This window comes from Pangasianodon hypophthalmus, chromosome 11 (genome assembly GCF_027358585.1).
Source record: "Pangasianodon hypophthalmus isolate fPanHyp1 chromosome 11, fPanHyp1.pri, whole genome shotgun sequence".
Taxonomy (NCBI): domain Eukaryota; kingdom Metazoa; phylum Chordata; class Actinopteri; order Siluriformes; family Pangasiidae; genus Pangasianodon; species Pangasianodon hypophthalmus.
The window spans coordinates 23669762-23741850 of NC_069720.1; the positions used below are offsets into that span (position 1 = coordinate 23669762).

The window sequence follows — 72089 nt, forward strand, 5'->3', positions numbered from 1 at the left end:
AATGTATTTATAGCCTTTATAGCAAAGCTTTAGGGTTTAAACTACCTACCCCGGTTCCTCGTAATCTTTCAAAGTGAGAAAGAATCTGTTTCACTCAGCAAACTAGAAAAAGGTGCTTTCACGAGAAATATTTGCCCAGTGTCAAAAGGGCTCAGAGATGTATACTGCATGGAAAGGTACTATAGTGTAACCACTCTTCTCTTTTCCCTCGGAATTTCTCTGAGACATTTTCACTTATTTTCTTATTTTTTTGCATTTTCTCATTTCCTGGCTGTAAGAAGGCAATGCCTTGCTCTGTTGGCTAAATGGCATTTTTTAAATCACTTTTATGGGTCGAGCAGAGCTCAACAGTGGGTCATACACAGAAGTAATTAGCAACACAGAAGGGTTTAGGTGAAGAAAGGACTAGGAATTAACACCGGCTGTGTCACTACACTGCTGACTAAAACAAAATAGTGTTTGGAAACAAAATATAGATTATACTGTATCCAAGTGCATTTTTAGAGACATTGAGTTTCCAGTCCTATAGTTACTAAATTTGTATACTTAATAATATAGTTGTACCTAATAAACTGGCGATTCAATTCTCTATATAGAATTAACAAACATGTTTATCTACATATTATAACAATTATTTTGGACATGTACAGTTTTATAAAAAAAAAATGTTTCCGTTTTATTTTTACTTACACTTATATTTCTATACTTACATGTCTATTTTATTATAAATACACTTCCTTTACTCTGTTAAGTTGATAATTTGTTTTGTACAGGTACAGTTTTACAGAATATTTCTATTCTAATTTTATTACTCGTATGTTTCTGTCTAAATATTTTTTTATTTATTATCTTTAATTGTTTTGTATTGTTTTGAGCAACTGGCACAAAAATTTCTTCATGGATTAACAACATTGATCTTATTTTATACATTCTAGAGAATGTGACATGGGTTTCTGCTGTAAGAAATGAATAAATGCATTTTTCTTTTTCTTTTTTTTTTTTGAAAAAATATCTTTGACTATAATTAACTACAGTGAAAAAAAATAAAATGTATTGTAATTGTAATACTTTAGCTAAATTCCATCAGAATGTGCTTAATCTAAGATTGCAGTTTCCTTCCTTTTTTTTTTTTTTTTTTTTTTACTGCCAGCTGAGTGTTTTGAACTCCCATCTCTTGGACCCAGACTGGGCTCATCCCTGCATTGATTAAAGGTTTGCTTTGCTGCCCGAGGGGGCTCAGAGAATAAGCAACTTCCTGTAGTTTAAGGCCAGTGATTAAGCAGCCAAGTCCTTTATCTTCACCAAGCCCAGAGCCTTTGTAAGTGCTACATGCCTCACTTCACCTCGCTGAGAGTACAGAGAAAGAGAGAGGGAAAGGGAGAGAGAGCTGGCCTACTCAAACATACAAGCTTAATAATAGGCCCTGCATTGTCGGTTGCTCCATTGTTGCTCATCGGGGGTAACAGTGGTACGACCCAGTTGCCATAAAAATCCCTCCAAGCCTGCACTTTGCACCAGAGAGCTGTTCTCTAATTATGCTGCCATTAAGATGCTTCGGGCGTAATTAGACACCATTTTCATGTGCCTTCTTTGCATGAGAATCGGAAGCTGTGTCGTCAGAGTCGGCCATTTCCGTAGGACGGGCCGGTGTAAAAACAGCGCAGGACGGCCTGGAGGCCTGGATCATGTTTAGTAAGGTCAGAGCTGTGTTTAACAACAAATATTTGCTCAAGTTATAGATGCAGATTTTGCGGGTAAATAAAAGCCCACTGTAAACATATTAGATGTTCTATTTGGGAAAAATGAGAAGTTGCTGTTTCCTTTTAAATTATATGTCGAATTTTCTGAATATTTTTATGTCAGATACAAGAACAACAAAAAAGTAAAGGCAATCATTCAAGAGCCTGGAATTGTTCTTTATACAGTCAATAATTTGTGACAAAATTTAATTCACAATAAAATTATTCACAAAATACAATTATGTGGTTCTTATGTGTATACATAAAACTATACATTCATAAAAAGCCAAATAAATATTTAAAAGGTAAAAAAAATATTTAAAAACTGTGCAAGGCTTTGTTTTATTATTAACAGGACATGAACTTTCACATTTTTAGATTCATACATTAGTTTTGGTTTGTATAATTTATAAAACTGTTGTATGTGTGTATGCAAAGTGAATTATATTCATTAAGCTTTATGTTTTGTATCTTTATTATTATTATTATTATTATTATTATTATTACGCATTTTTAGGTTATTGCTCTAGATATAGTCACACTTGTTTCTCTGTGTGTGTGTGTGTGTGTGTGTGTATGCTGTATTAGCTATTCCTTCATTATTATTATTATTATTATTATTATTATGATTATTATTATTATACGTGATAATAAGAAATGGAAAAGCCACAGGAGTAATGGTCGTGGGACCGCAGGAGGCCTCTTCAGGCTCTGAGGACATGCAGCACTGATCCTCCCCCACATTTTCATTGTGATGAATGGAGATGACACACAGAGCTTGACGGCCTCCACCTGGCGAGCACTTCCCTTTGTCTGGGCCTGACGATATGATCTGACCCTGGGAATGAGAGGCCCCTCTTGTGTGACCTCTCCTCCTCGTCTCAGCTCATATCTGCACACAGAGATCACCAGTGAACAGGATTATTGTGCTCAGTGATGAGCTTTCATACAAGACAATCTCCATCTCAAAGGCTTGTTCCTGAATAAATTAAAAAAATCAAAATCATTTTTAAAAAGTGCTGAATATTGCTGGATATCTATGGAAGGGGTGTTTTTTTTAATGGATTTCATGAAAACAATTTCTAGAGATTATTACACTGGACTAGAAATTTCTGTGTGAATTTACATGTGGTGTGTAAGAAATGTCTTGCATGCCACACTTTTTTTTCTTGAAAAAAAAGAAAAACAGAAAAAAATATATATATTTCAAATTTCTTTGTACAACTATAATTTCTAATGGGTGCAAAGGAACTTATGGTAAGTGTTTTGATGACAATAGCAGTTTCAGAAAAATAATGCTTTCTGTGTTAATAATTTAGAATAACAGTCATTTCTACATCCTGTTTGTGTCTCTGACGTGTGTGGGTGCATATGTGTGTGTGTGTGTGTGTGTGTGTGTGTGTGTGTGGGAGAGAGAGAGAGGACGTCTGCAGGGCAGCTGTGCTGAAGCTGTCCCCATTCTTACAGGATGCGACATGGCTGTCAAAGTGTGTGTTCATCACTCACATACTCCACAGCTCAGGATTTAGGCGTGTGTGTTTCCCCCAAAAAACACTGTATTGTTTTCAATGAATTAGTTTACATGTATAATGGAAGAAAATAGAAAAAAGCAAATTCTAAAGGCTGCTACACTAATTTAGTTTTTAATCCAACTGCATTCAGATATAAAAACAACACAATAATAATCATTAGAGTCAACAGTAATAAGCAAAGTAATTATTATTTTCTTTTTATTTATTGTAGATTCAGTTGTTTTTCATATATATCAACAACAAAAAAAATCATTTCCATGAAATGATTTCATGAAAAATATCTCCTCTTGAAAAATATCATCATGAAACATATCTACTTTTTCCTGCTTCAATCTAAAACCATTATAGATCATCGAACATAAAATATAAAAACTTTTAACACTCGAATTGTTGAATTTTCAGAGAAAAGAGTGTCTGAGCTTGGAGAGGTCCTGCAATGCTGTGTGTGCAGCCATGTTAAATATAACCAAGCAGAATCACTAAAGTAAATCCGATGTGAAAGGCGGGCAAAGTCAGGAGCGCACAGCTGTCGTCAGGAGCATGTATTTTTTAAAGGCTGCCCTTAATGATCAGAGACAGTTGGCCATTATGTAAGGTTCACATTTAAGGCCACACGAACTCCTGGCATGTAGTCAGACCTTAACCATTACTGGAATGGGAACACATATCTGTGGGGGTCAGAAAGAGAGAAAGAATGAGAAGAAACTGGGAGAAGATGGAAGAAAGAAACAGCAAACAGAGGAAAAGGGCAGATCAGAGCTCTGGAGGTTTGGGGCACGTTTGCTCAGTCTGTGTGAGATCTGCTCATACACACATACACACGTGCACACACACACACACACACACACACGCACGCATACACACGCACACACTCAGACTGAGCACATTAAAATACTACTTGTGAACTTTTATGTGTGATAGTATTTTACACTTACATTTAAATTCCTTTGTTTGTCTGATGCTTTTGTTTAAAGCCTGAACTAAAGCATCTAGCCTTTAAAGGTGCTGACAGTTCTACAGTTCTACACGTGCTACAAGTTTTCAGCAACTGAACACATAGAAACGTGAGATGAGACCCAGTTAAACGCAACGACTACGCGTAAGTGCTAGTACGACACTGAACTGTTGCAGGAATGCTAACTTTCCACAGTGTTGCTGCACAAACCCACAGACGGTAACAGATCAGAAATAGAAATCACTCACGCTGACATGGTGTGTGTTCAAGATGCCTCAATCTTCAGGCTTGATTTCATTGTGAAATCTATTTTACTCATAATGGAATATAAACATAATCATGCCATTAAGGAGTAACTCAAATATTTTTGATATATTTACTATACATGATATATCAGTGTGTTGACTCGATTTAGAAATATTTAAAGTATGTAATTAACATTTAGGGCCACATTTTGTTATATTGCCAGAAAGGTACAAGGTTAGATGACACTATTTGGTCATCTGATCTGTTGCACTTTATTTAAGTATTCATAAATGCCACAGATAAGCACTGTGTAGCCTAAACAACTCCTGGTGAAACCAGTAAGGAAAAAAAAAAGATCAAAGCTGCCTACATTTATGAATTATGATGCTGTATAAGAATAATAAGGATGAAAATAGTTATGCAAAAATTTGTTGTCACATTTATTTTCCTCATGAAAACAAAAGCTTCACTGATGCTACAATTAGAAGAGGTTTTAGTTAGAAATGTGCATGTGGTGTACGTTTAAAGCTTTACTCTTAAAGGCAAATTATGATCCAGTTACTGTATGTTTTCAGGTGACAGATATATATTAAAGATATAAAAGGTATGAATACCACCCCAGCGACAAGGATACTGTATAGTGTATACTGTATGTAGTGTGTATATATACACTATATGGCCAAAAGTTTGTGGACACCTGGCCATCACACCCATATGTGGTTCTTCCCTTAACTGTTGGCAGCACACAATTGTATAGGATGTCTTTGTATGCTGTAACATCCTGTTCCAAAAAAAAAAAATCTATTGGAAAGCCTTCCCAGAAGAGTGGAGGTTATTATAACAGCAAAGAGACTAAATCTGGAATGGGATGTTCAACAAGCACATATGGGTGTGACAATCAGGTATCATATACACTCCTGGGTATATATATGTATATGCATATATATATATATATATATATATATATATATATATATATATATATATATATATATACCCAGGAGTGTATATGATACCTAGAGTGACCAAAGGTACATTCCTGGGGGAAAAAAATGGGCCAAGCCCAAAATGGCAAAATATTAAGCTTTTAATGGTCTTAACTACAAATCATTGGTCAGAAAATTAGCAAGTGTTAAACCAATAGTGGTATCTCAGTGGTTAGATGTTGGACTTCTGATTGGAAGGTTGAGAGTTCACATCCCAGCACTGCTAAGCTGCCACTGCTGGGCCCTTGAGCAAGGCCCTTAACCCTCAACTGCTCAGTTGTATAAATGAGATAATTGTAAGGCGCTCTGGATAAGGGTGTCTGCCAAATGCCATAAATGTAAACACACTCCTGAGAGTCTCTGTGCCACCATTTGCTAGTTGACTCTTTCTGTTTGGGGAAAAGCTAGAAACAGGGAAATTCACTTACATAGTCTTCTTGTACACAAAGGTAAAATCATGATAATGATTAAAATGTTTGATGTAAAATTCAAACTAACACCTATCTGGGTGTACAAAAATATCTTCTGGGATGTTTTTTTCTTAAAAGATTTGGTGATCTGCCACACCTGATGCAGCCCATCAAGGGCCACAACATTTAAAGAAATCAAAGGGAAAAGCTTCCCAGACTAACTTCCTTTATCTATTTCTTTAATTCTTGCTAATTTCTTATCCAATGATTTGTAGTTAAGACCATTAAAAGCTTAATATTTTGCCATTTTGGGCTTGGCCCATTTTTTCACCCAGGAATGTACTTTTGATCATATCGTGTATATACTATATATTCGTATGCACACTATATTATAGTTCATAATTTATTTCCATAATGTATCAGTGATATTTACCCATCCATTAATATCAATATTCACTCCAGAAGCCTTAATCAGTTCCTCTTCAACAAATGGCAATTGTCCTCTCATCAGCTCAAAAGCTGGCCTCATTTAAAATTCCGTTCAAAAAATAATGCGGTAATATGGAAATATTCTCTCGAAAACATCTGACGCTGTGCGTCAGTAGCCCTGCTTTGAATCATTCGTAAATTCCGAATGGATTACCTCCTTCTCTATAGCATGAAAAGCCCTCTGATATCACAAGTAGTGAAAAGCTTGTCAAACCAGTCTCTAATCTATGAGGAAGATTTAAATAAGTCTTGAATAAGTCCCCGTACACCCCCACCCATCTCTCTGCTTCTTCATGAACCTGCTGCCTTTGCCAAGTGTGATTAATCCTCTGAATCATAAATAACACTGAACGGATCTCCAGAGCAGCCTGCAGCACATTGACTGGATTTTCAAGACATATTCAAACCTAACCTTTTTTTTAATGAATGTTAATTACTCATTATCACCTACACATGCTGACTACAGCGGAGGACGTGGTGACAGCATCCCAAAACCACACACGTTATCCTGATCCTGATCCTGTGACCTACTTTGAATGAAACCTCGCCAGGCTGCTAGTTTAGTTTCATTTGACAGCCTTAAAACTACAAAGTCCATTCTTGATCTTCACCTTCAAGAATATTAAGGTCACTCAGTGGATATTTACCTGTAGTGTATAGAGACAGATGGAGTTTTTAGTGTAGAAATAGGGTGTATATATATAATATATGATATGACATATATTAATACATTAATGCATAAAAAGATCATACATATTATGTTTATAACACAATAAACTGCACTTATATTTGCACTTGTTATATAAAAGTCAAAGCTTTTTGCATTAAATAAAGCATCTTTTTTAATGCCTTTTTATTTTATAAAAACAATAAATCCCATCTGTGTGAATTAGGGGTTTAATGCAGTGCCACTACCTGTATCTGTGTCTCTTTAGTGCTCAAAATATTTGTATCAATATCTGTAATCTGTGATCTGTATTTGGATATAAACCCTAAACCTCTTTAAATTAAATATGAAACCTACCACGTCACTCGAGAGATGTGCACGGGACTTTTTTTTTTTTTTTTGCAATATTTTACAGTGAATTTAGTTAGTCTGTTTCCCCGGAATCTAAACAAACTAGCAAACTAGTAGCCTAATTTTAAACCTCTGCGACCTCAAACAAGCAAGTACTAAGAACTAGGATTACACAAACAACAACAACAAAAAGCCTAACACTAACCTTACACTAGAATTGATGCGATTTCAACACTACAAGCATTTTTATACAGATTTGTAGGTTTGTCAATTCAGTCTGCGTTAAGCTAAAATTAAGATTTTGGCTCCATTTTGTCTGGACATTTGGTATTTGGTATAATTCTTAGTTTCAGTGTCAGCTGGTAAATGGTGTATGTGGGAGAAAATGGCAAATGAATATGTAAAAAACTGACTCAAAAAGGAGTTTCAGCTTTATGCATGAGAGGTGTAAGAAATGGGGCATAGCTTAACTTACGTGACCTCAACACCCTCTTGGCGTTCAAATTTGGATTTGTAGGTTTTTCAAGCTTTTTTTTTCTCCAACAGGGCCTGCTGTGTCTTGCGTTTCCTCTCAGGAGAAGCAAAAATACATTTTCTACACAGCATCCCTTTATAAACCTGTGTGTGCTTGTTAATACTTGTCTCACAGGCGTTCCAAACTGCAGCAGGTGGGCTTGCATTCCCAAGACGGAGGTCTGTGACGTGACGTTGCTTAAGAAAATATGGTTATTTATTCACTATGTTGACTACAGCTCAAGGAAGCTCAAGATAGATTTATATTTGATTAAACTCTCAGGACCTGTCAAATGGTCCAGATGTACATCCCTCGCACTCGTAAAAAATGCCTTACCTCTTAGTTTCACTACAATTTATGGTAGTAACTGAATAATATAAATAGTGAGTATAAGGAGTTAAAAAACGTGAGGAAAATATCACCAAACTATATGGGCGCTGACTAAACTGTGAAAATGTTTCTACATTTATTAATGTACATGTGATCTTGATCCATATGCACATTAATAAACATATAAGCATTTTCACAATTTAGTCAGCGCCCATATAGTTTGGTGACATTTTCCTCATATTTTTAAATATAACTATACAGAACGGCAAGCTTTTCACTCATTTAACTAAAGGGAAGAGAAATCTTTTGTTCCTTGTATGCACTGGCAATACTACACACTTATATCTGTATGCATTAAGGAGAATAATTTATATTATCATGCACACAATCATCTGTGGTTATCCCAAGCTATAATTACCTGTCTTCACATAAGGGTACCAATTGTTGCTTGTTTATTTTAATCAGAAGAATTGGACAGAGATGCTGCAATGCATAGAGTGCTTCAGACCAACACTTCTACTGCAGTTTATTAAACGTGACTACATAAATTTCTTTTGTTGTATCTTTTGATTCCCATCTTCTCACTTGGCCCAACCATTTTGATCTGCTTCCCTGTAACACTGAGACCAGAGGAATAAGTGGCTTCATGGCTTAGGAAAAGGAAAGATTTACTGGCAGGGCAATACATCAAACAGCTGTGTTTGCTCAACCCAGTGCTGAGTAATGTATTAGATTGCATAGTGAAGATAGCTGTTATCAACCAATGGCTAATTCTGTTCCTTCTGCCATTTCCACTAAAAACAGCACACATTTGATGTCACTCGAGGCCATTATTCAGATTTACCCACGCTTTGTAACGGCCTATATATAATCCCCTCACACTACTCATACTATACCGTATTTGCAAAACACACACAGATCAAGAAATAATAAAGAGTAAATGGATTTACAGATGCATGACACGAGGGATGTTTTTCATTCTGATGCATCTTACAAAGGTACGCCTAAACAATTCACGATTCATCGGCTCTCTGATACTGTGATAAGACTAAAGGAAATGCTTACTTGAATCACATATCCCTGCTGGATGAATCTTTTCTTCAGCTATTAAATGTTCTACTAATTTAATATGACTGCCTCTTTCATTATATTCCGGTAGCGCTTCATTTGGCTGAATTGCTGGAACAGAACATTTGAGTTATTTCACAATTTTCTTTGATATTTCCCAATGCTCACATTACTGGCTTTCCATTCAAAATAGGTACACACAAGCATGTAAACGAAGCTAAACCCTCGACAGATTCCAACAAACAAGTGCTTAAATCTTCACTGCTTCTTTGCTTCTTTGTTCTTACGAGAGAACTATTTATTGAACAATCATACAGAAATCTATGGAACGTGCAATCTTACTTTTCTCTAGCATATAGGTCATTGGGCACACAATGAATTTTAAGCATGCAGGGCAATATGAACATACTGAACGTTCATTTTTCAGTGAGAATGGTTGAAATGACTTATGGCAAGAATGCCATCTGTCATGCTGTGGTTCAGATGCTTTCTTTATAGGTCACTGCACATTAAATAGTTGACATGCACTAGATTGTGTCATTGCATTTTCGAAACTAAATTCAATCACTTCCAATACACAGTAAAAATACAGTGGGTATAAAATGGCAGTTTTTTTGTGATGGAAAAAATGAAACCATGATAAATCATATCAGATCTTTTTCCACCTTTAATGTGATATAGCAACCAACACAATTCAAGTGAAAAAAGACTTAAAATAACCTGGTTGCACAAGTGTACATATTGTAACAGGGCATGGGATTGTGCTAAGTATTAACCAATCACATTCAAACACATGTTCAAAACTTATTATCATACACCTGTCATCAATGAAGTGATTCTGATTAACCCCAAATAAAGACCAGCTGTTTCTGTAGGATTTTCTTGACACGTTCTTGGTTTCATCCAACCGCTGAACCCGTGGTCCTCAAAGAGCTTACAAAGCCTGTACTGGATCTCACTGGCGAAAAGAATCAGGAGAGGGGCACGAAAGAATATCCAAAACATAAGATGAACCATGGAACACCGTGAAGGCCGTGATCAACAAATGGAGAAAATGGGGCACTGCAGTGACATCACCAAGAACAGGATGTCCCTCCAAAACTGACGAAAGAACAAGACAAAAACTTACCAGGGAGGCTACCAAGAGAACAACGGTAACATTAAAGGAGCTGCAGGAACATCTGACAAGTACTGATTACTCTCTGTAAGTGACAACAGTCTCGTATTCTTTACATATTTGGGCTATGGTATAGGGTGGCTAGATGGAAGTCCTTTCTCACGGGAAAAACAAAATCCAAATCTGCCTAAATTAAGCCAAACAATGTGGCAAAATATGTTGTGGTCTGATGAGACCTAGGGAGAACTTTTGGGCATCATTCTAAAAGATATGTTTGGTGTAAAAACAAGACAGCTTATCACTCAAAGATCACCATAACACGGTGAAGCATGGTGGTGGTAGCATCATGCTCTGGGCCTGCTTCTCTTCAGCTAGGACCGGGGCTATAGTCATGACAGAGCGAATCACAGATCGCTCCAAATACCAAACAAAATCTGCAGGCCCTTTGCTAGACAGCCGAAGAAATGATAACAACCCAAAGCACAAATCCAAGTAAACAACGGAATGGCTTCAAAAGAATAAAAGATCAATGGTCCAGTCAGAGCCCAGATCTAAATCCTACGGCTGTGCACAGGAGATCCCCTCACAAATTGATAGATCTTGAGCATTTTATTTTTTTTAAACTTGAATTTTAACAGGGGTGTTTAGACTTTTTAAATCCACTGTAGTACTGACCTGGGAAATATGACCAGGCGTGACTTTTACTACAAGGTCCAACTTTCATTTGCATGCAAATCTTCATACATGTACTTTATTTCACATCTTATTTTTGAAAAGATCCCCAACATACAGTGCTGTCCTACAAATATACTTATAAACAGAATGAATAAACAAATAAAGCATGTAGATTAAAAATATTCCTCCTGGTGTTCCCTATTTTAGATGCTGGTTTACTGGAACAATTTTGGAGCACTTGCAAAAGGCAAAGCAGTGCTGGGGTGGTGTTGCCTTCACAACACTCACTTTCTACCATTTTATCTCTTCATCAGACTTCTTCATGGCTGTGAACAAGTGGGAGTGATTTTCTATTGCAGTCTAAAACTGATCTCTCGTCACGCAGATACTTGCTGTTATTGCACACATTAGCATGTGAGCTCATTAAAACCTAACCACTATGTCGAGTCTTCAAAAGTGCTGTCACTAGATGTGAAATGGAGTGAAAAATTCATGGCACGTTAACAGTCCAACATAATATTACATGTGCAATATTAGCTTACAATGTGACATTCTCAAAGCAAGTGACGTTAGGTGAGGTATAACACTTCAGCAGTGCAAGAATTACATATTTTACACAGCCTTATAACAACAATGTAGAAATACAATTTTACATTTTTTCACTGGTTTGTTTGTTCTGTAAAAAAGGAGGCTACCCTTTTATAAAAATCTAGCACCATGTTTAAAAGACTAAAATAATGTTTTGTGTAACACCACCTTGTGTAACTCTCCTAGTATAGCTGAAGTTAATAATATTTCAGATTTCTTTATACCGTTATAGAGTATATGTAGTCACACCTCTGTTTATCCCTTATCATAACGCCTTGTAAATGTAAAGGAACAAACACTGAAGGATGAAAAGGAAAGGATTACTGGAAGGCAGCTTGTCAGGTGCAGTAGGTTTGGGATGTGTCCTCTGTAGAGAGCAGAGGGATTGCAGAAGGCCCATGGAGTTGCTGCATCGCCATCTCGCCTTGTGTGACCCCCTCTAAGTACAGGCCTTGAGGTTTTCTGGGGTTTAAAAATATCCACCACCACGTTCTTCAATTGCAGTGGCTTCAGACACCGGGCGAATTTCCACAACTAGGTTTCCACATAAACATTGACAGTTTTTTTTTTCTCTCCTCCTTTTTCCTTCACAAGCTGGATTCCAAAAATATCAGGTGTGAACAAAGTGTCCCTCTGTGCTCACCTCCCCTCCAATGGAGGGTTTGCCAGCAGTGTGTTTTTTTCCTGACACATTAGCATTAATTACTCTAGATAAATTTGCACGGCATGATGCGCTGTGGATAGAAAATACAGTTCGTGGGTAAAAGGAACCCTACAGGATAGCTAAGCCAAGTCAAGTCAGGTGGGTTTTATTGTAATTCCTCCATATAAGTTGTATTAGAATGAAAAGTAAGGAGTAAATGTAAAATGGTAACATTTAAGCAATATATTAATACTTAAATAATGCTTTTATAATGATGTCAGGAAATAATGAAGCATACACAGACATTAACAGCCAACTGTGTACATATACACTCACAGAGTCATGTAGGAATAGCCATTAATCATGGTAAAAAAAAATAAGTATTAACGTCGTGTTAACTCATTCTGTTAATTTCCTGACTTATGCAGCATTAGTAAAAGATCATTTACATTGTTTTTTCATACACAATGTAACCTAAACTTTAGGCTGTTTAAGTAACTTGGGACAAATTCGCAATTCAGAGTGTGACGCCAACACTACTAACAAGTTGCTTTGAGATTACAAGATCCAAATCAAACCACTTTATCAGTGTGACATCATAAAATGGGTATGATTGTGATCTCTCAGGAGGTAGATCCATTCAAACACACAGTAAGGACAGTGGCATATGCAAATAAAAATAGATGTTAAAGCCTAACGCAAAGTTGTGTATAGACACGTTTTTAGGAAACTGTATTATAAAATGTATGTTTCATACCACAGGTGAAGATTTCATCAATATCTACATTTTATTTTATTTTATTTATAATATATCCTGTGGTAGGGTTTAGTTTAGTTTTAGTTAGGGTTTAATTATCGGTGCTGGAAAATAAACATCCAAAAGTATCTCAGACTTATATTATAGCCTATATTTTGAGTTAACCTAGGTTATTTCCAAACAGACTTTTCTTAATGTAACTGATCTTTATTAATAGTGCATAAGTCATGATATTAATTAACAGAATGAGTTAACAATATGTTAAAACTATTACTATTATTAATGGCTATTATACTGTAGGTGACTCAGGTGGCTGTTAATGTATAAGTTTCAATATTTCCTGATGCACTAACAATGCGCATGCATTAGTTCAACATTAAGAAAGTATTAACTAAAGACGGCACTAATTCGAAATCCAGGATCAGTATTGGCCCAATAGCAGCAAAGGTTCACATATAAAGAAATACCTAATTGTGTTTTTCTTAGAATTAATATTTATGTTTATATTTTATACTTTATTATATTTGCAACGTAGGTGATTTTTTTGGTTTGAAAGCTGTGGTTTGGTGTAAGTCATGTTTTTAGCTAAGTTTTTTTTCCTGTATTTTTTAAGTGTTTCAGTTTATATATACATATATATATATATATATATATATATATATATATATGTACATACAGTCAGGTTCAGAAGTATTTGGACAGTGACAGAGTTTTTGTGATTTTGCCTTTATACACCACCACAATGGATTTGAAATAAAACAATCAAGATGGGATCGAAGTGTAGACTTTCAGCTTTATTTTAAGAGGTTCCACAAAAATATGGCATTTACCATTTAGGAATTACAGCCATTTTAAGCAAAGTACCTCCATTTCAGGGGCTCAAAGGTATTTGGACAATTGACCTACAAGAAGTTAATTGAACAGGTGTGGTCCATTCCCTCATTACTTCAAGACAAATGAAGCAGATAAAAGGTCTGGAATTGATATCAGGTATTGAGTTGGCATTTGGCAGCTGTTCGAATTGAGCTACAATATGAAGTCCAAAGAGATCTCAATGCAAGTGAAGGAGGCCATCATTAGGCTGAAAAAACAACATAAATCTATAAGAGAGATAGAAAAAACCTTAGGTGTGGCCAAATCAACAGTTAGGTACATTCTTAAAAAGAAAGAAAGCACTGGTGAGCTCAACAACATTGAAAGGCCTGGAAGACCACGGAAGACAACTAAAGTGGATGATCGCAGAATCCTTTCCTTCGAGAAGAAAAACCCCTTCACAACATCAACAGAAGTCAAGAATACTCTGGAGAAAGTAGAAGTATCACTGTCAAAATCTGCAATCAAGAGACGCCTTCATGAATGTAAATACAGAGGGTTTACAACAAGGTACAAACCACTGGTAACATTCAAGAGCAGGAAAGCCAGATTAGACTTTGCCAGAAAACATCTAAAAAAGGCTCCCATGTTCTGGAATAAGATTGTTTGGACTGATGAAACCAAGATTAACTTGTACCAGAATGATGGGAAGAGAAAAGTATGGGGAAAGGAAGGAACAGCTCATGATCCAATGTATACCACATCGTGCCTCATACATGGTGGAGGCAGTGTTATGGCATGGGCATGTATGGCTGCCAATGGAATGGGCTCACTGGTGTTTATTGATGATGTGACTGCTGACAGAAGTAGCAATGGAATATTCTTCAATGGCCAAGTCAGTCGTCTGATCTCAACCCAACAGAGCATGCTTTTCACTTACTGAAGACAAGACTGAAGGCAGAAAGACCCACAAACAAGCAGCAACTGAAGGTGGCTGCAGTGAAGGCCTGGCAAAGCATCTCCAGGGAGGAAACTCAGAATTTGAGTTTTGAGAACATGGGCTCCAGACTTCAGGCAGTCATTGACTGCAAAGGATTTTCATCCAAATATTAAAATTATGGTTATATTTACAATTGTGTCACTTTGTCCAAATACCTTTGGGCCCCTGAAAATGGAAGTACTTTATTGAAAATGGCCCTAATTCCTAAATGGTAAATGCCATATTTTTTGTGGAACCTCTTAAAATAAAGCTGAAAGTCTACACTTCGATCACATCTTGATTGTTTTATTTCAACTCCATTGTGGTGGTGTATAAAGGCAAAATCACAAAAACTCTGTCACTGTCCAAATACTTCTGGACCTGACTGTATGTGTATATATATATATATATATATATATAAAGGCTTAGTAGTTTTTTAAAGAAAAAATCAGCTGGGTATTGATATTGGCTGATACTCAAGGTTTTAGCATCATTATCCATATCAGAAATGAAAAAGTGAAATAATAAACAGTTACCAAGGGTAAGAGTATAAGGATGGATAGAGTATTAACAATTGGTTTTCACTAGCTTTAATTACTTGCCTCTTGAAAACACTTGTGCCATACTTCTGAGTTTATACAGTGTATTGTATAATGCAAAAACACCTGATATTTTCATGAGAAATAGCTATACAAATATGGTCATACATGTTTTGACACAATTAATTAATGTAAGAATGACCACTCACTGTACTGCTTATCCTACACAGGTTCACAGGAAGCCTATCCCAGGGAGGTAGGGGACACCTGGGACAGGGTGCTAACCTATCACAGGGCACAATCGTGCACACACACGCACACCACAGACAATTCAGAGATACCAATCAGCCTACAACACATGACTTCGTACTGAGTGAGGAAACCAGAGTACCCAGAGGAAACCCCTGAGGCACAGGGAGACCACACAGGGCAGGAGTGGGAATCAAACCCCCAACCCTGGAGGTGCGAGGCAAACATGCTCACCACTAAGCCACTAAGCCACTGTGCCCCCTTTGAGCATAAAGTATGATGCTTAAATGTTTTACAGTAACTTTCAAAACAGTGTATCTGTGTTAGTTTATTCTTTGTAGACTGTATTACAAAATCTCAATCTGTGCATTTGGCTCAGTTTAGAATTAACTCCATTAAAAGCACCAAAATGAGGCTTGTCTCATGCCAGTGAGGGGGACTGCGTTATGGCAGAATTAATAAAACACTAAAATCAGCATGCAGCACTGAAGTGCAGCTGTAGCATCTAATGAGATTTAAAAGTGCTCCCATAAAGCCTCATAAATGGAGCCTACATGGGGAATTATATTCTCTCTAGGTGGAATCTGATTGGTGTTTTAGCAAGCAGAGGCAGCAGTTGTCCCTGCGCTGGATGATCACACACATAATGAGGGGTGTGTGATCAGATCTTCACACTTATTTAGGACAGTCGTCCTGCCAGGCACATCCATTCACCATACACACAAACATGAAGTAGTCTAGTACCATGTACCATTCACTGCAGCTGAATCAGAAAGCCATTGTACACAAGAATGGTGCTTTAGTATAAGCAAATCATTATTCAGATTTATTTATTTATTTATTTTTAATTCTGGCAAATTACAATGCCATGCTGAAGCAACCATTTGGAGCAATGTGAGTCTGGCCTGATTTCCAAGCGATACATGCGATATTTTAATTCGAGACAATGCGCCTGTGTGAGGACAAAGCTAAGTTGCTTAGATGTTAATTATTATTACTAGTGGTAGTGGCTAACATATTTAGTATAGACTGCCAAAAAATTATAAACCCTATTTAAATTGTAAAAGCTTAAAATAACACTATAAAACAAAATAGAAAATTGTAATACAAGCAGAATGATTTGTTTGACTATAGGATTTACCAAGCCAGGCTTGAAAAAAAATTGTGCTTTATGCCTGGGTCATGCATTAGATATGTGTGTGTGTGTGTGTGTGTGTGAATGGTTATGAAAGAGGGAAGTGAAAAAGAGAGGAAGGGAGGGACAGAGAGAAAGAGAGAAACGCATCTGTGAGAACCAGGACAGACAATACTTGACTGTATAGAGGCATGAAGTCTGGCCCTGCACTGTGTGGGTTTTGTCCAAGCTGAAGACATCTTTTGTATTAGATATGTAGCCTCTTTGTGTTTGGGAGGAAAAACTCTTTTTGCATGATAATACTATGACTGGGGCATCTCAGGCATCACATGAACACTTTCTCCCATAGAGAGCAGACTCGCACATACTGTCTCTGTGTATGAAAGAGGGAGTATCAGTCACTTTGTGTGGAATTTAGCAAGCTCAGTTAAAGCCTATGTTGTAGAAAGAAACAGCTGGGCATAATCAGGCTTTTACTTCACCGGACCCACAGAATATACTGTATAGCTTTCATATACGAGTGGGATGGGAAAGTGTGTCCAATCCAAGGTGGCCGAAGCATTACTCACTGTAATTGAGCCGATGCATTTACTAGGATGTAAATTATACTTTATCCCAGATATTCAGAGAATTTCTTGCCCTCATTAATCCCAAGCTAGGCACCAGATATACAGTCCCGTCTGAAAGTATTGGAACGGCACGGCCAATTATTTTGTTTTTGCTATACACTGAAGACATTTGAGTTTGAGATCAAAAGTTTGGGTTTGTGATGATAGATCAGAATTTCAGCTTTCATTTCTTGATATTTACATCTAGATGTTTTAAGCAACTTAGAACAAGGCACCTGTTGTTTGAACCCATCCATTTTTCAAGTGATCAAAAATATTGGAACATGCAACTGACAGGTGTTTCTTGTTGGCCAGGTGTGCCTTGTTAGATTGACTGTTTAATCAATTAATAGTTCTGAATGTCTATTCTTGGTTTGAGCCCTGGCTTTCACCTGTGAAGACTGCATTTGTTGTTAAAAAGGATAAACCAACATGAAGAATAGAGAGCTGTCTATGGGAGAAAAGCAAGCCAATTTGAAGCTGGGAAAAGAGTCAAAATCGATTGGGCATAGCCAATACAACAATTGAAAAAGAATTCAGAAATACAGAGGCCATACCACAAGATGCAAACTACTCATCAGCAGTAAGAATCAGATTGGAATTCGCAAAGAAATACAGAGATGAGCCCCAAAAGTTCTGGAACAAACATTAACCTCTACCAAATCTGTACTGATGATGTAACTCGTGATGGGAGCAGAAATCTACAGAAACATTCTGTCTGTCAATTTAAACTTGCCAAAACACACTGCCAACACAACAAAAGACTTCATCTGGGGAAAAAAGTGGTTTTAGACTGGCCAAGTCGATCCCCAGCCCTTAACCCAATTGAGCAGCATTTCACCTGCTGAAGAGGAGAATGAAGAGAGAAGGCCTCCAGACAAACAACTGTAAGAATCCATGGTACAAGCCTGAAAAAGCATCAGAAAAGAAGAATGCAACAGTTTGGTGATGTCAGTGGGTCGCTGGCTTGATGCAGTTATTGCAAGCAAGGGATAAGCAACCAAATATTAAGTGTTATTTACTTTAATTCACTTTAAGACTATCTGTTCCAACACATTTGTTCACCAAAAAAAAAAAAAAATGATTAGTCCGTTCTATATGTAAATATCAGGAAATGAAAGATGAGATTCTGATCTATCATCTCATATTCATCTTTTGATCTCAAACCCAAATGTCTTCTGTGTATAGCAAAAACAAAAGAATTGGCCTGCTGTTCCAGTAATTTCAGAGAGGACTGTATATTTAAAAGCAGGTGTTCTCCAAACTTGTTACACTTTACAGGAATAGACCCAGTGCTGATACCCAGTCTCTCTGGTTCTGGGTGCCAATAATTTTAAGACAATGTTTTGCAGAAAGGTTAGTACACCCAATCATTCAGTAGCTTGTACAAATAAAGTTGTAGAAATAAAGCAGCAACAACTTGAAGTTAATTTTCTGTATGAGTTTACAGCGTGTACAGTCTGACCATTGTAAAAAATAAGTTTTCGTATATAGAAAATAGCAACAATATCAACAAAAGCTGCACTTCATCTTTCAAAGTAATAAATTGTTTATCTGCTTTCTCGTTTATGAGCTTTCTCTGTCTTTTCGTCGTGGAACACTCAATAACTGAACATACACGTCGCCTCGGGACTTCCGATGTAACATGGCCAAATATTTGGGACATCACAAACCAAATACTTTTACCATAAAAAAATTGTGTTCCATCAAGGCAACAATAAAATACAGCTCATGGGGAAAAAACAACAAAACGGTATGCTTAGGATTACTGTCCCGTTGCATGACCCAGTTATGGCCAAGCTTTATCTGCTAGACAGATGGCCTCACATTTGCTTCTATAATGCTTCGGTATAACAAATAGTTCATGTCAACTCAATGACCTTAAGGTGTCCTGTATCTGTGGCTGCAAGACATGCCCCAATCATCACCCTTCTATGGCCATGTTGGATAGTGCGCATGAAAGGTTTGTGGTGATATGCCATGTTTCTTTATCACCTAACATGCTGCTGTGCATTATTGTAACAAAGATGACTCAAAGGTGGCTCTGGACAAACTGACATTAATGTTGAGACATGAACAGAATGCAGGCCAAACTCGTGAGGTGAACTTAACTCCTCTATCTGACACAATGTCCTCAAAGAGGCCATAGAACCTAAACACCTCCTTAAATATGATTTCAGTGGTTTCCATGGCAGTTGGGAGTTTTTGCAGAGGCACCAGTGAAACAATCAATTATTGAGAGGGGTCTGAATGGTGAAGTATTAGAGCTTTAGAAAAAATGTTCCTGGTTGTGGAAAGCTCAAATAGCTCCCTCCAATCACTTGAGAGTCCTGGGTTTTTCTAGAGAGTCCATTAAGAATGATGTTAGAGGGGACACCACTGAGCTGAAACCTCAAATGAACTGACAATTCAACTGATGAAAATTTGCAAAAGTTTAATGAACAGATTGTTCTCTAAGAGCTTCTTGAGCACTGCTCATACCTGACAGTCATGTTTCTCCTCTGATTTGGAGAAATTCAGAATGTTGTTGATGTAGATGATGACACAGCAGTTCGATAATTCTCTTAGGATCTCACCAAGTATTCATAGTGACCGGCAGTTGTAACAAAGACTGTTTTCCACTCATTCCCCTCACTGATATGGTTGTAGGCCCTTTTGAGGTCCAGCTTGGTGAAACATCTTGACTTCTCTTACCTGTTCAAGAGCTTAGGTGACTAGAGGAAGAGGACACCAGTACTTGACTGAGCCAGAGTTCAAACCCCAATAATCTATCCAAGGATGAAGACCACTATCTTTCCACAAAGATGAATGTGGCCACTGCAGGTGTGGTGGCTGGTTGAATGTAACCTTGTACCAGCACCTCTTTGAAGTAATCCTCCATAGCTTTTGTTTCAGGGAGGGAGAGTATAGGTGCAACCTCTAAGGGGCACTGAACCAGCCAGGAGGTTGATGGCACAGTCACAGGGGTGGAGTGGACGCTGAACAGGTATTTGCACTTCCTTTTTTTTGGACTTGGACATTCTATCTGTGTTGCATGACAGGGCAGAGAGAGGCCACATTTAAAACATAGAGAGCTCCAAGACATTAATTCACCTTCCTTCCAGAAAACCACATGGTTTTGGGTGATCAGCCAGAGTGATAGCCTAGAATGATCAGACTTTGAGGTGATTTGGTTATCATAAATGAGAGAATTTCTGTATGTAAGATGCCAGTATTCATTTGAAGGAGAATGGTGCATTCTGTGATTTTTGACCTTCCCTAGTGCCTTGACAGTTAAGGAGCCTAAGAGAGAAAATAAGCCATTGTTTCATCCATGAAGTTACCAGCCCCTCTAAAGTCAATGAGCAGTGGAAAATATTTCTAATGTGAACACCAGGGCAATATTACAGGCAGGTTCATTCTTTTGCTCTCAATCATAGGTGTGCTCACCTGGTTTCGTGATTGATTATCAGGTCTGAATATACATATGGCTTGGAGGTGTCCCTTATTTCCACAATACAAACATAAGCAAAACCCTTGACAGCATTCTTTTTCCTTGGCAGGATGAGTAACACATGGAATGATTTCCATGTGTTCGTGTCATTTGCTTTGGCAGTAGGCTTGGCTAAGGTGTAATCCAGTGTATAAGGTCTTTGTGCTCCCATGAAATTATTAGTGCGAATGGGTGGCTGGTTGAACTGGTTGAGTGTGAGGTACTCATCACAGCATGCTAGTTTGGTTTTACATGTTTTTTTAGACATTTGCAAATGATGGGCTTCAGCGCTGGCTCATTCCATCCTCTCTCCGTTGCAAGAGTGCAAAACATTAGTGCATAGTTGGCTGCTGATTGTTTACCTTGTTTGAGGCAAAGAAGTCTCTTTCCCGCATCCTTCCCTTATTTTTCATGGTCGAACACCTCTTGAAATTCTCTCTCAAAAACTGTATATTTGAGTCAGAGCGGTGTGGTTGAAAACTACAAGAGCAATGCAAGATTAAACACAGTCATGATATAAATAGCTCAGAGCTTACTTAATTGAACTAACAAATGGCAAGGCTATGTGATTATGTGTATCATTCATGTGCTTTTTATATATTCAAAACGGGAAATGGAAAGGATAACTAGGAAGGGCTCAAAATTCAGGAAAGGGTGCCTTCTGGTGGCATGGTGCTGAATGGTCCATAGCGGGTGTGACAGTTATAAACAAGCATCTTCACTTTTGTGCAGCTCCACTGTGCAAAGGACATTGTTCCAGAAATGTTGAGGTTCCTTAAGATGTAACATTGCAAACCTAAGCTGTGCTTTCATGTCCTTTTTGGAGAGAAGAGGCTTTCTCCTTGGCTTTCTCCTTGCTGACCTTGGGATGAATTTTCTGGGCTGTCCACTCCAGGAAAATGGCAACTGTCTGGAATGTTCTCCATTTCTTAATAATCCTTCTCATTGTAGAATGAAGGATTTGAAATTGTTTGGATGTGGCCTTATAAACCTCTGTAGACTGACATTTAGCAACAATTACTTCTCTGAGATCATTGCTGATGTCTCCATGGCATGGTGTTGACACAACTTTGAATGCCAGCAGAAATCCAGACCACCAGTCTGCCACAAGTTCTGCTTTTATAGAACTGGCCACACATCATGATGATCAACTAATCAACTAATCAAGAGTTTAGCTGTGAAGTGCTTCAGTTGTACTTTTGCTCACCTAAAAACTGGGTTGACTTCCAGCAAAGGTGCCATGTTTGAAGTTGTTTAACACATCTAGAAAATGAAAGGTGAAATTCTGCTCTATCACCTCGCATTCATTGTTTGATCTCAAACCCAAATGTCTTCAGTGCATAGCAAAACCAAAAGAATTGTCCTTGCCATTTGAATGCTTTTGGATGAAAGTGTGTATGCAGTAGGTTTATGATGTCCCATTTAGTGCAGGATCATCATGGAAAATCAGTGTTATGAAGAAGAAAGTAGGAACATATCTTGCAGTTCCTGGAGAATCCTTGTGGTATCAAAAGATGTCCCAGTAATTATCATACATAAAGTGGAATTTGGCTTCACTGGAGCATAGTTTGCATAGTTGTATCTTACTACACGTCTCACATTAAGATGATGGCATTTGCTTGCTGAATGTGTATAGTTTGATGCTGATACAGTATATACTACATACTACATCATCAGAAAAATCGAAGCATTTGTACAAGCCCAGATTATCTGTTACTAAAGTTAGAGTTGAGCTGGAACTGCTCAGTAATAACTAAACCCCTCCCAAAGCAGGAACCATAATTATATAAAGCTGCTGTGGGTAATTCATGCCACACATATATACAGGATATATATAGGGTAGGACGTTTATAGTCTTTAGTAACTAGCTGTATATTATTGCTGATATATGTGTATCCGTATCTGAGTGACTGGGCCACACTTACTGCAAATACCACTCACACAAAGGCTGGAGAGAAAGATGATATGATAATTGTATTCTTGGGTGGAGTTGAATGTGGTCTCTGAAGGCACAGAGTTTCCACAGAATTCTACTTTATTTATTAAAGGGAATTTCCTATGGTTTTTTTGGCATTTTATGTACAGTGCATACTTTGTTCGTTGATGCTGAAACCATAGAAGCTTAGAAGGAAGAGTCTTACAAAACTCTATATGTATAAAAATTTGTATGTGTATAATAAAGTTATGTTGTTGGGTTTTGTATTTTTAGTAATGTGTAATATAGTGAAGTAGTTATAGTAGTCACCACTAGAGTCCCAAAAATTCACCAGGCCAACCATAAAATCTTTTGTATAAGTGAAGCTTATCACATGCCAGAGAGTGTTTACTAACTGACTGAAAAAAAGACTAAATTTGCATTATAGTACTAAGTTTTAGCATACTAGATTTTTATTTTATTCGATGTTCTTCTTCAATAGTGTATCCATAGACAAAAGCAAATTTTAGGAGCATATGAACTAATAAACCAGGTTAAACACATCATTGAGACTGCCTAGGACCTGCTGAGACAGAAAGAAGGGAGATACAAAGTCGGTAGAAAACTGCACAACAGTGTACCTAAGAGAATGTATTATTATATATAATCAATATATGCAATATATAGCCTTAGATGGACTGAAGCCTGGCAATGGAAGTGTGGAATATCATTTCACTGGCAGGAAAGAACCTGAGTTAGTGTGTGTGATGGAAAGGTATTGACTAGATGTTGGCCTCACATCCACTCACAGTAAGAGCTCTGGTACCAAACTTCTTGATCAAGGGTGGTCTCTCTCCTATTTCACAGTTCCCACAGTTGGGGGTAAGGGAAACTCACCAGGAAGGAAAACACTGACAGTTTCTTGTGCATATGCAGCAAAAAGCAGATCAGGGTATTCAACCTTCTTAGAGAATGTGGTGCACATGTTTGAGTGGGTGCCTCCTTCTGACGCCATACTGCAAGTAAATGATGGAGATACTGGGAGGGGCATGATTAGGAAGAATAAGCTTCTGGGTCTGAACTGAAACAGTGACATGTCGTTAGACTTCTGTGCATGCTATTATCAATAACAAACATTTTGTTGAAACATGAGATTGTTCATAAATGTATTTGATACTACAGCACCTTGGACCAAAGGACAATGATTGATTTTGTGATTTTGTCATCAGAGTGAAGGCCATATGTTTTTGGTTATGAAAGAGGCAGAGCTGTCAACTGAGTTGGAGTTGGATTCCTCTCACATGGGCACTGGCCTGATTAACCTGGTAAACCCAGGAGAGTTTTGGAGCCTGAAAAGAAGCTTTGGTGAAAGTATTTATCTCCCCACTTCCAAAAATGGACTTGTTCCTTATATCAAGTGACCAAGCGAGGTTGTGACATTGAGTCTAAATGGACCATGTTCAAATCACCAAGCTCTGCTGAGCAAGTTCATTTTGGGGACCTCCTTAACCCAGTAGAAATGCCATCACTTCAGGAGGCAGTGCCAGAAATCTCTAGTGCTTTGAAGTCCATCTCTGTGGCTGATGTTATTATGGTGGTTGGAAGCCTTAGTAGCTACAAGGCTGCAGGGGTGGATGCAATTTGGCCAGAGATGTTGAAGGCCCTGGACAAGCTTGAGGTTGTGTGGTTAACTTATTTGGAGATCTGGGGCAGTGCCTTTGGACTCACACAATTCCCTATTTTTAAATAAAGAAGACCAGAGGGTATGTTCCAATTACGGAATCACACCCCTCAACCTCCTGGGAAAAGGTTATGACAGAGTACTGATGACGAGGCTCAGATTCAGGAGGAACAATATGGGTTCCACCCAGACCTTGAAACAGTGGGTGGATGTCGGACTCCAGTAAGGTTCGTGGTTTTCATGGACAAACACAGCCAAAGTTGGAGAGGTGTCTCTTATGGGGGCTACAGGTAACATCACCGTTATTTGCAAATGATGTTGTTCTCTTGGCACCATCTGAAGTGGCTCTCCAACACATGTTGAGTGTATAGTGGCTGGGATGAAAATCAGCGCCACCAAATCTGAGGCCATGATTCTTCCCTGGAATAGAGTAGGATGCTTCCTTCAGGTGAGGGAAGAGACCTTGCCCCTCAAAGAAGCAGGAATGATTTCTATATATATATGTACAACAAAACTGATATTCTGAAATATATTACGACAATACATGGATGAGTTTCTAAAAGACAATTGTGGTCAATTAAAATTATTTTAATTATTATAATCAGGAAATCTGCTTACAGAACCAAATGCTCAGAAGTATTAGTGACAAAGGGAATTCAAGCATAACATATCCAGTGGTTTTACTCACAGGTGATATGATCGGTTCTCTCTTTCTTGTCCTCATGTGCCACCCAGTGTATGTTACCTGTATTACACTTATCTGTGTTGTGAAATAAATTAAACCTATTTCTCATTCTGGTCTTGTAATAGCCTTATAATACAAACTGTAGTGTACATCCTGCTCTAACACACCTGACTCACACTCAACAATTTCTTGCATTTAAATTGTGGGTGTGTGGGTTGACCAATAAGCATTTATAGTAACACTTTATGTGAATGCTACCAGCTGTACATTAGGTCTTCATAAAACATTTAAAACTCATGAGGTGACATTAGAGTTTTACAGACATTAGTGTAAGGTAGTCTGGTATTGTTTTTACATGAAAGAGAAAAGAACAGAAGTCCCAATTTATTTAAAAGGCTGACAGTTGAAGACTGCACTGTACATTATTACTCTCTTGCATGTTATTAGTTATTAAGGTTATCCAATGCAAAATTGCCACTTTAATGATTTAATGACACTTAAACCCCATAAGATGTATTGGAGATGCATCCAAAATTTCTCCATTTCCCAAAAGGTAAGATGTAAATTGTTTTCGGTGGCCAGCGCAGCCTGCATGAAAATCTCCACTGAAGTCCAGTAGACATACCATTGATAGACTTCCATTGACACACAGCTTCAGTGGGATCCTATGGCAGACTGAAGTACACTGTGCTTTAATGGGAGCAAAGATTAATGCTCACTGGACAACAGGCTTTTAATACGCACAGACACACTGCATCACTGGGATTCAGTGGGTGTTTCACAATATCTCAGTGTCTATTGGACAGTGTGAAAGATTCACCATATGATGAGTGGGAGATCTCTCCATGGGACTAGATTTCATAACCAACTGCCAATCACTGAAACAGTAATGAACATGACTGACAGCTCAAACTTAAACATATCAGCACCAGTCAAACTCGCAGAGTTCAATACACTACTGCAGTAGTGGACAGTAGTCTACTCCATAACAGTTTTACACAACCAATATAGCTTGTTATTTTATCTTTGTAATTGGTAAATATTGTAAATAAATTCTAAGCATAAATTTATATTTAGATTTATAGAATATTTGATTATTTGTGGTTATTTCAGATTTTTTTTTAATTTATATGCCTAGTGAGCTAGCTGTCACTAGCTTGTTCTGTAAAATTTAGCTAGCTAGTTTTAGTTTTAAACACTAATAATGTTGTTGACCTGATTTTGGAAAAGTCTTACTTATGAGGAGAGACTGAGAATTAAACAGGAGGCGAACAGATAAAACAGAACACACAGAGATATGTACTTCAGTAACAGACACCTGTGCTACTGGATGACAGGGTAGATACTTTATTTATGAATGTACTATTAATAAAGACAAACTAATAATGTGTTTGTTAGTGAAATAAGATGAAACATTGACAGCCTTTTTGATTTCTACAGTAAAAGCTCCACTATACACGTTGTATGTTTAATCCGATCTGTACAGGATGTTGTCACAGCCCAAACTGAATGTTTCTTTTTTTTTTCTTTTCTTTTTTCTTTGGAGGGAAACAAGATTGTGAGGCTCTGCATCTGGAGTGTCCTACAAACCCACATAAGAGGCACCTACATGCTAACGGTCCTGATCTGGTTTAAAATCCAACTTTTTTTTTTTTGCAGTGCAAATCCATTACATAGCAACATATTTAAATCCTTTATTCATTTTTTTCCAATTAAAAAACAACATGGCAAAGGTATAATTTTCTAGGAAATTAATCTATGAGTAAGAATCATACCAATGAGATAGTTTGAAGACACAAGTGTAGTGCAAAGTAATCTTTGCATAACATAACTCTGCCCATGAATACATTCGCAATTTCATAACTTAGATTTGTTAACAAAATATCTCTAGATATATATAGATATACAGTGAATACTAGCAAAGTTTCCATTTATATTACATTCACATATGCAGTCTAAAGACAACAAAAGACAGGATTCAAATTCTGAAGTTACATTTCAAAACAGATTCATAACAAGAGAGTTTGTTGGATTTAAATACAGAATGTGGACAGTTCTGGGACTAAATGCATATAACCACTCTCAGAAGTCTTAGAATTTTGCATTAAAATACACCACTGCAGAAGTAAACTCTGAAACAACTAAGGGTTGTTATTTCACACAGATTCAGAATTGTTCATCAGTAGCATGAAGAAATGTTTTTTTTTTTATGTTTTCTGTTAATTAAATTAAGACTGTAGTTAAATACAACAAAACTCTAAAATTCAGCATCAAGAAAAGGAGAACATTTCTATTTGAATTTTTTTACAGTTAAATAAAAACATTTGTTTGTTTTAAAGAAAAAACATGAAATACAAAGCAAGCTGCAATTATGATTTAAGTTTAAACCTCTACAGTAGCTGTGGGACCATTAGTGGCGCTTTCACTAAGGCCTTTCTCTGGCTCGCTGCTGGCCTCTGTGGCTCCCTCTTCAGGCGATGCTGAGACAGTGTCTTCACTGGCGCTCTTTGTGGTGGCAGCGTCTGTGCTGGGATCGATCAGTGCTGTTGATTCGTTAATCACCTGCACTGAGTCATTAGGGGCTTCACTGGGCTTCTTCACCTCGCCGTTCTGCACGGGGTACGCCACCTCCAGGGCAGCATACAGGAACTCGTACTGCTCCTGTTTTAATGGAGGACGAAGTATTACAAAAAAATTAAAAGGCTGTTAAAGTTATTTTAAATTTGGGTGTGCTAATAGAGAATAACGCAAATCTTTTTGGTTTGTAGGACTAAGATGTGTAAATAACTATAGACATATTCAGACAGAATTTCTTTTGGAAAACTAGTCCATAGCTATTACGACTATGTAGGAATTTCTGATTTAAAAATGCCTTCTGTATGTAATCTTAATTTGCAATTTAACACAGATTTAATATTGTAATCTGCAAACAACCGTAAAAAATACTAAGTTTGTGAAAATTTCTAAAACCAGTCCGCAGGCTAGTATTTCTGCTGAATGTCACCTCTCATTATGGATGAAGTAACTAAAGGAAAAGTTAATTTGTTGCTGGACTTACAGTCCTGATTTAAGAATATTTATGTCCAAGATAAGTGATAAGTGAATTTCCCCACTGTGGGATCAATAAAGTATATCTTATCTTATCTTATCTTATCTTATCTTATCTTATCTTAAGATTAATTGGAATCCTTTTAATCTAATAGATCGTTGTAAAGAAACTAAGAGTGCATTGTTTTATTCTTTCACGCTATGATGTTATGATAGACTTGTATTTTGTGCAAAAATTTGTCTGAATATATATTTTTCTTTTCCGTAAAATTTCAAGGTTTTTGTCTGTATATGATATAAGTTTAAAAACTCACAGAGGTGTTGATCATGCCCAGACGAGCCTTGCGCAGGTCCTTGGCCACCTGGAAGATGTCCACCAGTTTCTCTGCGTCTGCACTGTCCAGAAGCTTCCACAAGGCGCAGAAGATTCCAGAACGTGAGGAGCCATCACTGGTAGAGGAAACAGTCATGTGCTTGTAAATACAGTATATTAAATGCTCATTTCTGTATATGCTCTGCAAACTCTCAAAGACCCTGTTATTGCACCCAATAAGGATTCCAATGCATCAGTGTACCGAATGAGTGTGTTAAACATTTTATCAGTTAAAGACTCACTTGCAGTGTACTACAATGGGCAAATTCTTGTTTTGGCTGCAGTTATCATTGTTCTGTCTGACACTCCTCATCATGTCAACCAAGTCGAGAGGGTTGGCTGGGAGCTCATGACCCGCCCATTTCAGGAAGTGGTACTGCTGCAATATGTGGCTGTCTTTCCTCTGCAGGAGTGATGAGTAAACAAGTCTGAGTGCATGACTATACCTTACATACATGGATAGATAGTTGCACTGTATTGAAATATGAGCATCTGAGTTAAAAGTCTAACAGTCAGTACGATCCACAACAACAGAAAAGCTGCGCCACCTTTGTGTGCTGTATTTCTAGGCACCGTCTGATGTATGTAGGGAAGTTTTCAGTCTCTTTGACCTCCACCACCATCTCTCCAAATGTTTTCTTCTCATCATCCCAATACGGGGAGCAGAACTCCTGAACAGATTGACACATAACAATGAGAGTCATGAGAGTGGTATCTTTTTGAGACCTACTTAATGAACCTGCTTAGATTTGGAGAGACTCACCTTGTCATTCTCAGTGCAATCAGAGAGCATGAACACAGTTTTAACCTGCTTCTGGTAAAGCATGTGCAGAAAGTCGGCAACTGTGTCAGGCAGAGGTCCCTGTGCAGCAATGAAGCTACTCGGGCACCAGTATCCCTAGAAGAAGGCAGACGTAATACATCTGAGCATGCATCAAAATGTTCATTTAACTGAGAATGCTGAACAGCTTTTAAGCTTTTTAAGCTTTGTATATATGAAAACACTTACATCCACAAAGGAGGCGTTGATATATTTGGTGGGGACTTCATCTTCTTCATCTGAGGAATATTCCTCCTCATCCTCAGCCTCGCTGTCATGGCTGGCTTCATCATTTACTTTAATTGGGACTCTGTTGAAGTCATCTGATAGAGAAACAAAAAATAAACGGCAATGACAAAAGACATTCTGACATTAGTTTTATAGTCTACAGTATGGGGCTAAAAACTTTTTGCTTTGTACAACACAGCTCAGGCTCATTTTTCAAAAATATAAATATCAGTACAGTTGCAACACATTGTGCATAGATCAGTGATAAAGTATAAATTACATGACTAAATCTGATTTAAAAAAAAAACTCTCAAATGTCAACAAAAGTGAGAAAAACAAAGCTTGGCTCACATGGCACGATAGAGGAGCGGTTTTTCTTCTTATTCTCCTCAGTGCGTGCCGTGTTCGACGACCTGTAGTTTCTGAATTTTGGAAGTTTCTGCATAAAAACCCATAACAGAAATGAAAAAATGTTATAATGTGCTAGGGGTTGGGTAGTGTTAACTCACCATTAATGCAAAGGTCAGTGTAAACATGGTTAATATGTGGCTTGTAACAGAATTTTGTCATTTATTCATGTCAGGAAGAAAAGCACCATGACACAAAGAAAAAGTACATAAATAAGGAAAGGCGTAGATGAAAATGTATACAGACCTTTTTCTTTGATAGGTGAATGGAAAATAAGTGTACTTTCTACGAATTTAAGTCATTTTACATGTAAATTTTGTAATATATATATATATATGTAGTGTATAAATGAAGCATGACTTTGTACAAACAGCTATTTTTATTTACTCTATTTTTATTTACTCCTTTTTATCCATTGCTATCCAGACATTTAAATCAAGAGGTTTTGCATTCACATTTATTTGCCAAATAGTTGCCCAAAGCCACTTCTGTTAATATGGAATACAGTACAATGATAGAGCTGAGTAGATTATAATGTGTTTAATGAAGGGAGTTATCCAGCAGTGGCTTTGTGACAGTGCAGAGATTAGGACTCATAACTTTCCAGTAAGTAACAATTTGGACATTATCAGTAGCATAAAAAAAGAGGAAGCACCCACCTGAAACTCCATCTCCATCAAAGAGAGCTCATTTCCCTCTTTCTGTCTGAGTGTGTTGACCTCCGAGTGGAAATTTGAGAGTGGAATTTCTGTCTCACCAAACTGACTGTATTCGATCAGCGCCGTGTGGATGAGCACATACTGGGCCTGGGATACAGTACACTTCCATTTAGATCAGGGTACGTTTGTGATCCGTATCATCATATTATACAAGTAAAGGAACAGGTCTGTTCTTATATATATATATATATATATATATATATATATATATATATATATGTATATATATATATATATATATATATTTATTTATATAGTATGTATATCGTATATTTAGAAATATGTACATTTCCTATTTAACTTTTTAAAACTTAAAAATCATCTTCAAACAGCAGCCAAATCTATCCACACTTCTCTTACACTCACACACACACACACCTCTCCCACTATACCTTAAAATTTGTTCCAGTATTTTATTAGTTCAACTGAAGTTACTTAGATGACCCCTTGAAAGCCTGAGGCATCACAACAACATGGCTGTAGACTTCAAATTGGGTTTTATTTAGCCAGATACTGACTTACTACTACTTTACTCTGCTAACTAGCTAGTACACCAATATGATCCTCTACACAGTTCAATGGAAACAGACTGCACAAATTCAAATAACTCTAACTACACTGTTTCCAAGGACAAGCGTGTTCTAAGTGATAAAACCCACTCTGCTGTTATACACTACTCTTATTTATGTCTTAAACACAAGTCTATTAACCATAGACTAATAGTAATTAAACTAATGGTTTATTAATTAAGTTATTAAAATGTTCATGTAAAGAGAATTCATTCATGGTTCATCCTGTGTATGTTTCAAAATAACGATTCAGAAGTATAGAAACTATAACAAGAAAAGAAGACTACAGAACGTGCCAGTGTTCAGCACAAAGAATTCATAAGTTGGATGATGGACTTAACTGTTTACTAATATTGTTAATACAGAATTTACCATCTAAACCATTAAAAGGTCTAGTTAATAGTTAATTATTGACTAGTTAATGGTTACTTAATTCTTTTAATGTCTTCAAATTCCTGTTTTCCTGTTTATTAGCATTATAAGTATATAAGTATATAAGTACATCATAAGTAGCATTATTACATTATATAAGGCACGAGGTATCATACAATTTGCAAATGCGTATCACAGACATCAACAAGCTGTTAATCAGCACTTAGTCCCTATAATCCAGTACTTAAATGTGATCGTCACATTTTTAATGCTTAAAAATTGTTTAAGTAATATAGAGAAATAATAATACTAGTTATCATTACTATCAATACTCAATAGTAAATAAATCAATTTATTTTGAACTGTTTACTGAAGCTAAATACTATGTTAATAAATGTCTATGAATGCACTCTTATCAGTACTGAAAAAAAAAACAGATAATAGTAATATAGAAAATGTCAGTTATCATTACTATAATTAGTCAATGCTTAATAGACTTATTAGTTAACTGTTTTGCAATACTGACTACTGTATTCATGCCTATTAATGTACCTGTATTGTAAAGTGTTACAGACAGAATGTGGCAGCATGCTATGTATCTCACCTCCACTTGGACCATGAGGCATCTTTGGCGGCGAAGTTTGACCACATATCCATAAATGTCCACACGTCCTTCTGCCTCCAGACTCTCAATCATGGCATCGATACCGATGTAGGTCCCTGTGCGTCCAACTCCAGCGCTGCACGGAATAAAGATCCATTTGAGTTCAGCTTTTGAATGAAAATAGGCAGACTACGATTTTTTTTTCATAACTAATAAAAGTTTGTCAAAATGTGATCATTTGCGAAAAAATGTGACTGGGTTCCAAAATCAGCTCCTATAGTACCTGCAGTGAATGACAATAGGTCCACTGAAGAAGTTTTTAAAGGAATTGACTCTGCGGCGGAGTTTAAGGAGCAGGCCAGGATCAGAGGGGACACCGTGGTCAGGCCAGCTCGTGAACTGGATGTGAGTGACTTCTCGTTCCACTGCCTTCTCTTTCCGCTAAAAAGGAGGAAAAATTACTACTCACTAACCAGCGTTTGGATGCCGGAATCATAAAGAAGATTTCTAAAAAAGCCACTACCTTTATTTGAAACTAAAGGGAAGCCTCATGATTAATATAAGAAATGACTGTACGTTAAAACAAGTCAGAATTTGCTTACATTCATCAGTGTCAGATGGCGAATGATGTAATCCGGGCAGTTTTCCTCCCCCTTGATTTTCACAACCAAATCATCAAAAATCTCTGTTTCTCTCTCCATTGATGGCCAGTACTGAGCACATTTGTTCTGAGAAGCAAAAGAGGATTGATGAAAGTGTTTAGAAATAAATAAAGCACAATCTATGTGGCATGGTGGCGCAGTGACTAGTGTTTCCACCTCACTGCTCCACTGCGCCAGGTTCAATCCTGAGCTCAAGAGACTTTGTCCCTTGTGGAGGAGTTTTATCTTGGGATTTTACAGTATTCACAGGGAAGGAAAAAAATAGAGCACAAGATTGACAAACAGATCATGTCAGTGATGGTAGTGTTCCAGTCACTGCATTGGTCTGTGGTGCTGAAGCAGGAGCTCAGATTGTAGACAAAGCTTTTTTGTCACTCATCGTGGTCTCTGTTCTCACTTGTGGTCATAAGCTGTTACTGAAAGAAGAAGGTCGTAAGTACGGGTGGCAGAAATGAAGTTCCTCCACAGGGTTGCTAAGCTTATTCCCTGTGATAGGTTTAGGAGCTTGACAACTCAGGAGAGCCTTGGAGTAGAGAGAATTGAGAGGAGTTATTTAAGGTGGTTTTGGCACCTTACAAGTATGCGCCCTGGTCGGTTCCCACTAGACATGTATCAGGCACATCCTGTTGGATGGAGGACAGACCCAGAACCCACTGGAAATTATATCTCACAGTTAGCTTGGGAACATCTGGGGCTCCCCCAAGAACAGCTGGAGTCTGTAGCTGGAGATAGACAAGTCTGAACTGACCTTCTAAACCCACCACAGCCCCCACCAGGAAAAGCAGTGGATGAATGAGTTTACACCGAGGTGAATATCTGCCTAATTGTTGCACAGTTTGTCAGTTGCCCTCGACCTCATCCTTCAGTGGAAAGGAATCATTGCTGACAAGAAGTTCATGTATTTAAGTCGTGTATTTAAGCACAGCAGTTAGTGGCTACTGAAATGGAAGTGGTAGACTACTACCACTCAGATTACTGTGATTGGTAACACATACAAATCATAAAGATGGATGTGGAGGTTCTTCCTTGGCTAGCTTTAGGACTGCAATTGCTAAGAACAGTTTTGCACTCCAGTCTCCACCATTGAACATTTAATAACTTCAGTTTGATACAAGACTTTAAGTTAAAATCATAATGAATTCAGAAATAACTCTGATACTCTCATATTCATAAGTTGTTCGTAAGCTCATAGGTTCCTGTTTACACAATTGTGCTTTTTGACTATATAGTATATAATTATAGAAGGGAAATTATTTATAGTGACACTATCTGGGGATGAGTTCCCTTTTAAGTCTGGTTCCTCTCAAGGTTTCTTCCTCATATCGTCTCAGGGAGTTTTTCCTTGCCACCATTGCTTCTGGCTTGCTCAATAGTGACAATGCCCACTGTTAAAAGGGCTATACCAATAAAATTGAATTGAATTGATTGTTAAGGCCACTGTCATTGATGACAAACTACAACATGAACTGACAAGGTAGGGGCCAGTAAGTGTTTAAATGTTTAAAACTGCCAGCATCGTGCATCACTTTTACTGGCATGGTGGCAGAACAGTTTTCCATTTAAGTCTTGATTTAACAAATTTATGGGTTCTGATCAGAAAGCTGTCCACTTACAGAAATGACTACCCAGTATGGAAGGTTTACTAATATATTAATACACCATGGTTAGCTATACCTTGTTTCCTTCTTCACAACGGGTTACCATGACAATAATCGAAGTCTTTTGCTCCCAGATCATTGTCCAGAAATCTCCAACTGTCTCTTCCTTGGGTCCTTGTAAAAAAAAAAAAATAAAAAAAAAACATAAGACATTAAACATTACAGTCTGCATTAGCAACAACAGAAAAGATCATTTCTGATGGTGTTTTGGGTCACCTTGGGCTGCAATGTATTTGTTGGATTCCTTGTAACCCTGAATGAAGAAATGTTAAGGTTACGGACCTTTTCATATAGATAAATGAATAATGATCAGCTGACTTAGAAACTTTCAGATTCACTACTCCTACCTCAATAAAACTGGCATTGATGTAGTCGTCTGATCCTCCGTAAGAGAGACGAACACGATTATGGTCATCTAAAAGTAGAGATGCAGTCAGGGGTTAAATTACAGGGAAAAAAATAATCAAAGAATAAATGATTTGTTTAAATGAAAGTTTACATTTTGGTTTGTATTTGCTTCATGGTAAACTTACAGGGAAGAATGTCAACATAGCGATTCTTTGATTGGTTTTCTGTTTTTTTGGCCTCTCTGATTGGGAAATTGGAGAAAATACGTGGAATACTCTGTGGAGAGCAAACAAGCAAAGTAAATTCGGTGAAGTTTTCAAATTAGTACAAAATCATCTCTGCTCAAGCATCTAGGACAGGGGTTCTCACCACATGTTAAGGGTCTGAAATTCGTGCAATCTGAGGTTTCCTTTTTTTTTTTTTTTTTTCCTTTAACCATACTACTTTGAAATTTCAGGTGCATTATGGGGAAAGAGTGCACAATGTTATTAGAGTTTCTTATTTAAAGATTATTATTGATCTTAAAAAATCAATTCCATTACCAGTGTTTTTACATAAATTGTATTCAGGGCAACGCATCACATTTTATTGATCACACTTTTTTCTTTTCTATACACACACATTTATGAATTCCTGTGATCAGAGACCGCAGGGCTGAGTTTCTCAAAAGCATCTCAAACTTAAGATCATTTTAACTGGAAGAGAGAATGTGTACATGCTTAAATGATGTGATGCTTGCTCTACCATTTAACAATGATATTTGTGCTGTGATGCTTTTGGGAAACTCAGCCCACAACAGTAAGGACTTTGCAAAAAAAAAAATCCAGAAACGCCTAAATATACATGCAGCAAAACACTTTTACACTTGGATGAGGTGAAAAAGTTAGTCTATTGATGAAGAGAGGAAAAAGGACATAAGTCACATGTTTAGAGCACTATATATGGATATTAGAGATTTTCTTTTTGATCCAGCAACAAGCAATACCAAGACTAGTATCCCATTACTGAAACTTTAAAAAATTTTCTTGCACATAAAAAAAAAAAAAGAAAAATGTAGTTTCTACAGTGAGAATTTGTGAATGAGGAGGTCAATATTTATATGCAAGATAAATAAATCAGGACTGTTTGAATTTGTATGTGTATATATATATATATATATATCCTTACAGTTATAGTTGCCAACTCAGTGTGACCAAATTTCAGGAAAGTTTTTTTTTAACTGCTTTGTTAAATTGTATAATGTTACTTTAAACAGCTTATTCCAGTGCATTTGGTAAGGATAGTTACTGATTTTGTATAAATGTTGCATCAGTGCAGCAGTCATGACATTGTGGCATACATTACTGACTTGATTATTATCCAGAAGTATAAAAATAGTTACATATGTGACAGTGGTGAACAACAGATAACCGCCAGTGTTCCTTGTCATTTGGACTCAGCACCAATGCAGTGAGAGCTCGGCAAGTAAGTTCTGGTGAAAGATGGCCGTGTGATTGGTATTTATGCAAAAAACTGTCCTGTTCTAGCTATAAATTTTATCTTTGCCATTCTGCACATAGCAAGAGCAAAGAAAATACTTTTTGTTTTTAACCATGCTGGTGTAAAAGGCCATCGGTGTATAGTTTTAAGAGTTCCAATGTCATGGTCATTCCATTATTGGTTGGCTTTAATTACTGTCTTAAAATATTCTGTTAGTCAAGTTTATCTCCACAGAACTGTAATAATGGTTTGTAAACATCCCCTGTGACTCCATGTGAGGTGAGCCCACATGATGTAGGTTTGCTGTTTACTATTACAGAGGCAGCTGATGCACATGGAATCAAATGGAAATAGCTGAGAATAACCTGAAATTCGTCCATGAACAGACGTCCCTCATCAGCCCTCTTCTTCTTGTATGCCTCCAGCAAAGCTTCAGCACTCATGGGTTCCACCTGGAGCAGTGCATCTTTCCAGGAGCAGAACAACATCAAGAAAAGGCCCACAACAATATAGACTAGGTCTGACCAGAAACAAAGGGTGAGGTGAGTTATTACTTACTTGTAGGAAGAAGGTCATCCAGTTCTTGCTCATTCCTGCTGTGCCAAATAAAAAAAGCATTTGTGAAATCACCACATTTTATTAAAAAAAATTAAGCCACACATGAGAGGGTTCAGGAAACATCATATGCAACACAGACCTTGACTTTTCCCTCTTTAAAAGGTAGAGTTTGTACAGGACAAACAGGAGTGCAACAGACGTGAGAATAATGAGAAAGCTCAGGAATCCAAGAACAGCTTTGTCATTGTCTAAAACACACCAAATATTAGTTTTAGGCCAGTTATTAATATATTAATATAATATGGATATTACAGGAACATAAAATATGAGGACATCTGGATTAGGGCAAAGGAGGTAAAAGTGGGTCTTACATTTAGTGGAATGATACTTGTCATAGATCTTTGTTTTGTTCCCATTACCATTTTCGGCATACACCTGAGTAAACACACAGTGTGAAGTCCACAATTAAAATAATGCAGTGGTTCCCAAAGTTAGCACTGACTAATTACTTTATAAACTGCAAAATGAAAGGCAGTTAAGTGTGATCAAATGTCAACACAAAAACCTTAACGTTATATTTCGTTGAGTAGTAGAGGTTTCCAAATTCCAAATCACATTCTTTTTTTCCTTTTTTGCTTGTCTTTCTATCTTCCTGATGATCATTTATGTAGAGCTCTGCAATGACATTTCCATGCTCCCCATTCCATTCCTTGATCGTACATTCCACTTTGAAAGCATTATGGTTAATCTGTGTTATTTTTGGCTCATTTGTGTAAGAGGGTTCTATGAAAGAAAGAAGAAAAATATAAGAATTTATACGATTAAACTTGAACTTGCTTAGTTCTGAAGGAGCTATAACATTGTTTATGCTTCAGTCTTATACCAGAAATTTGCTTTTGTAATATGTGAATGAAAAATACATTTACGTCACATGGTTATGTCGTAGATGTTATATATGAACATGTCCTTGTTTGTTTTACTGCTTATTATACAGTGCTCATAGATTGATAGTGCTTAAAACTGAATCAGACTCTAAACAACACATTGCAGAGAGTTGAGGATAATTAACATCAGGTGGTTGCGTCACTACAGAGATAAGTCATGGCCCAGTGTTCATCTGCTCATATCAAATTCAATCTGAACTGATCGCCACATCAGGAGGAATCTTGCTTTCTAAAGCCAGCAATCCTGCTGCCCTCTCCTCACCAATAACAACTTATTTATAATTATATTATTATATAAATGTAATAATTAATTCGTTATAATTATAATTTAGTAACAACCAGTGTGTGGTCATTGCGGTGGCTTTGCCATCATGTCGTGATCGGTTTGGCTTGAATTTCTTGTGCCTTCAATTTGCTATTATTTATGTAGATGCAACTTCCCACTGCTAAAAGATCCAACTGTCTGGTGATAAATATCTAAAGAAATAGGTAGCTGGATCATGACAAAGATGTAACAAATGAAACAACAACAGTTTAAGGATGAAGTGGGAATCAGTAAAGGCTTAATTGAGAAGAGATCAAAAGAGAAAGAGTGAGAGAAAGAAAGGAGGAGGATCCTATATCTTTTATTTTAGCAAATAAAAAAATATATTGCTATGGTGTAGCTTTGATTATGTTTTTACTATCAGATGAGAACAGAACATGGTTGGTTACATCTTGTAATCCATGTAATCCTTTTATTTATAAAATATTGCTGTATCATCTGAATATATGTAATCAAATGAAATGTTATAATAAATGGCTGTATCACAGCTCGATAAGTGAAATTAGTGTATTAAATTAGTGTATTAAATTAGTGTATTAAATTAGTGTATTAAATTAGTGTATTAAATTAGTGTTGCTTAAATTAATGAGAGAGTCATGGAAGAACAGTTAGCATCAGTGCTTCAGATCTAATGAATTTTGATGTCTGAAGGATATTATTATTTTAAAACTGTTAAACATGGGTAATACTCACCTGAACTCAATGTTTGTACAGGAATTGTATGATTGTGAAAGGGCTGTTTTTCATACTTTGCTGTAAAGTTGCACATGTAGTTTGTATAAGGTTTCAATTTAGAAATTACAATGGGGTTTTGACCTTTTTTCTCTGCAATGATAAGATTCATAATGAAGTATAACTAAGGACTCATGAATGTCAAAAACTCAGAACATTTATTAACAAAATGAAAAGGAGGCATATGTAAAGTACAGTGACAAACCTGTATGCTGCTTATTGGAACCTGGAATGAAATAGCAAATACAACAACATTTTTAAATAAAAAAGAGAGAGACTGTATGTTTCTTCTAAGAAAATTATGTAAGAAAATGAGTCCCTACTTTCTGTTCCATTGCAGTGTACTTCCCAGGTGAAGTTGGCAGTAATCGGTGAGCAGTTTTTGCTTGTGAAATTCCAGGATGCATTTATGCTGGTATTACTTGTATTGACGATAGTGGCATTATTCAGATCTATAACAGAGACAGAGGTTGGTTGGCACATAAACAAACCTGTGCATTTTCTAACTTCTTTTCAAGATTAGATAATGGTGATTGGCATTGAGGAATTACAATTCCTTAGACCCTTTATTAATACTTTTGAGCATTAATAAACCTACAAAATATGACATGACTGAATTTGCAAGAAAGTAGACACAATGATCTGAAAAAGTATTTGACTCCATCAGATTTATATGCATCTATGTATAGTTTTGTTCATAATAACACCAAAATGTTAAATGTAGAGCAGGGGTGTCAAATGCAGTTTCAGCCCAGGCCAATTCTTGTGAGTCCTTAAAGAGCCATAAACTCTAACTATTCTACAGGGTGTCCCAAAAGTCTCCATACATAGGGGAAATTAACACTTTTTATAGCAAAACGTCTTCCAAAATTTTTCATAGTTAGTTCATATTATATTTTATGTTTCAGCTAGCCTTTAGAATCCCTTTGACAAAAGAAGAACATACTGAAATCATTCTCATGGCTGGATCGGGAAGCTGTTGCGATGGACATGCAATTACATGCATAACACCAGATGTGTTAATGAGTTCATCATGAGTAGGAGAGACGACTCTAGATGGCAAGAGTTTAGCAGCTGGCTTTAAGATCCTCACAATCTTATAATATTAATATGCTAATATTATTTGAATATTTTAATATTTTTCTAACGTTAAATAGTTGAATGGTTTGTGTCTTCTTAATTCTGTGTGTATTAATGTAATATACAGTATTATTCAAACATTGTAGTGTAGAGTCTTACTCACTGCAGATTTTAAAATGTGCCTAATTGTTTGCTAAATCCTTTAACACATAGATTAACATGCCATAAAGATTAGTACAGGCACTTCTTTTCCCTCTTCATGCACTGGACAATGTCATTTCTCAAACAGCTCTCCTAATGCTCTGACACAAGTGTTATCAGTGATATAGTGACATCACGTTAGTGTCATCACACTGGCTGATGAGATTCTCACTGCATAAGAAAAATGATGAAATCGAGGGCCAAAAATATGTGTCTTGTGTTTGTTTTGCATTTTTATACTGTATATTAATACCTATTTATAAGCATTTGTATTCACATATATAATTTTTTTTTTTTTGCAATTTTTTTATGAATCAGCTAAGAATAAACTAAAACTTTTGAATCCATTGAGTCTTTGAATAATGCTGCAAAACTTCTACAGTGATTTTAATGTGCAAGAGAACTCAGCTCGGTAAAGGAGATCATTAACTTGTTCACATCCAGTTTGTGTCCACTGACTAACTTAAGCTAGTGTCATTAGAGTGAAGGTGTCAGTATGATGTGCCTTGGTCAAAACACTGTCACATAGTAGTATGTGGTGGTCTAAAGGGCCCAGGGGGCAGGAAAGGTTATAAATTCTATGAGGATATTTTATAGGGTGTGAAATTCAGATAAATTACCAACTTACCACATTGAATCTTAACTTTGAAGGGTTTGCTTGTAATGGTTCCATTCCCATAATCATATGCCCCAGTGCAATTATATTCATGAATAGGTTTCAAATCTCTGAAATCTGTAACTATCTGCTTATCTGTACCTGACAATATAAAGAAAAAAGATTTTGATTATAAACTTCATAATTATGTGTTAAATCATGAAAGATTTGTTTGTGACATTAAAACAAACAGCTGCTCTTATTAAGCAGTGTACACATTTACAAGAACTTCAATACTTACGATTGCATTTGTATGTGAGGTTTTTTTTGCACTGTGAAGGCCGATTGTCCCAATGTAATTCCGTGGGGAACTTGTTTGCATAACTAATAACAGGCATTACTGCAACAGACACATTTAGGATTTTATTTTCAAAAATGATTCTTCCATATATTGTATGCACAACTATATTTAAGCCTAAGTGCTATGTGTTATTAATACAATACATCCAAAATTCATTAACTAATGAGATTTATTAATTAGGAACTGTATATACTTTTAACTGTACTGTATATGATATATAATATATATGCATTGCAGTGTAATATATATGCATTTTTGTGTTAACCATGTACCTCATTAATAAGTGCAATATATACCTGGGGGAAGTGTGAAAGGTATAGGTGTTTGGCAGAGGTCTTCAGTAAAAGTCACTTGATAGACAGTGCAGGAATTACTCTTACTGATACCAATACACGATTCCAAAGCCCATATGGTCTCAAAACATACTTGTCCATATGTTTCAGTTATGTTGAGCTTTGGGGTTACATCTGAGGCAGCTGCAAAAAATTAAAATTAAATAAATCTGTTAAAATCTTTTCTTATGACATATAATAGCCACTCTGTTATTATTATTATCCTGAGTAAAGTAGTATAGATAATCTGTGCACAAAATCTAATATTTAATCTTTTGAACATATAGTGACTTAGGTCTTAACTTACCTAATTCTCTTGTTTCAAAAAATCCATCTCCCAGTTTACAGGGAGGATCAAAAGTGACAGTATAATTTTGGCAAGGCTTTAATGATTTAAATGGTATTAAAAGCTTGTCTGGCCATGGTCCTATAGGGATTACTTTTGATGTTTCTGTGAAGTTAATGTAATTGACTGCAGATGCATTGTTCTTAATATCCACTTCAACCCCGTCTTTTCCATGTTTAAAAGAGTAAGTGCCTGTTAAAAAAAAAAATGTTTTCATGAACCTGGAGAACCAAACAATATTATGATCACAACTGGAAGAACTTTTGCTTTGGAATTGATGGGTACTTACACTCTGGTTTTGTCACTGTGGAGTAAAAACAATGACAAAATTATGGTATTTATATTTAGATGAAATATAAAGGTAAATAATAAGCAGGTCAGGTGTGTGTATGAACTAAGCAGCTGTGTGATCCAGCATTGTCTTGTTACCTGTTGTTGTGTTGGGCATGAGTGAGGGTGAGGCTGTGATGGAGGAGGCAGTGCGTGAGGAGTCAGAGATGCTTGCGTTTAAGGTTGCTGCAAATTGTCAACATTGTCAGTAGGTTGTGAATTACAGCAAAGCTGCTAATAGTACAATCTCCATAATACAAATAATAGGATTAGTTACTATAATACTCTTAAAGCAAAGTTATATATGATTCAGGGTGTAGAATTAAAAAAAAAAAACACTTTTTCTCAAAGTCTCAAGTAAGCCTTTTATCCAAAATGGCATATTTTAGTAAACATAATATACATTTCTGACTGGTTGGTCCTGTTGGGATATGGGCTGTGATGTCTGCGTTGAGAAACGGCTGTGTGGAGAATCTAGTAAAAGCTGTTATCAGTAACTTCACTAGATTTATTCTTCACAAAAGTGGTTATTACCTGCCGCTGTCGTGGTTATGCTTGAATGTGTGTGTTGATGCGTGGGGATGCTTGTGGGCAAGCCTGCTGTGTTAATTTCTTTTACTAGAACATGTATAATACATGAATATAACAACAGACATGTAATATAGCATGTACCAAATGTGTGTATGTATCTATAGTCAAGCATTGTCTTGTTACCTGTTGTTGTGGTGGACATGAGTGAGGGTGAGGTTGTGTTGGAGGAGGCAATGCGTGAGGAGTCAGAGATGCTTGGGTTTAAGGGTTCTGCAAATTATCAACATTGTCAGTAGGTTGTGAATTGCAGCAAAGCTGCTAATAGTACAATCTCCATGATACAAATAATAGGATTAGTTACTATAATACTCTTAAAGCAAAGTTATATATGATTCAGGGTGTAGAATAAAAAAAAAAAAACACTTTTTCTCAAAGTCTCAGGTAAGCCTTTTATCCAAAATGGCATATTTTACTAAACATAATATACATTTCTGACTGGTTGGTCCTGTTGGGATATGGGCTGTGATGTCTGCGTTGAGAAACGGCTGTGTGGAGAATCTAGTAAAAGCTGTTATCAGTAACTTCACTAGATTTATTCTTCACAAAAGTGGTTATTACCTGCCGTTGTTGTGGTTATGCTTGAATGTGTGTGTTGATGCGTGGGGATGCTTGTGGGCAAGCCTGCTGTGTTAATTTCTTTTACTAGAACATGTATAATACATGAATATAACAACAGACATGTAATATAGCATGTACCAAATGTGTGTATGTATCTATAGTCAAGCATTGTCTTGTTACCTGTTGTTGTGGTGGACATGAGTGAGGGTGAGGTTGTGTTGGAGGAGGCAATGCGTGAGGAGTCAGAGATGCTTGGGTTTAAGGGTTCTGCAAATTATCAACATTGTCAGTAGGTTGTGAATTGCAGCAAAGCTGCTAATAGTACAATCTCCATGATACAAATAATAGGATTAGTTACTATAATACTCTTAAAGCAAAGTTATATATGATTCAGGGTGTAGAATAAAAAAAAAAAAACACTTTTTCTCAAAGTCTCAAGTAAGCCTTTTATCCAAAATGGCATATTTTAGTAAACATAATATACATTTCTGACTGGTTGGTCCTGTTGGGATATGGGCTGTGATGTCTGCGTTGAGAAACGGCTGTGTGGAGAATCTAGTAAAAGCTGTTATCAGTAACTTCACTAGATTTATTCTTCACAAAAGTGGTTATTACCTGCCGTTGTTGTGGTTATGCTTGAATGTGTGTGTTGATGCGTGGGGATGCTTGTGGGCAAGCCTGCTGTGTTAATTTCTTTTACTAGAACATGTATAATACATGAATATAACAACAGACATGTAATATAGCATGTACCAAATGTGTGTATGTATCTATAGTCAAGCATTGTCTTGTTACCTGTTGTTGTGGTGGACATGAGTGAGGGTGAGGTTGTGTTGGAGGAGGCAATGCGTGAGGAGTCAGAGATGCTTGGGTTTAAGGGTTCTGCAAATTATCAACATTGTCAGTAGGTTGTGAATTGCAGCAAAGCTGCTAATAGTACAATCTCCATGATACAAATAATAGGATTAGTTACTATAATACTCTTAAAGCAAAGTTATATATGATTCAGGGTGTAGAATAAAAAAAAAAAAAAACACTTTTTCTCAAAGTCTCAGGTAAGCCTTTTATCCAAAATGGCATATTTTAGTAAACATAATATACATTTCTGACTGGTTGGTCCTGTTGGGACATGGGCTGTGATGTCTGCGTTGAGAAACGGCTGTGTTGAGAATCTAGTAAAAGCTGTTATCAATAATATGTGATAACCGTTGTTGTGGTTATGCTTGAATGTGTGTGTTGATGCTTGGGGGTGCTTGTGGGCAAGCCTGCTGTGTTAATTTCTTTTACTAGAACATGTATAATACATGAGTATAACAACAGACATGTAATATAGCATGTACCAAATGTGTGTATGTATCTATAGTCAAGCCATAACCAGTTATCACATAACTTCATTCACATCATTACCCAAAGTAAGAAGATATTACCTGTACTAGACAAAGTTGTGGTTGATTGGTGTTGAAGGTTGGTTGTGCATGGGGGAGAGCCTGATGTGTTAATAATGTCTGCTGCTAGAATAAGCATAATATATGAGCATATCAACATGAACAGTGGATATAAAATGTCGAAACAATCCTGTTAAAATGGAAAGTTTTTGTGAAGTAAAACAAAACTGAGATAATTCATGTCAGATCCTTTTCCACCTTCAGTGTGAAATTGCGACCTATAAAAATAAAGTGAAATACAATCATAAACATTTTAGGGGAAAAAAACAAAAACTAAAAAATGTACAATAACCTGGTTGCATAAGTTTGCACACCCTTAAACTGATAATTTGTTGAAGCAGCTTTTGATTTTATTACACCACTCTGTCTTTTTGGGTAAGGGTCTAACAGCTTGGCACATCTTGACTTTTTGTGACTCTTTCGTGGAAAAATATTCTGTGCACAGTCCTCTTCAGGTCACCCACAGATTTTTCAATTGGATTTAGATTGATCTTGTTCCTTTGTTTATTTGGATGTGACATTCCTTCTCATCTTTGGCTTTCTGGCAGATGCCTGAAGGTTCTGTACCAAAATCAACTGGTGTTTGGAGCTATCCCTGATTCCCTCCACCTTGATTTTAGCCTTCGTCCCAGCTGAAGCAAAGTAGCCCCAAAGCATGATGCTGCCACCACCACGCTTCACCGTGGGTATGGTGTTCCTGTACTGATGTGCTGTAGTCTTTTTGCACCAAACATACCTTTCGGAATTACAGCCAAAAAGTTCTACCGTGGTCTCATCAGACCGTAACACATCTTGCCACATGGTTTGGGTGATTGTATGTCTGTTTTAGCAACATGTCTATGCTTTGGCTTCTGTCTTGCTACCCTAATCCATAGCCCAGACATGTACAGAATATGAGAGGTTGCTGTAACGTGATAAACAGTACTTGCCAGATATTTCTGCTGCTCTTTTCTGGTGCTGTTTTCTCCTTGTCTTCTCATTAATTTTTGAGGGCCATCCTGATCTTGGTAATGTTACTCATGCCATATTTTCTCCACTTGTTGATGATGGCCTTCACAGTATTCCATTGTACATCGAATGCCTTGGAAATTCTACTGTATGCCTCTCCTGGTCGATACCTTTCAACAATGAGATCCCATTCTTGCTTTGTAAGCTTTTTGTGGACCCAGACCTTTGCACTAGCATGCAACCCAGAGGATGTCAAGAAAATCCCACAGGAACAACTTTATTTGTGGTTAATTAGAGTCACACTGATTGATGGCAGGTGTATATTAACTAATACTTAACATGACTTTGAATGTGATTGGTTTATTTTGAAAACAGCCACATTCCCAATTATAAAAGGGTGTGCACACTTGTGCAGCCAGGTTATTGTAAAAAAAAAAAATTCTTCTTCTTTTCCTCTAAAATATTTCTGATTGTTTTTCACTTTATTTTCATAGGATGCAATTTCACATTATAGGCTGAAAAGGTTCCGTGACATGATTTATTTTGGTTTCATATATTTACATCACAAAAACCTACTATTTTAACAAGGCTGTGTAGACTTTTTATGTCCATTGTATATAATAATGCATGTACGAGACATGTGTATGTATCTATAATCTCATTACTTATCACATAACTTATCATATAATAAAAACTTATCACATAACTTCATTCCTATCATTCCCTACAATAGGAGGATATTACATTTCTGATTGAAAGTTGTGTGTGATTGGTGTTGATGCGTGGCGGTGCTTGTGGGAAAGCCTGTTGTGTTAATTTCTTTTACTAGAACATGTATAATGCATGAGTATATGAACATGTATGTATGTAATATAGCATGTACCAAATGTGTGTATGTATCTATAGTCAAGCAATAACCACTTATCACATAACTTCATTCTCATCATTCCCCAAAATAGGAAGATATTATCTGTACTAGACAAAGTTGTGTTTGATTGGTGTTGAAGCTCGGTTGTGCTTGGGGAAAGGCCTGATGTGTGAGTAATGTCTGTTGCTAGAATAAGCATAATGTATGATTATACGAACATTTATGTAACACAGCAAGTACCAAACATGTATACGTACACTATATGGCCAAAAGTATGTGGACACCTGACAATCACACATAATATGGATTTGGCCCCCCGTTTGTGGCCCTAACAGCCTTCATTCTTCTGCGAAGGCTTTCTACAAGATTCTGAAGTGTGTTTATGGGAGTTTGTGTCCATAGAAATTCCAGTTCATCCCAAAGGTGTTGAGGTCAGGGCTCTGTGCAGCCCACTGGAGTTCCTCCACACCAAACTCTCCAAACCATGTCTTTATGGAGCTTACTTTGCGCACAGGCATACAGTCATGCTGAAACAGGAAAGGACCTTTCCCAAACTGTTCCTGCAAATTTGGAAGCATACAGTTGTCTAAAATGTCTTTGTATGCTGTAGCATTAAGATTACCCTTCACTGGAACTACTGGGCCCAAATCCTTTAAAAAGCTCCAGACCATTATCCCTCTGCCACCAAACTTCACTGTTGGCACTGTGTGTTTCTGGGAGGTGGTGTTCTTCTGGCATCCACCAAACCCAGATTCATCCATCAGACTGCCAGATAGCGAAGCGCGATTCATCGCTCCAGAGAAAAACATTTCCACTGCTCCAGAATCCAGCAGTGCTGCTTTACACCACTTCAGCTGACACTTGGCATTGTGCATAGTGACCTCAGGCTTGGGTGCAGCTGTTCGGCCATGGAAACCCATTTCATGAAGCTATTGATGCACAGTTCCTGTGTTGATGTTGCTTCCAGAGGCAGTTTGGAACTCTGTAGTGAGTGATGCAACAGAGGATCGGTGATTTTTATGTGCTTCAGCACTCTGTGGCCCCGCTCTGTGAGTGTACAAAGCACTTACAGTTGACTGGGGCAGATGTAGCGTGACAGAAATTTCACGACCTGACCTGTGGCAAAGGTGGCATCCTGTGACAGTGCCACATTTAAAGTCACTGAGCTCTTCAGTATGACCCATTCTACTGGCAATATTCATTTATGAGATTGAGATTGCATGGCTATGTGCTTCATTTTAGGAACCTGTTAGCAATGATTGCTGCTGAAACACCTGAACTCAATTATTAGGAGTGGTGTCCACATACTTTTGACCATATAGTGCATCTATAATCACGCCATAACCACTTATCACATAACTTCTTGATCATCATTCCCTACAATAGGAGGATATTATCTTTCTCATTGAAAGTTGTGGTTGATTGGTGTTGATGCGTGAGATTGCTTGGGGGAAAGCCTGTTGTGTTAATGCCTGTTTCTAAAACAAGCAGAATACATGAGTATATGAACATGAATGTAATATAGCATGTACCAAATGTGTGTATGTATCTATAGTCAAGCCATAACCAGTTATCACATAACTTCATTCACATCATTACCCAAAATAAGAAGATATTACCTGTACTAGACAAAGTTGTGGTTGATTCGTGTTGAAGGTTGGTTGTGCATGGGGGAGAGCCTGATGTGTTAATAATGTCTGCTGCTAGAATAAGCATAATATATGAGCATATCAACATGAACAGTGGATATAAAATGTCGAAACAATCCTGTTAAAATGGAAAGTTTTTGTGAAGTAAAACAAAACTGAGATAATTCATGTCAGATCCTTTTCCACCTTCAGTGTGAAATTGCGACCTATAAAAATAAAGTGAAATACAATCATAAAGATTTTAGGGGAAAAAAACGAAAACTAAAAAATGTACAATAACCTGGTTGCATAAGTTTGCACACCCTTAAACTGATAATTTGTTGAAGCAGCTTTTGATTTTATTACACCACTCTGTCTTTTTGGGTAAGGGTCTAACAGCTTGGCACATCTTGACTTTTTGTGACTCTTTCGCGGAAAAATATTCTGTGCACAGTCCTCTTCAGGTCACCCCACAGATTTTTCAATTGGATTTAGATTGATCTTGTTCCTTTGTTTATTTGGATGTGACATTCCTTCTCATCTTTGGCTTTCTGGCAGATGCCTGAAGGTTCTGTACCAAAATCAACTGGTGTTTGGAGCTATCCCTGATTCCCTCCACCTTGATTTTAGCCTTCGTCCCAGCTGAAGCAAAGTAGCCCCAAAGCATGATGCTGCCACCACCACGCTTCACTGTGGGTACGGTGTTCCTGTACTGATGTGCTGTAGTCTTTTTGCACCAAACATACCTTTCGGAATTACAGCCAAAAAGTTCTACCGTGGTCTCATCAGACCGTAACACATCTTGCCACATGGTTTGGGTGATTGTATGTATGTTTTAGCAACATGTCTATGCTTTGGCTTCTGTCTTGCTACCCTAATCCATAGCCCAGACATGTACAGAATATGAGAGGTTGCTGTAACGTGATAAACAGTACTTGCCAGATATTTCTGCGGCTCTTTTCTGGTGCTGTTTTCTCCTTGTCTTCTCATTAATTTTTGAGGGCCATCCTGATCTTGGTAATGTTACTCATGCCATATTTTCTCCACTTGTTGATGATGGCCTTCACAGTATTCTATTGTACATCGAATGCCTTGGAAATTCTACTGTATGCCTCTCCTGGTCGATACCTTTCAACAATGAGATCCCATTCTTGCTTTGTAAGCTTTTTGTGGACCCAGACCTTTGCACTAGCATGCAACCCAGAGGATGTCAAGAAAATCCCACAGGAACAACTTTATTTGTGGTTAATTAGAGTCACACTGATTGATGGCAGGTGTATATTAACTAATACTTAACATGACTTTGAATGTGATTCCCAATTATCACATTCCCAGCCACATTCCCAATTATAAAAGGGTGTGCACACTTGTGCAGACAGGTTATTGTAAAAAAAAAGTTCTTCTTTTCCTCTAAAATATTTCTGATTGTTTTTCATTTTATTTTCACAGGATGCAATTTCACATTATAGGTTGAAAAGGTTCCATGACATGATTTATTTTGGTTTCATATATTTACATCATAAAAACCTACTATTTTAACAGGGGTGTGTAGACTTTTTATGTCCATTGTATATAATAATGCATGTACGAGACATGTGTATGTATCTATAATCACACCATAAAAACTTATCACATAACTTCATTCCTATCATTCTCTACAATAGGAGGATATTGTTTCATTCAAGGTTGTGTGTGATTGGTGTAGATGCTTGGGGGTGTATGGAGGAGAGCCTGTTGTGTTAATGTCTGTTGCTAGAAGAAGTATAATACATGATTATTTCAACATGTATGCAAGACTGCATCTATGGTGATATACCACTTCACATACACCAATATAAAAAGAAGAGATCATGACCTGCTCCAGCTGTGGTTATTTCTGTTTGCGTGGAGGTGTGTGGGGGTTTGCCTGTTGTTTCACTGCCTGTCACCAGAAAAAAAACTTATTATCTTTATGATAACTGGACTATAACTGGACAAACTGCTTTCACCTGATCTTAGAAAGTGTATCATGAAACATTTTTAAGGGTCACCCTATAGAATGCTTTAAATATTAAAGGGGAAAAACCTGCTGTATTTAAATTCGACTTTCTTAGTGACTTCTTTCTGTGGCTTTTAAGGGTGAATAAATCACAACTGATTTATTTGTAGTTGCCCTGTGGACAAGCAGGTTCAACAAACAAACAAACAAACAAACAAAATACTCCTTATTGACTTTAGCATTTCAGCATTTTCATTTGGTAGCTATATTTTAACTAAATGTGCTTTACGATGGTGCAACACACCTCAATGCTGAAACTAGAGCGCACACTACTTATTCCAAATCCTGCCACCTACTGCACTACACACATCAGCTGAGCTGCGTTCTGGTGGACGCTGATGGTTGAACAAATTTTACTGGGTGGATTAATCAGCGCGCACAATCTTTTCCGAATCAGGAACATGTAGGTTTATGGAAACACTAACAAAATCATACAGCACATAAAGCACAATGCACTGATATAGATAGATAGAGAGATAGAGAGATAGATAGATAGATAGATAGATAGATAGATAAGCAAGACTTTAGCATTAAAGATACTTAGATTTACATGATGCCCCAAAATGTACACTGGCTGTTCACAAAACCACACAGCCAAAAAGTTTTGGAATGAATATAAAAATATGCAAAGAAGTGAAAGTCTAGGTGTGTGTTAAAAGCAAAAAGAGAAATATCTGCTATAATATTTCACTCTTTTGTGGGTTAGTGTGCATGTAAAGCAATACAATGAGTCATGTAGTCACTTCATTTCTAAAAAAAAATTAAAAATTATTACCTGATCCAGTTTGGTTTGTGCCCTCTCCAGTATCTGTGGTCAGAAAAGCACAAGATATGAGATATGGCACTTTGTTGAAACTTTAGGATCATTTGAAATGTGGAAATATGCCAGATTTGTGCAGTAACAATGTGAATGCAACCCAGCATCGGGGTGTTAGACCTTAAAAAAAAAAAAGTTTGTCTGTGCCAGGAAATTTGCTCTAAGCCCTATAATTAGCCTAGATAGATAGATAGATAGATAGATAGATAGATAGATAGATACAGTGTAGTTAACTCAGAGATAGAGTCTGCTGTAGTGACTGGTTTGTTAACGTCATTTGGAGGTGTATGAAAATCAAACAAATTTTAATTAGTTAATAAGCACAATCACAATAATGAACTAAATAAATGCATATCAAAGAAACATTTAAAAAGTAGCGTAACCCTTAGTGTCCACACGCATGAACAGTCAATTTATGGCTTTTTTTTACATTTATGAAAATATAAGATGCAAGGCATTCTCAATCTTTACTAAGTTTCTATGTAAAATTTAAAAAAAAAATTTTTTTTTTTTTTTTGTCAGACTCCAGTGAAAGGCTTATTTTTAAATTTTCTGTCTTCATTACATATTTTTGACTTGAATATTACAAATTCTGGACAATGGAAGATTTAAAAAAAAAAAATATATATATATATATATATATATATATATATATATATATATATATATATATATATATATATAAAATACATTTAGGTTTTAATATTTCATATTTAGACAGAATCAAATTTCATGTATCATGCCAAAAAAAAGAGAGAAAAGCTAAAGAATCTGGATATGCATAAAAGTAATTTATGCATGAAAGGGTTAACTTCTGACAAATTTGTAGCTATAAACAGAGATTTAATGAATAGCTGAAACCATAAGCAAGGCCCAAGCAAATTTATTTTCACATTTCCTTCTGTAAATGGTAGTCTATGAGATTTTAATAATCTGTTATTATTTATTATTGATCTTTATTGACATATAATTAACAGTAAAACTATTTCAGAGTAGAGGAGATTAGAGAAACTGATAGTGTCATTATTTTTGGCATAGGAGGCTGCACTGATTAGTAAAATAATGAAAAAATGTTTTGCTGTGCTTGCTGTGTGTTATAAAATACGTTCTCTCTATCATCGTAATTTTGAATCCTGACAATGCCACGGCCACAAATGGCCGAGAACCAAGGGAGCCAATTTGTCCATGCTCTCCAGAATGGAGGGATGGCTTACCCTTTCTCCCCCTGTCAATCACAGAGACACACTCGTGGAGGTCTATATGCTCATGTATGCGGAAGAGGGTAGATAGCGCTTTCCTGCGAGTGCCCTGTGATGCAGTATGGCTTGACGTCTCTTAGAGGAAGCATGTGTTTGCCTTCACCCTCTCTGCTTGGTAACTGTCTTATGATACGGAAGAACTGTCTGGTGGGCAGGAACTGGCAGCTATAGCATGGTGATCACCAGGATCTGGGTCACTGAGAGTGAAGTCACAGGTGGGATCTTGACTGAAGGTGAGAGTTTGTGAGAGCTTTGGTGAGTGCAAGACTGATCAGAGTGTGTGATGATGAGGATGGTGATGATGATGATGATGATGATGATGATGATGAGAGGACCCTGTGTTACCTTGAGTGGAAGCTGAGGTGACTGGAGGATTGACTGGAGGTGTGACTGGAGTTTGCGTGGAAGAAGTGTTAGATGAGTCCTGACCTGTTTGACAAAATCATTACATTATCCACATAACCAGGAGAATTGTGTTTCTCTTTACTGTTACCACACAAAGCAATGCTGCAAGGGACAATAAGCACACTTCTCAGAAACATTTAAGCAGTAACTTAAAGTATGAAGCTTTGAGCAATGCATCAGCAAATGCTGTGGACAAAAATATTGCATATAGTTATATATCATAGCATTTTATATTTATAGTTTTTACATTTTTGGTCGTAGGAAATAATTTGGAACAAAAATGATGTGGGGTATTTAGGAGATTAAGTAGAGAAAAAAAGAAAAAAAGTGTGTGTGTGTGTGTGTGTGTGTGTTTTTTATACCTGCTGTATACTTATGCATCGTACATGACCATATTCCTGTCCAAGTCTTATAAATTATCAAATGGCGGCGCATCATTGACAGTGGTTTATGTACAGCACTTTCTGGTTGTTATAGCAACACAGAGCGCACAAAAGTTATTTCAGTTTTTTTAACCACAGCTTCCTGTATGCTGTAAAACCCTACACCCCCCTCCCTCCCAAGCTGAGAACACTTTGCTTTCTTTTCTTTTGTTCTGCTTCATGCAAAAGTCCATTTATGTGCTTGGATGTGTGTAATGTGTTTTCAGAAATTACAGCAAATTAATTAATTCTCTTTACCACTAATAGTACTAATTCTAAAATAATAAATAAAGGACTACTCAATAAAAAACACAAATGTACTGGATATAGAAACTATACTGTCACTGTCACTGATCAAATCCACTTTGTATTTATAAAGTAAATGTTATAGTACAGTATAGTATAGCATATAGTATATAGTGTAGTATATAGCACAGTATAGACTATATAGTATAGTCTACAGGACTAATAAAGCAGAACTAAGATTTGCAAGAGTGCCTTTTGACAGTCTTTCTCTTTTTCCGGATGTGGCTTTGCTCAACTCAGTTCACAACTTAAACTGCACACATACTGCCAACACACTTTTTTTGATGTTCCACCTACTTAATGGAACTTTATCATTTCTGAAACTTACTTACTTCAACTCACTTTATTCAACCTGCTTTAGTATAATACGTAAATCATGGCATACATACAACAGACCATCAGAAATGAGTCCTTTCTCAACAATACACAATAACAGATGATGAAAAATTCTATGGTCTAAATTACATCCACAAGAAATGTCATGAGAATCTTCATAATCCAAGTGCAGATGCAAAACAATCTGATTGTAATGTCGACCAAACAAAAGGTTGAATCAAGGTCAGGCGTTTCAGACATGTACAGCCATGCTGTGAAAGTGCATTCACGAGCCAGTGGCTTATTTATTAAACTTACAGTGTATAAATTCGCATAAATGAATCATTCCATAATTACATATTTTTAAAAAAATGCATTTACTAGAGGTCATTCATGTGTGTGATGAAAACTACGCTTAGGAAATTCTGTCAGATAATTTTGCACAAACGCTATGTTATTCGTCCACATAGAGCTCAGTGATGCGATTTTAGTTTATTAAAACTGATTAATAAAATGGTAGTTAAACGTATTATATGCAACACAGCTAAATTAAATGATCATATTATTTAGAAAATGTCTTCTGTGTGAAAGTAGCTGGCATGTTACACCACAACACTGCATCTACGGTTTACATTAAGTTGAACTGTTTAAAGGATGATGTGACTTTTTCCGGGCCGCAAAATACAGTAAAATAAAAGAAAAGAAAAGAAAAGAAAAGAAAAGAAAATAAAATAAAATAAAATAAAATAAAATAAAATAAAATAAAATAAAATAAAATAAAATATTTTACTGCTTCCTCTCTAAATGTATAATGTTATAAATGTAAAATATATTATTCCATTTTTGCTCATCATTTGGAAGGCCTTGAATCACGTTGAATCTGTTGTATGTTTTATTATTATTATTATTATTATTATTATTATTATTATTATTATTATAATATGGTGATAGCACTGTGGTAGATGTCTAAGTCTGTATATAACACCTATTCTTATCTTTCTATACAAAGAGCAATATCCGATTATTATAACATTTCAATAACTGGATGGACGACATGCGTGATTACGTCTTCTTTCCCATTCCTACACTGCCCACACACACATGTGCAATATAGACGACTTGTTTGTAATGTACAAAATCTTCTTATAACACACACTTGTGTATGATATGAGCATTGGATAGGAATGCACCTAGAGGTTAAAGGTGAATAACGGTGTCTAGAATCTCGAATCTAAGAATACTGGGTGTGATTAGAGTTAGATAAAGTGTAGCTAAATAATGGTTGCTTGGGAAGTTTGTTCTGGATTAACTATTTTATATCCAAAAAGTAGGCCTGATACATTCTTGTGTAAAAAACAAAAGTGCCTTAAAAGAACTCCTCTTATTCCCTGGACTGTTCGACGACTCCAGAGTTACATTCCTAATTCAAGGTAGTTACTGAATATTATGCATAGTAATAAATAGTAATAAATCAAGTATTATGTATTATTAAGATTATATAATCCTATAATAAACCATTTACTACTGTCTATGTGGGGGAAAGTATTAAAATAACATCGCAGTGCTTGTGAAATGCTTTATAGCTGTATAAGTTTTATCAGGTTTATACACACGATACACTGTTCAGCAGTAATGATCATTCTGCCATGTGAGGACATGACTTTAACTCTCCACTCAAACACGATACATCAGTATTCCACAGTTTCAGTGTTTCATATATTTACTACATATCTTACAGCTGAATGGTGTAAGGGGTTACACACTTATATACTTTTTTTTACAGTAGCATTTCTTTCTGTACAATCAACTTTTGAGCTTGCGATTGTTAGGAAGAGACACCAAGTCAAGTCAGAATGAGGAAGTGGCCTGAGGCCTGCGCAGACAGGCCACATTTCAGAAGCAGACTGTTTTGTGAAAAAAAACACCCAATAGGAACCATAACTGTGCTCAGAACTAGATCGAGGCCATGCTCAACACCAAAAATGTGTCAGTTCTGAAAGTAGTTTTAAAGCAGAAAATGCTGGTAGACAGACATTTAATCAGAACATGTAAGATCAGACCGAGACGCTGAATCCAGTGCAGAGCAGCACACACTTCAACCATTCAAGCAGCCATTAAGCATCAATCAGACAGTTTTAAGCCAGAGCCTAAGACGACACACCCAAAAAAAACACATCTTATCAGTTCCCAGCTACAAACACGGATCACACCCACACACACACACACTCACACACACTCATCGAATGCAAATCTTCATCAGGATAGCATAAAATGATCTACAAATGTAACACGAAGCAAGGCATCATAGAAGAGTTTTTAAGTGCTGAGTCCAACATCCTCTATCATCTCCATATAGAGTATATACTCCATCTTAGTATAGAACTTCATATTTATGATAGTCATTATTTCTTACTATAATTATGCAGATATTATATTTCTCTAGTCCAAAGGATGTCGTGTATTCATTTGAAGAATAAAGGCCTCATTCAATTATACTCTCATTCTCAAGAAATCATTTAAAACAGGCAGATCACAACAACAACAATAATAATAATAATAATAATAAAACATTCACTATTATTCACATGGCATGCCATACCCAACATCTTTGCTCTGAGCAAACAAGCAAAAATTAAGACAATTCAATATGTAATATATGTAGGCACATATATTACACACACACACACACACATATATATATATATATATATATATATATATATATATATATATATATATATATATATATATATATATATATATATGAAATGTGACTCATAGGGAAGAACATTTATATTGAAAAAGACCATCATGTCAAAATTTAGCCTGAAAATGGCTTCCCGAGTAAAACAGGCCACTATAGAAAAGTTTTCTACTCACATAACACTAATCCTGCAAGGACCAGAAGTAAAGACGTTGGTCCAAGGAACTTTGCCATAATGGGGTGCAAAAGGCCTCGTCTAAGACACCATAAGTCCTGTTGGAAACAGAAACAATAAGTTAAAACATCCTACAACCAATTCTGAATGAACTTGTAATGTATATATTTTTTTGCTCGAATTTTTTTCATGTTTATTTTAAATTTTTTTTTTTTTTTTTTTTACTTACTCTTTCTTTTGTTTTATCTAATCAGTCGTCACAGTTTCCTGCGTGTTTTATGCCCGGCGTTCTCAAGCTTGTGTTCAGGCTTGACAAATGGAGCGATGTCAGGAACTCTCACCTTCAGCAACGCAGTAAGGGCGTCTTAACAGGAAGTTATATTTTCAGCTACGCCACAATCTCTCACTTTGCACTTCTGCCTCATTTGTTGAAGCTAAGAAACAACGCTGTGAGAACATTATGCATTTCTACAATTAACGTCCTCACTTTCACTATCCAGAAATAATGCCCTTGTATTATGCTAGAGAAAGTCTGAATATTGTAGTCTCCTTAGATGATTAAAAAAACCCTTTCAAATACAAAAAAAATACAAAAAAAACCTTAATATTCAAAGGTCAATCATGCTAATTTACTGTCTCACTCCTAAAGTGGAAAAACAATTTCTATAATTATTAAAGCATTTTGGGTGGGATTGTGAATTAAAAGAGCTGCTAAATTCCTAATGCTTATATTTACTTTAAAAAAGACAATGCTGGGTTATTTATTTATAACTGTTTGGACTATGATGACCACCTAGTATTTGGGTCAGTTTTGAATACAATACAAATCTATTGAGATAGCAAATGGCTGAGAGAAAATCGTAGCTAGGCTAACACCATCAGCTAGCTAGCTTTATTCTCTTTTCCTTTCTAATAGGACTGGTTAGCTAGTCAGGTTACTTGTTTTCTGACTGCTTATACTAGCACTAAGCATTGATTTGACAGTTTATTATTAGCTAGCGACATTACTTGAACTTGTTTGGTATCTACCCTAATGAAAAATCCAACTTAGTCTGACCAGCTGCTGGGCTAGTTGATGTGATATACCTTTTATATATTTTAAGGCTACATTTTAAATAATTTCAACCATTTACCATGTACACTGTTATTTAAACAAAAACAACAACTTGTCTACAGTGTAGCATTCGTAGCGGTGATTCAGAAACCCTTCTATCAGCCCTTTTTTTAGCAGGATAATGTTAGATAGCTAGCATAACACTTATCTTGTCCATCACCAATAAAGGTAGCAATAGCTAGCTACACACAAAGGCAAGGTTAATTAGTTTTAGGAGTTAGCAAGCTTGCTAAACACACACCCACCATCTTGTACAGGGCGTTTGTACATAGAAGACAAACATGATGTTAACTATCAAATAATTCCTCAAGTCAGGACCTAGCTATTTATCTATCTACAGCTAAAGGACAAGGGACACTCCTTGGAGGACAGTGATGTACACGTGCTTCAGTGATGGCTTTTAATTCGAAGTCTGAACAAAGGGGTAGGTCTGCAGCAGCATCTACCAAACCTACAACGTCATCCTGACATGGTGGGAATTTTGTCATCATCAGGTAGAACTGAAAACTGAAGACGCTCCTTATCAGTGCTAGTCTACTCACCAAGATCTTACACACAGACAAATGTATTGCCTTGTTCTTTCTTAGTAATGTATGCATTTTATTTGTTATTATAGCATGCATAGTATAGTTTTTTTTGTTTGTTTGTTTGATATATATACTTCAAACAAAAAAGTATTATATATATATATATATATATATATAAAGTATACAGTACATCTACATAGTATCTAGCACTCAAATATGTATTAAACAAATAAAAACTGTAAATGAAATGTTATTGGTGTAAAAAAATATCTGGATTATTAACATGGTCACTGTAGTGAACTAGCTGTACTCTTTGCAAAAGTTATTTATTTCTTACAATAAATTTATTGTAATAAATTTCACAACAACAAACAGCAAATGTGTTCCAGAAAAGCAAAACAAGCTTGTATTTCAGACCTGCTATTTAGGGCATAAATAATCAGAAATTGCCTGAACAACCTAGTTAAAAGTGTAAAAAGACTAGTGACTATGTAATAATGAAGAAATATTTGAGTAGTATGTTGAATTTTACAAAGAACACACAGCAGTGTGTGGTCACACTAACCAGACCTGCGTTCAACATAGCACTGGGTTACAGAAATGACTCCAGTTGGGTTACCTTTAACCCCAGCATTTCATACAGTGCTGTTGTGTACATGCACGAGGCGTTTTAAATAATATCTGAACATTTCTTGAGATTCTGTCTGATTCTGATTTCAGTCATCTTTATCTAGAACACAGGTTTTATCTCTCTCTCCTCCTCTCTCAAACATGTCCAAATGGTTGATGGTAATTGGTTCGATCTCTAATATCATGTGGTATAATGTATAATGTAAGATAATTCACATTATTCAGGTTTGTCTCAATGTACTAAACATCTTATTAACTTCTATTCACGATTATCTGCTGCAGGATTTCAAATTCAGTCCTTTCTAAAGGACTGTACACAACTGTAATGAACTCATTATCTAGACCCTTGTAAAGTGTGCTGCAAGATACCACTTCCTCACTTGTTTTTTTTTCTCCTCTTTTTTTTTGGTTTCCCGCCTTGTTTGAGGAAGTCACAGAAAGAGGCAGATTCATATGAGAACTCAGAACTACAGCTTCTTAGCTTCACAGTCACAACTTCAGAATTTCTCTTAAACCTGCGAAAACAGCAGTTATTGTCGGAAACTGATTATAATACCATATAAGATTTAACAGTTGTCATTTTTAACGACTGCAACTTACGGATGTCTCAGCTCTAGCAGTTATTTGCAGAACAGGATGACATATGACCTCATCGTTTTAAACAGGCTCCACGTTGTGAAACGGTTCCTGTTCTTTTATTACCTACAATCTCTTGCACATGATTTTACAGTTACAAACATCTGCCGTGATTAATAAGTAATTGTGTGATTTGTCAGTAAAGTTAGGAGCTAAACATACCGTGAGTGGACATCTGCAAAAGAAGGAAATAAGTAAAGAATAAAACACAGCAGGTCATGCAATTATAGGAAAATAACCATGGTGTGCTGTGATGTGTCCAGACGTTGATTATTTTCCAACAACGTCATGTCCCATAGTATTTTAAACCTCTTGTAACACAATTTAATAAACAATAAACAAAACAAAAAAGCAATTTGCGTTTGACGACCTTTTTATTAAAAGAACAACACAGTGCACTTTTGTATGTTTATAGTAATAATGAAACAAGTTACTTCCTGTTATCATGTATATCAGCTATACAATCGTTTCCTTACCAGCCTCTTCTTTTCTCTCTCTCTTGAAGTTTTGAAGACTTTTCCATGTTACAGCTTTTATCTCTGACTGTTACAAAGAACTGACACTGATGACTCCTTCCCGCTGTTGGCTTTTTTGGAAAAGACCATTTGCAGTGTGGACGGCGTCAACAATAAGAAGTCTATGCACAAGCACAGTGTTATATACTGTTTGAACAGTAGATCAAGGCATGCGAATCAATCAGTGATACACACAAACACCTTCTATTTTGATGCACAATACTTTTTTTTTAATTCTTATAAGACATTTGAAATACTGATTACATGCCCTGCGTCTTAAACATTTGGGCCATGTCCTAAGCCACATACTATCTTAAAAAGTAGTACGTCAGTACACCAATGATATCAGTACAATTTAGGCAAATTATTAGTTAATAGAATCGGGTTTGGGACACAGCCATGAATGTTGCTACTTGCTTCTCACAACCGTGAGATTAAGCTGCACAGTGGAGAAGAAAGCAGCACAAGGCACATTGCAAAATGTTGTTTCATGAGTGGTTTGTAACAGTTTTCATACTACAGAGTAAAAAAAAAAAAAATTCAAGTCTTACATCCAGCTGCTTTAAAAGATATGAACTCATTTACCACTTTTGTCTTTCTATATGCTTTTGTTTACTTCTCTATTGTCTTTATATGCATAAGATGTTAGAAATTCTATGCATAATAAGAACCATAATAAAAAGTAATAAAATAAACAATTAAAAAACAATTGTGTGTGCACTGTTCTCCCACACAGCGAAGAAGGAAAAAGAAAAAAGGATAAAAAAAAAATCATCTTTTAAATGCCGCTTTCATAACAACAAGCTGTTTTTGTGCTGCAAGTAAGCCGCCCTTCCTGAGCACTTGTCACACAATGCAGCATATAATCTTTACCAAGTGTCATTAGAACTATAATTGGCATCATGCTTTGTGGTCAGATGAAACCAAAATCGAGTAGTTTTGCTCATGCACGCTATCAGCATGTTGGTGCAAGCTGGACAACAAAGAGGAGACTGCAAACAAAACTGGTAGCCCATTGAAAAACATGGAGGTGGCTCAGTGATGCTTTAGGGCTGGTTTTCTGCTTAGAGGTTCATGATTAATGGCATCGCGAATTCTCTACATACCAGAATATTTCAACCCAACACCTGTTTGCCTGTGCCAGGAAGTTCAGACTTTGCCTTGGCTTTTAACAAGACAAACATCCTTCCATAGAAATGGTTAAAGACACAAACAGAAACAAACAATAATCTCAGTCTTCAGATTTGAACCTGTGGTCTGAGCCGTAGTTTGCATGCACAAAGCAAAAAAGAAAAAATAGCATAAAGGATATTGAAATGTTCTGTGTGAAGGAGTGGACTAAGATCCTTCCACAAGAGCCTCTAATTTTAATAATTTAGACGTTACAGAAAGAGAATCTGTGTTGATATTCTCTCGAGGGCAGAAACAAATCATTAGGGTGCTGGTCATTTTTTGTGGGGAAAAAAATACAATACTTAAAAAACAAAGTTTTTGTGTTTGAGAAAACACATAAAACTACAGTTTTGCTTATTTTCACAGAGGTCCCTGTATGTCATCAGTGTGTGCTGTGCTGTTCCCTACACTGTCTTGTGTATTAATGCTATTGTGCTGTTTGTTTTAATTGTGTTTGTTTTAATTCTTCTGATTATATATTCAGCTTAATTCAGTCAAGGGCTTGCACGTCAGAATGTGTCTTTAATAAACGAAACGAAATTAAATTAAACTTATTGAGCACAGCCCACTTCGTGTGTAACATTTGTGCTTTTCATGACATATGATTAAATTGAGCTCAGAAACATGTCCTCTTCTCCACAAACACAGTCTGCAAGTACATATAGAAGGCACTGCAAATATGTTTACGGTTACGGCATTTGGCAGACGCCCTTATCCAGCACAACGTACAATTATCTAATTTATACAACTGAGCAGTTGAGGGTTAAGGACCTCACTCAAGGGCCCAGCAGTGATAGCTTGGCAGTTCTGGGATTTGAACTCTCAACCTTCCAATCAGAAGGCCAGCTTCTTAACCACTGAACTACCACTTCCCGAAATGTTGCATGTGAAGGTTTTTTTCTGTGAAACTATGTTGATTTAGTCTGATGAGTCTGCATTTGAGAGAAAACAGATAAACTGGCTGTTTTAGAAAGCCAGGAGAAGTTCATTTAACTACAGCGATACCTCCCGATGTGTGTCTTCCTCTTTTCTCTCTATACACACTGCACATTTACAGGATTTAGAGCAGCGACTTAGACAAGAGCTCTTTATTATTTTCATAATCTTTATGTAAAAATACTAACAAGGAAAGGTGCTGCCAGAAAAATGAACCAGTGTTTTTATGTTGTTTTTTTTAATGCATGATTAGTGTTCATTTGTTGAAGAGTTTTAAGTCTTAAGTCCAACCCAATCTCACAGAAAAAAAAAACACTTGCATGCATTTTATTTGCAGCACCTTGTACGTTGAATATCAACATTCTGGCTCAAGAATATGGTATCAAACTTTCACTCGAACTCTTTGTAGGTCACGTTCTGCACCAGAATATTTTAGCCAAGCCCACATCTACTATGCTATTTGAATAAGATCGATATGGAATATATTATTTACCTCTTTTTTTAACATACACATAGTATATGGAGCGAAATCACATCAGGTGTACCACAAGAAGGTGTTATCTCCCTACCAATTCCTGCTTCATATATCCTCAGGATCAGTCCTGTTGCAGGACACACTCAACATACAGTACGCTGATGACATAGGGCTGTCTCATGCTATGTCTCAGGATCTCGGACACTGGACGTGACAGCTGCATGGAAATAATAACAATATGCTGCAGCCAACAACATGGATCTCAATGGCAAGAAGTCAGTTGAGATGAGAGTGTGCTTTTCTAAAGACCCTTCCTAACCATCCCATTTAATCCTTGATGGACATATTGTGTCAGCTGTAACCTGGACAAAATACCTGGGCTTCTGTCTGGACAATCATCTTAGTGGAAATGTTCCCATTGAGGAGGCAGTGAAAAAGCGATTGCACTTCTTTACTGTTATGGCTAGAAATGGGGTCCCTGTTAAATATCTTTGTTCATGTATACAATTCTCTGATTAGACCAGGCCTAGAGCATGGGAGTGTACTGCTTGTGGGCTGTGCAGAGAAACGGCGAGTTGCAATGGACAAGTTGCAAAAAATAAATAAATGAATAAATAAATAAATAAATAAATAAATAAAGACAAGGTTTCAAATGATCTCTCTATATCTTCCAGACTTAGACACATGGAGGAAGCAGACAATGGTAAAACTGATAAAGGTCATGTATCATTCTAACCATTCTCTCCATAATCTCCTCCCACTTAGTAAGAGATAGAGAACAGGTCGACTTCTGCAGAAAAACTCTCTGCTTTCACTTTAGCATTCAAAAACACCACTCCAGGTGGCATTAGACTTTTTATTGTTCTGTAATGCCTTTTACTTTCTGTGAATTTGATTACTTTATGTTTGCTTTATTTTATTAAATATCTGTATGCATAAACATTTAGTTATTTATTCATCCATTTGCTTTAATTCTTCTGATTATATATTCTGCTTAATTCAGTCATGGGTTTGCACATCAGAATGTGTCTTTAATAAACGAAATGAAATTAAACTAAACTAAACTGAACATATTGAGCACAGCCCACTTCATCTGTAAACTTTGTGCTTTTCACGACATACATATGATTAGACTTACTGGGCTCAGATCTCCTCTTCTCCACAAACACAGTCAGGCTGCAAGTATATATAGAAGGTGCTGCAAATATGTTGCATATGAACATTATTTCTGTGAAACTGAGTTGCTTTATTCTGAGAAGTCTGCATTTGAAAGACAACAGATAAAGACGTGGCTGTTTCAGAAAGCCAGCCGAAGTTCATTTCACTGCCTGGTTGTCAGGACAGAGATATCTCCTGATGTTTGTCTTCTTCCTGTCTTGAAAGGTGGCAGGTCAAGTTGAGCCATATTATTCAGAGCAGGGTTTGAATATTTGGACTACATGGTACACTATATGGCTAAATGTATGTGGCTCCTCCCCAAACTGTTTCCACAAAGTTGGAAGCTCACAAAGTGCACAAAGCGAGCTCCATGAAGACATGGTGTGTGAAGGTTGGAGTGGAAGAACTCGAGTGTCCTGCACAGAGCCCTGACCTCAACCCCACTGAACACCTTTGGGATGAACTGGAACACCGACTGAACCCCAGACCTCCTCACCAACATCAGCGCCTGACCTCACTAATGCTCTTGTAGCTGAATGAACACAAATCCCCACAGCCACGCCCCAACATCTAGTGGAAAGCCTTCGCAGAAGAGTGGAGCTCATTATAACAGCAAAGAAGGGACTAAATCTGGAATGAGATGCTCAACAAGCACATATGGGTCTAATGGTCAGATGTCCACATACTTATGGCCATATAGTGCATCTAATCTAAAGACTAGGGGCACTGAATACTAAAAGCTATCATTATAATCAAGTCAATTTTAAGTAAATTTGCTAATTAAGTAAACCACTCCTTTAAATATCTAGTGGAGCTTAAATACATTATCATATATTACACATCAAGAAAATCAGCCCAACAAAAGAGAGTTAAAAGCCCTTCTTTTTTAAGACAGGCAATAGCAATGTCATGTTCAAAAGCAAGTTGTGATGGGTTGCTTGAAGCAAATCAACCTCATATATATGTGTCAAAAGCATCTCCAGCTCCCCTGCCCACACCGAGAGAGAGTATATCCTGCGCTGCCATGCTTGCTTCAACAAACTGGTTTCATTCTACAGAATGCAAAAAAGTTGCAGGAAGTGATTACAGAGATCTTTACAGTTCTGCGATGAAGAGAAACATGTAACATGACAGCAGACATGGAACAGCTTCGTAGATGCAAGTTCCTCTTAGAGTGCACAGGTGTTGTATTTACCGACAACAAAGCATGTCACTCTCTCTCTCTCACTCTCTCTCTCTCTCTCGTTCTTTCTCACACACACACACACACACACACCCACACACACACTCACACACTATAGCTCATATGATATCCTGTCAAGATTATATGTATATGTTTTACTGGATATATGATGATAGTGAAATTGGAACTGAGACATGACAATGCTGGACTATTATTTTATATCTAATGAGCAACTATAGCAATAGTTTAAAGTAATTTTAAGTCCACCGTTACAGTCATGTGACTCAGCGTGCGGCTAATATTAAAGTGTTTACAGTGTGTCTGTAACGTCCACCATATTTTACGTCTTCACTTACCTTAATCTGTGCCCTGGTTTTTCCCATCCACCTTCCTTATGTGGTCTGCGTTTCCTGTCTTTTTTTTTTTTTTCCTTGTTATCATGCTAGTTAATTAACATCACCCGTATCTCATTAGCCCTTGCTGGTCTGTGAATTTATACTCTTTCGTTTTGCTGGGTGTTTACCAAAGTACTGCATGTGTACCTGCTTGAATGTATGCCTTTTTGACCCCAGCCATGGCCTTTTTTTTATATTTCCTATCATGAACCATTTTGAGCAGTGTATGTATATGTTACAGAATACTTCAGCACTTTAGTGTACCGAGACTCGTCACGGATGGCAGGGCAATGACAGCATGTGACTTATCAGATTATCTTGGCTTGTCATCTGATGCTCTGATAGCCATCATACCACCTGCAACATTTGCAAAACAACTACAACTACCAGGAAAAAAAAGTCAGGTCCAGCCCATTGGGTTGACCCATGCTTCTCACTCAATGGAATTTCCCCAGTCATGCCCACTGAACACATCTGCTATACGACAGCTTGATTCACATTCATCACACATCCTTATTTCAGTGATTACGCTCACACAGTCCTAGCTTAGCATGAAGTGCAGAAATAGACCTGCTCATTAAATGGACAAACAGGACTGGATCTGTAAAAGAGTTTGTTTGTTGGTTGGATTATTTTTAGCCTAGCCTCTACATGCCCTAGCCTCTACATGCAAGCATTTAGTCTGTCCAGGCTTCCATACTGCAGAAGGTGCTTGGATGTTGTATTTTGGTCTTTGGTCCTGGCAGGTCTTATGTCTGAGCTGCTGTTTGTCGAGAACCTGCTCCTCAGCCACAGCCAGCCTGCGCCAAGTAGGCCATCAGGAGATCAAACGTGTGTGTGTGTGTGTGTGTAAGAACTCCATTTTCCCAGCTCTGAAGCAAACACAGTGATACTTTGGGTGCATATAAGATCCCTAACCTGCCAACATACACATGTATCAGCCCTTGACGTGTTGGCTGAACTTTAGGAGACCTGTCCCAGTTCCGGAGATGATGCTGCAGCCCTGTAATGCACTGTGTACAACTCTAATCCGAGATGTTTTTTATTCTTTACTTGTACAAATAACCTGGAAGATAAGTGGAACATAGTTAGCTAAACTGTATTATGTCTCAGAGAAAGCCCGTTTGGAAAGCTGACTTCTGGTCTGGAATACTTGTTTGTGTTCGGATGCACCTCCTGTGAGGCATTTTATAGACACTACAGGCCACCGTAGATCCTGGGGATGGCATTTCATGAACATGGGTGGGAATGAAGGAGGCGAGCTCAAGGAGTAAATAAAATCATTTAAATATCGAACCCACCTAACTGTTAGAGACCTAATCTTATAACCACAACAACAACAACAACAACAAAGACTAATCTTACGCAATGCACCTTTAAATGTAGCATAAAGGGAGAAAGAGAGAGAGTAAGTTTTCTCTGATCATGGAGAACAGGAAAGAAAAGGAACAGAAATGTCCTGAGACACTGACTATTTATTTAGAGTTTAAATCCAACCCAAGACTAATGAATTGACCCATTTTGTGCATTTTTCGGAGCATAGTGAAGGCTAAGGAACAGTTTACTTCAGAACTGAATTTAAACAGATGTTCCTGCAACTCCAGGCTTCCAGCAGGCGTCACCACGTCTTAAGAGGACTTTGTCACATCTGCCCTAAATCTGTCCTTTGTTACCCTGCATAATCTGTACACGGCCTGCTGTGTTGTCCCCTTGACTTTACTTACATGGTCATGATGGTTAATTAGTCCCACTTATTTCTCATTACCCCTTGTTAGTTTGTGTGTTATTCTACCTTCTGTGTGTGTTTCTTGAAGTACACTACCAGACAAAAGTTTGGACAAACCTTCTCTCATAGAAGGTCTTTAGTATTATTATTATTTTTATTATTATTATTATTAACACTATAATATTACACATTGCCATGTGTGGTTGCATTTCAATTTTTCCATTTTGAATCCAGTGAAAGACACAAACACTCCGTCTAAAAGCAATGTTACTCATTAATTTTAATTGAATGAAATATGTAAGAACTGTAGTAAATGAGATATACAAACCATGCCTGTGTTTATTCTTAGCCCACTATCTCACAGGCTATTCAGAGTCCCACCCATTCCATGTTTAATAATATTAATGTCAATAATATCTTTTATTCTTATAGAAAACTGGACATATAACATTTACCTATTATTATTTTAATCTGATTTAGGCTAATATGACCATGAGCTGATATGCTAGAGCAAGCAGACAACCCACTTTTTGTCAAAACAGCAACATTAGTGACACTTTATCCAAGAATGATAAGTTTACAATGGGAATTGAGTAATTATATTGATCGCGATCATCATCCACACCAGTGTCTGTCACTCTCACAATATTTTCAGTGGGTCATTTTAAGTCTTTTCTAACGAACATACAGAGTGTGTAAGTGCTTTTCCCTGACAATTGGACGGCTGTTTACAAACTGATCCGATTAGCGTCATGTCACTTCCGCTATGACACGTAGCTATCCAACAGCTTGATCAAAGCCTGATGTTGACTATGTCAGACAATCACACTTAGTGTGCAAGGTTTTAGACATAAATGCATTTACTGGTTAAACTGGCTCCTTATATACCTAATGTCATCCCTGCACCCACATATGCAAGGCAAGCTTTAAAAAAAAAAGTCACGTAGTTTTCCTAAAATAGTGTTGGAAAAACCCAACATTTCCTCATTTTTGGCTGCTTGCTAAAATTAAGCTGCAGCAACATACAATGGGTTTCCCCATGGTCATTTAATTTTTAATATTTATATTTTAAATTCTTAACAATATCCCTGATAAATCTTTGAATACTCTTGGCATCATCTCAACCAGCTTTATCACCCAGGCGGCTTTTCTTAAACTTCCCAATCAAGCTGAGGTCCTCGCTGCTTTTCCTGAGTTCTAAATGAAAACAACTTGAGTTAAAACTACTTAGTAATTATATATATATATATATATATATATATATATATATATATATATATATATATATATATATGTATATATATATATATATATATATATATATATATATATATATATATATATATATATGTATATGTATATAAATAGAATCCATTTAGACATGGGAAACTGTTTAGATTTACAAGCCCTTATCAAACCATCTTTAAGATGATGAGTCTTTGATCTCCCGTAATAAACATGCGCTTCTATAAACCACACAACTGTAAACTGTGTTTTGAGAATGTTTGCCATCTTCACGTCTACTTCCTGTACGTTTCATTCTGAAAAAGCCATAAATCTAACATACGCAGTAAATACCAAAGCCTGCTGGCATGTTGTGTGGTGACATATTCAGTATATTCAGTACATATGGAACAGCCAGAATATCTTCATGACATAAATTTATAATGGAGAAGAAAACAGATTTGGAAACAGCATATCCTGAGAATGAAGCAGATCCCAGATTGGGTTAATTTTAACTGGGAAATGTCAGAAAATAAAACTTTTCACAAACTTCTCATTTTTGCCCTCTCTTCTGCTTTACAGTAATTTGGGTCGTGTGACAGCAACCCCACCCAGCCTGTGCACTGTTTGCATGCGATGTCTTTTGTGTGGTGCCGTTGGAGGCAGCCATCATTTGCAAGAAGAGAAACAGTGACATCATAGGCTGAGGCGAGAGTTTCGCTTCCTTCTGCAGCTCTCCAGCTCTGTAACAGTACAATGTTCCTGTCTCTGTGTGCATGCTTACAACTCAAGTTCTACACTTCCAGTACATGGCATTTCTAACGTAACACGAAAGTGAGTTTTATATGATTTTATAGATTAACCCCATCTTTTTTCTCCCCAAGATAGAGACTGAACCAGGACCTAGAATGATTTACAACAGGGAATGAGAACTGCATTGGTCCGGGCTGTGTTCCATTTCTGCTTCTAACACACCCTCGTCACTGTTCCCTTTCCATTTTTCCATGTGGGAATCCCCAAACATCATCTAACAAGTCAGTCTAATTCCCTTTTAGCTCCAGTGAAGCTTGTTAGACGACCTGGTGGAGGCCTGAAGCATCAAGTCAAAAAGACGAGAAGAACTTGCATTCAAATCTGCTGTACAAACAAAAGAAAAAAACAAAGCCTAGCACTCTTATTATCCTCATTAGCTTCATTACATTCTTCTTCTACTTAGCAAGTGATAATGACAAGTTGGAAGGAAATAGACAGTGTAAAATGCTTCAGCTCCATTGTGCTTGCTTTCAAGCTTCTGAAAACACTTCATTACACCCTAATCCCCTCATTCGGCTTTGTTCAGCAAGTTAAAATCAGATTTGCAACAGAAGGCAGGTTCAGTGTGTGTTTGGGGGGAAACGATGCACTTCACCACTGGATGGCAGTCTGCAACCATTTCTACACTTAACATCTCTAACTCCAAGCGTTTAGCATTTCTGCTCTTTTTTTCTGGTTTGTTGTATTACTCTTATGAGTCAAAAAAAATAAAGTGTGCTTTGGAATGGTGAAATAAATTCCTGAGTAATATACACACATTCATGAGCACACCGAGAGAGAGATGAACATAAATTAGACACCAAATATGCATTAAATATTAATTTTTAATTTATTAAAATGTCCTACACAGACCCTAACTGTGTGTCCTCATACACTTTCAGTCATAATAATACCTGTAGCTATAAAATAAAATATATACTGAGTATTAACAGGATGAAATGTAGTGTAATTTATGCACGTCTCATTGTGATGGATCAACGTGACCCAGAAATCCATTCACAGCTACATGAATTCAGCCCAAACTATTTGGCATTAAGTGTCATTATGTGCAATATTAGAGGGGAGGAACCGTACAACTTCAGATTATATAACCTATGAAAGGTTTCCATGACTAAGAGTTCATCCTCGTGCTTTCCCCTTCGTACCACAGAGTCGGACTAGCAGTGGAGGTTGCCATGACACTGGCGTACAGACTGGTGGCGAATTAACGTAACAAACACACGTCATTGTGTACTAGCAGAATGGGGAAATGAAGCAGCATAGCAGTCTGCCAGAACCTGGAAACCAAGGACACCTGTTCAAAAGCTTTGCTTTGAAATATATCCTCGCTGTGGTGTGTGACAAAAACTACAGCTTGCAATTAAAATTCCAGATCAAGGGATACAAGGATGCAAGCTATTCATTTGACAGCAACCAGACCAGGTCCGTTTCATGTGTAGCTCATACTGAACATACCTCTTGAACAGAGCTGACCGCTGCCAGGTGTCCTACTGTCAATAACGCTACAGAGGTGGAGGAGAACAATGGATGAGACACATACATAATGAGAGAGAAATACGAGGGGGCCGGCCATCATAAGGCATGCAGTTTGATTTAGATATCTCATTTTAATAATGCACACGCTCCTTACACTCTTTTCGCAGGGGTTTTACTATAATTTTGCTGGACAAACAGCGAACCATAGATACTGTAGTATGCCCCGTCGAGACACACGTCCATCAACCATCCATCAGCAGGTCCAGGTTATTCTTTCACTTCTTTCCAGCCTGTACGTCGTCTTCACATGGTGGTGCTGTTCATGGCAAATATTTCATACGTCTTTTATATTTCATGTTTATATTTGATATTTTTTATATTCCATATTTTATATTTGTAGCTATGGCATCAGGTCATGATGCACCACTAAGGCAACTTAAACACATGATGCCTCCACTGCGGTACATTAAAACAGCTTTTAATTATTCGCTGAAATATTGCCGGGGTCAGTAAGGCCAGTCTGTTGTCTACAACTTCATCAGCATTTAGCAGCTCTGTAATTACAAAAGGCTAGTTTTTAACTGGGTTACATTAATAGTGGTGTTCAAACATACTGAACCAATCAACATCTTTTAAAATCTTTGCTATAAAACATTTGAGGCAACGTCTTGGCCTGTGCTGCTTCGACCACAGCAGACAAACGGAGCAATTTAAAGAGGAGGTGCTATTGTTCAGTGTGGCTACGTAAGCTCCCTAGACTGTCCTCAGGGATTTGGGAAGAGCCTGTGCATCAAGTGATGTAGTAGAGCAAGGAGACTCAGCAGCCTAATGAGGATCTATGGCCTTTTTTTCCCCCTCACATTTACTGGATGGATATGTGTGCCCTTTATAAAGCCTATAATGGCCCATGGCAACATATCTCACGTTATACCAGACCCTTGTTTAGTAACGTATATACAACGTGAACAGCTGGTGCTATAATCATTTCCAGCATTTCTAATATACTTTGGTTTTTAAAGTATAAAAACCATAAACATTGCACCAACACAGTATTTTCTTCTTACAGTACAATCTGCATGTGGGGAATACACAAGAATATTCACAACCAACGAATCAATGTAAGACTACGAGCTGCACATTTTATTGTTTGTTACTCAGCATATTGTCCTTTCTAATGCAGAATATTCAAATGAGCCCTACGTGTACACTGAACATTCTGACCAATTTCACAGGTTCCGCTGTGGGTGTCGAGAAAGCGTGGCTTTGGCGTGATCCCAAAAAAAGAAGGAATTTTGCTCAAATTAATGCAAGCTGGTGTTTACACCTGACACATCACAGGTTCAGCAGATTGCTTAAACATATTGCAAGTCATATCACACTCGCAGTGTGTAGTA

General features: G+C 36.9%; 1 protein-coding gene across 11 annotated transcripts; it reads right to left on the minus strand.

The window, feature by feature from the left end:
- Window positions 1–26710: 26710 nt before the first annotated feature.
- ptprc (protein tyrosine phosphatase receptor type C) lies at window positions 26711–57095 on the minus strand. 11 transcript variants are annotated; one of them, XM_053238221.1, is made up of 40 exons: window positions 56944–57095; window positions 56716–56812; window positions 52733–52816; window positions 51087–51119; window positions 50129–50194; window positions 48265–48348; window positions 44812–44895; window positions 44180–44266; window positions 43565–43651; window positions 43385–43468; window positions 42770–43036; window positions 42335–42421; window positions 42195–42209; window positions 41867–42097; window positions 41524–41703; window positions 41168–41266; window positions 40900–41028; window positions 39314–39442; window positions 39196–39216; window positions 38952–39083; window positions 37555–37772; window positions 37361–37424; window positions 37129–37237; window positions 36990–37027; window positions 36797–36897; window positions 35138–35228; window positions 34952–35019; window positions 34821–34857; window positions 34621–34718; window positions 32887–33012; window positions 32568–32725; window positions 32285–32420; window positions 30680–30826; window positions 29964–30051; window positions 29574–29707; window positions 29328–29462; window positions 29113–29235; window positions 28807–28967; window positions 28506–28641; window positions 26711–27804 (listed from the first exon to the last, which is right to left on the minus strand). In XM_053238221.1, the coding sequence occupies exons 2-40, from the start codon at window positions 56771–56773 to the stop codon at window positions 27526–27528; spliced, it is 4404 nt and encodes a 1467-aa protein (XP_053094196.1). In that variant the 5' UTR covers window positions 56774–56812; window positions 56944–57095; the 3' UTR covers window positions 26711–27525. The 11 variants fall into 11 exon arrangements, with proteins under 11 accessions (XP_053094196.1, XP_053094194.1, XP_053094192.1 ...); XM_053238219.1 differs by lacking the exon at window positions 44812–44895 and adding an exon at window positions 44000–44083 and having other exon boundaries at window positions 43385–43651; XM_053238217.1 differs by lacking the exon at window positions 44812–44895 and having other exon boundaries at window positions 43385–43651; window positions 44000–44266; window positions 48265–48345.
- Between the last annotated feature and the right edge of the window lie 14994 nt (window positions 57096–72089).

What these genes read in the sequence shown, in the direction of transcription:
- ptprc (XM_053238216.1), bottom strand. Translation starts at nt 56,773, where the DNA reads ATGGCAAAGTTCCTTGGACCAACGTCTTTACTTCTGGTCCTTGCAGGA. An exon ending in GGATGACCTTCTTCCTACAA is followed by an intron (nt 36,898 to 36,989) that starts GTAAGTAATAAC and finishes GCTCCTGGAAAG; the next exon opens with ATGCACTGCTCCAGGTGGAA. An exon ending in GCCATCTGACACTGATGAAT is followed by an intron (nt 32,726 to 32,886) that starts GTAAGCAAATTC and finishes CCTCCTTTTTAG; the next exon opens with CGGAAAGAGAAGGCAGTGGA.